Source organism: Lampetra planeri, chromosome 14 (assembly GCF_965212315.1).
Source record: "Lampetra planeri chromosome 14, kcLamPlan1.2.h2, whole genome shotgun sequence".
Taxonomy (NCBI): Eukaryota; Metazoa; Chordata; class Hyperoartia; order Petromyzontiformes; family Petromyzontidae; genus Lampetra; species Lampetra planeri.
Window position 1 is genome coordinate 13544267 of NC_136120.1, and position 72089 is coordinate 13616355.

General features: G+C 51.4%; 1 protein-coding gene across 1 annotated transcript; it reads left to right on the forward strand.

Annotated features, from left to right (window-relative positions):
• Nucleotides 1-22708: 22708 nt before the first annotated feature.
• On the forward strand, nt 22709-54387 carry LOC144722410 (transcription factor GATA-4-like). Its single transcript, XM_078600656.1, has 7 exons — nt 22709-22849; nt 32776-33971; nt 45011-45177; nt 47697-47825; nt 48387-48474; nt 48760-48887; nt 49381-54387. The coding sequence occupies exons 2-7, from the start codon at nt 33212-33214 to the stop codon at nt 49660-49662; spliced, it is 1554 nt and encodes a 517-aa protein (XP_078456782.1). The 5' UTR covers nt 22709-22849; nt 32776-33211; the 3' UTR covers nt 49663-54387.
• The last annotated feature ends 17702 nt before the right edge of the window (nt 54388-72089 follow it).

Here is a 72089-nt window from a genome sequence, read left to right on the forward strand (position 1 = left end):
AATCTACTTGCTGTACTGCCTTCTCCTAGTCTCCTCGACGCCCAGTAGTTGGGTTGACAGAAGTGGCTGCTCTACCCGTGATTATATTATGTACGCCACGTATGTATCGATGGTGTGTAGCTGTGTATATATGCGGGAGCGGTGGCGCAGTGGTTAGCGCACTACCACGATGAACCCGGTGAACTCAACTCAATGACGAATGCCTGAACGGGTCCTTGGTTCTACCTCCTAGGTCGACTCAGCCTTAAATGAGTACCTAAGGTGCGTTGTGTCAAAATAAAAAAGGGCGGCCATCAGCGTAGGGAAGACAAAGGCGGCTGAGCGGCGTGGTTACAGGGCCACGTGGTGACAGGGTCACGTGGAGACAGGGCCACGCCACTCTCCCCCGTGACGCCGTAACCGTTGCCGCTTAACAACAACGCCTGCCCCCCCCCCCTCGCGGGCTACACGGGGGACCTTTGTCTTTGTGTGCGTGTGGGGAGGGTGCGCGTGTGTGTGGCAAGACTCACGGAGCCCGGCGGCGCCTCGCAGTCTGCCCGCGCCTGATGATGTATGCCGGATCGGGCTGGGCAGGGTTGGTGGAAGGAGGAGGGAGTTGGGGTGTTGGGGGTCAAGGGGGAGGAGGAGGTGGTGGGTGGGAAAGCGTGCGGAAGGGGGGCAGGAGATCGGAGGTGGGTAGCCGTGACGTGATGGTTGGTTGGTTGGTGGTGGTCAAAATGATTGCTAAGGAGCGGTGGCGGAGCGGTGAGCGCGCTGCGCTACGAACTCCCTCTAGCCGGGTTCGATTCCCGCTCACGACCAACAACATTCGTGACGGTTATCTGAGCTGTACCTGGTGTGGTGTGTAAACATCGCCCCTGGGGAGACAAAGGCGGTCGGGCGTGGTGCTGGCCACCCACCCCCTCGTGTGCCGTGCCGGCCTTCATAGGTGCTACTCGCTAACAGCAATTGCCCCAACAGTCTGTTACAGGCTACACGGGGGATCTTTGTATTTGGTTGTGGTGATACGGTGGAAGTGATGGTGGAAGTGATGGTGGTGGTGATGGTGGTGCTATTGGTGATCGTGTGGTGGTGGTAAATACGCTGTTTTAATACACATGGTGTAATTAGTCATTTGTTATCAATATATCACATTATTACCGCATTAGTTGACGATAAAATCAGCTCGCGTGCAGCAAGCAGGATGGCCGCGAGCGATGGTGACGACACGGGAAGGCCTTCATCCAGCAGTGGATATGGCACGGCTGATGTTGGTGATGACGCAATGTACCCCACCCACGCACGGAAGCCAATGTAATTAACCACGCCACCCCTTTAGGAGCTGTATTTGCCCGTGAGCTAAGCCGGCAGAGTCGTGTACACACAGGCATTAGCCCGCCGATTAAACATGCCACGCGATAATCATTAGCGTCGTTCGGAGGAATATTAGCCACGGGATAAACAGACAGACAGCTCGTCTGCCCTTCGTTAGATTCTGTCCTTCGCGCGTAATCGATACGAGCACGTGTTTCCCTCGATGTACGCCGGTTCGGTTTGTGCGCTTTATCGTAGTCTGTGCCGCTAACCCAAAATTCGTTATATGCGGTTTGAATGCGTGGGGCTTCATCGTATACTCGCCAGGGAGCTGTCTCCTCGTGCTGTCCACGCTTCGCGGTTTCTCTCTGTGCGCATCAACTACCGCGTACATCGAGGGAAACATCATTTTATTTGACGCATCCCATCAGCTCATGTGGGTATCTGGGAGCGCACCATTTTTCAGCAGCGGTGTGTTGAGCAAAGCCAAAACTCTAGACCGGTTTCGACAAATCGCGTCTCATCAGCAAAAATCTGACTTTGCTTGCTTGCCTGAAGCAATAGTTGGTTTTGATTTTGAAAACGTCTCATAGATCACAAATGTCTCCTTCACATGTCTAACTCCCCCCCCCCCCCATACAATATTTTTTCATCATTATTGTTATTTTTTCACACATCCCATCAGCTACACGACCTTCTGGAAGCGCCTAATTTCAGCAGCATTGAGTCAGTGCAAGCAAAAAACTCTGCACCGGTTTCGACATTCAGTGTCTCATCAGCAGAATCAGACTTTGCTTGCTTGCCTGAACCAATGATGGTGAGCTGACAGGTCCGTCTCTGTAGATACGGGTGATTATCATGATGACAAATAGGCTGATGTTAATGGTAATGATGATGATGGTAATGATGATGGTGATGATGATAAATAGGCTGATGTTAATGGTATTGATGATGGTAATGATGATGGTGATGATGATAAATAGGCTGATGTTAATGGTATTGATGATGGTAATGATGATGGTGATGATGATAAATAGGCTGATGTTAATGGCAATGATGATGGTAATTATAGTGATGGTGATGATAAATAGGCTGATGATGGTAATGATGATGATAAATAGGCTGATGATGATGGTAATGGTGATGATGAAAGTGTCCGTGCCATCATCACACTCCCCCTACCCTGGCGACTCTCGTTAGATCGCCTCCCCGTGTGTGTTTTCCAGTCTCGTTTATGCTGTTCTTCTCACACCCCTCCACCCCCGCCGAAAAAACAATAAGCTCAATGTCTAATTAGCATGATCATGAACGTATAATTTGTATGGATCGTAAAAAGATGTAAGCTTGCACTCTGCGGAGCCTGCGTGCGAACATCGTGAGCGTTCAGGGTGGATCGATATTTCGTCGATAAATCGAAATAATGTTGACGAACGCTGCTGAGTTGGCAGGGGCTGCACAAGCAGCGTGAACAATAGACAACGAAAGACCTCAGGCCTGTCAGCCCGAAACGTCGCCCATTATGTATTTAATTAGGGGGCGGATCATTCGGCGGGCAGGCAGACAAGATAGGTAGCCTGAGACACTGGAAAACAGGTAGGCAGGTGTGTAGATATCTGGTATGCAAGTATGCAGATAGGCATTCGAGGTGGCAGGGATACAGCTAGTTAGGTATATTAAGTGGTAGGCATGCAGATCATTGGGTATGCGAGAGGGAGGGAATTCAGATAGTTAAATATGATAAGTGGTAGGTATGCAGATAGTTAGGCATGCGAGGTAGTAGGTAGAGGGGTGTCAGAGGGGGGGGGGGGGCGAGTCGCCCGCGCGAGGCGCAGTCGCCAGGCTGCCGCGGTCCAAAGGGCGAACTTCGTTCCGCCGATGATTGTTCAATTCCCTCCAGTGATAGCTGCCCCCGAACGACAAAGATCCCCCGTATAGCCTTTGACAGACTGCTGGGGCAAGTGCTGTATGAAGGCCGACACGGCGCACGAGGGGGTGGTCAGCGCCACGACCGCCTGCCTTTGTCTCCGCAGTGGCGATGTTTACGCATAATCATTTAAAGCTGAGTCGACCTAGAGCAGGGCCCAGGTATCGGTTCAAATATTCGCCACTGCTGTTGGCCGCGAGCGGCAAGCGACACTCTGGCCGCTGTGTTTCGCACCAACACAAACCCACGTGCAGACCCCAGTCCCAACTCAGGTACCAGCTCTCCTCTCTAGGACATGCCACAAAACCAATCATCCGCTGCGGTCGTTGTGATTACTGTGCAAGTATGAGACGAGATGCTCTGACAGTGTACCCCTCTTAGCCCCCTCCACCCACCTCGCCCCTCCACTCCTTTACCGGCCCTCCCCTACAGCCCGTTCATGATTCCCAAGCGCCCTTCTATCACAGTTGTCACTCATCCTTGATTCCTTGTAGCAACGACGCCCCTGTCAACGACGTCGTTCCGTGTCACCGTTGTCGCAAGCTCTGGTGAAGTGCCTTAAGCGAAGTAGGACGATATAAATAGTTATGAAATTGGATTATATATTTCGATTTAAAGCTTTCGTGACTGCAGGGATTCATCTTCTTGGTTCTTTCGGTAAAGTCACGTAGAAGGGAAATAATAAAATAATTAAGATAAAACATAATAAAATACAATTTTCACGACGTTTCGGCCACAACGCAAGCAGCCGTCCTCAGGTGAAGAACAGGTCTGTCGGAAAGAACCAAGACGATGGATTATATATTTTTTATTTATCTTAGCACTGCAATTTGAAGCATTTTAATTGGTTATTCTGGAAGTTACGTTTTATCTATTATCATTATTTACATTTATAAATCTTACCTCCGATCCGTCGTTGAGATAATTTGACGACGAACCCTGCATGAACGGAGATGAAAGACAATTGACCAATGTTCGAAGGTGACACCTGGTAATCTTGCTAACAAAGAGTCCTACATTAATTTCAAAAGAAAATTCGTGCAGGCACTAATGTTATAATCGCAGTGAGTTTAAACATTTGTTTAATATATATGTCAAACAACAATACAATAACCATAGGTATCCTGACTTTTGGGCATTGCCCTCCGCATGAAAAAATTAACAACGCACAATTGCACACATCCCATCAGCCGTGCGGCCGTCTGGGAAGTGAATTAATTCAGCAAGGTCTGCAACATTTCAGAAAAAGTTCAAGCAGGCTTGGCTCAGCAGTTCTATGTGGGGTGCGCTTGCCAATAACATCCGTTAATCCAGCAGCGGTTGTTCTCACACGCCCGACTCTGCTACTGCTGCTGATGAGACGCTGCTTCGATGACGTTCTCGATATTCAATCAGCTCTTGGGAACGGCGCGAGGCTCCACAACCCCCTCCCCCCATCCCCCATTCCCCCTCCCCCCTCCAGTGGGGGTGCCCCCCCTCCCCATCACCCCCACCCACCGTTTGGGACCCTAAACAACAAGAAAAAATATGTAATATTTTAAAAATATTTTTAAAAATCACGTTTTAATGAAATGACTCCAGGAAGTAGCCCCGAAGCTTGCCATAACGTCAGTTGAGCGTGGACAATTAGACCCAAGCCGAAACATAACATATAAAAATAATGTTTGAAAAATATATATTTTAATTTTTTTATGATATAATATAGTATTGTCATCAGTGTGACATAAGTATACCAAGTTTACAGTCGATACCACATTGGGGAAGTGGGTTAAAATTGAGTTACAAGATTTGAGGATACAACAACGACAACAACAACAGAGTGAGTTAAATAAAAGCGTGTAATAGCAACTGTGTGCGTCACGTGACGCCAACACATGACATTCTGCACAAGATGCAAAGCTTAATAACAAGACAGCCGTGTTCGGGAACAAAGTTTATCGACTAATTGCAATTAAATGCGACACGAGTTCGCTTCCCGTTCACGGCCAACACCAGTGAACCGGTCCCGGTGGCTCCTCTAGGTTGACTCAGCCTAAAATGAGTACTGTAGCTAGTAAGATGTGTATATGTCGCCACTGTGTTGGCCACCTGACCCATCGTGTGCCGTGCCATCATCACTTGCTCCAACAATCTATTAAATGGTCAGGGTCAACGGCGGCGTGGTGTATTCCGCAAATATGCCCGACTGTGAGGGCGGGCACAAGCCGGCGTGAGTAGGTTAAACGTTGAGTTTTATAAGGGCACCACGGGGTGACCAGCGCCTCCCCACCCAGCCCCACCCCTCCCACCCCCCACCCAGCCCCACCCACCCCACCCAGCCCCTCTCCACCCAGCCCCTCCCCACCCAGCCCCACCCTCCCTACCCAGCCCCTCCCAACGCTCCACTCCCCACCAGCCCCTCCCTCCCCACCCAGCCCCTCCCTGCACGACGGACGGACGGACAGACATACACAATAATCCCCTGTGGGCTGGTGTAACCAGGAGGTTCCAACCAGTAATATACTACTTACACGTGGGTTGTGGGGTGGCGGTAGTGTAGCAGTTAGCGCACTGCGCTACGAACCCGGCCAACCGAGATCGATTAATTATCGGTCCTGGGCCTCCCCTAGGTCGACTCAGCCTCGAATGGGTGCCTGGTGCGGTGTGTAGATGTCGCCACCCACCCACCCACTTGTGTGCCGTGCGGGCCTTCATTGGTGCTGCTCTCTAACAGCACTTGCCCCAACAGCCTGTTGAGGCTATACGGGGGATCTTTGTCTTGGGGGGCGGGGTGGGGGTGGTGGGGAGATGGGGGCACGTTGTCGACAGAGGGCAGCGAAGCCAAATCCGCACTGTTGGACTGTACGGTACTCCTCCTCTATGCTCCCGCGTCCACACCTCCTGGCGTTCCCGCGTCCTTCACGAAGCAACACGCGCTGGCCACGGTGCTGAAGTTTGGTCAATGAACCCCCACAACGAACCCCCACAACGAACCCCCACAATGAACCACCGCAACTAAACCCCCACAATTAAACCGCCACAACTAAACACTCACAATTGAACCCCCACAATTGAACCCCCACGATGGCGGGGATTCATTGGAATAGGCCATGGGTCAGAAACCAAAATAACAAGCGGAGACATTTTGTCGTCAAATTCAGTAACAACAACAACAACATCAAGAACAAAAACCCCCGCAATATTTCAAGAGCCTCAACGCAATGCAATGTACATACGAGACGGCGGTCCTTACTAAATATCGGTGCCACGACGCAGGTTTTCCGACCCCTGGCTGAGGGTTGTGGTGTTGACTGTGCTGCAGGGTTCTCTATCTGGGCTCTTCCCTGGTGGTCTCTGGCTGTGCCGCGTGTTGTTCGGCGCATCATGTCCGACGTTTCGCTCCACGGGAAATTTCGTCTTCGGTCCCCGACGCTTCTTCAGCCCGAGGCTACCATGGCTGATATTTACTGAGCGGAGGGTAAGGGTATCTCTGTGCTGTGAAGAAGGGCCATTGCCCGAAACGTCGCCTAAATATATACATATTTTTTTTTCTCTCCTTTCAAGGCCACACGGTGTTATTCGTGAACATGTTGGGGTTGGTATTGTGTGTACCTTGTGCCTTACTACGAAAGCAAAATACATAGGCACCACCCCGTGTCCCTTATACACTCACCCGTCTCTCCACAGGGGCACACACAGCCCATTAGCCAATCGCGCGGCCTTTCTGGGCAGTGCGCAACGTCAGTAGGAACGGTTCAGCAAAGGTAAAACCTCTGGGCCGGTTTCGACACGCAGTGTCTCATCGGCAGTCAAGCTTGCTCGCATCAATGCTGGTGAGCTGCCACGGTTCGATAGGTCGGCACGGTTAGGGGCCGTCTATAAATGACGTCACGCACCTAGGGGGGGGTGATCATACATTTGTGACGATGTGTGAAGAGGGGGGGGGGGGGTTGAGAAATGTGACGTCACATCAAAATGCGCAACTTTAAATAAATATAGACAACACGTTCTACTTAGTTAAATATACTTTTTAATAAATGTTTTCTCCTACAACATCAGAGTGCAGCGCCACATTAAATACGCACTACAATGACAATAGTTTAAAGCGAATTGAAGCATGTTTTATTTTTCGACGTCATATTTGAGGGGGGGTCTGACTTTTTGTGACGCCGTGTGACGAGGGGAGGGGAGGTAAAAAATCGTGAAAAATGGCGTGACGTCATTTATGGACGGCCCCTTATAGAGTACGCGTGCAATTTTCTCCGGGTCCTCCGGTTTTCCCCTCCTCGTTTAGAATCATCATCACGCGTTCAGAGCACTTGGCTGCTTTCAATGTCCACATGATGCTCCGCCAATTCGCTGAGCCATCGATTGTGATAACCAAGTCGATTGTGAAAACCAAGTCGCTTGTGAAAGACAAAAAAGTGACAGATAGCCCCGGTGGGGCCATTACCCGGTTGTACAGCATTGCTTGAAGGCGGGCGGATTCTTCGAGCCGGTTTGGGACCAGGGATCTTTTAAAGTCCGCGTGTGAGGCAGGATGGCGCGCGTTGATGAGTCACGTGCACAGTGCAGAGCAGTTGGGAGGAGATGGAGGAGGAGGGTGAGGAGGGTGGGGAGCCGTGGTGGGACGGCTTCAAAGTTCGCACGTGCTAATGAACTCTCGAGCAATGGCTCAATCAACAGGTGGGAACAATGGCTATTGTTTAGTTAAGCCCGAAAGGATGACAATAACTGTGAGAGAGGCAGGATTAATGCGGAGGTGGGGGGTGTGTGGATTTTTTTGTATGCTTGTTGTTTAATTAGCGATGTGTATACACGCGCACAGAGGTGGGTGGGCGTGGGAATTGTGGGTGTCAACCTCAAATGAGTGCGCGGTGTGTGTATGTTGAACTTCTTTCGCACCGTACGTGGCCACCCGCGTTAATAGGAGGTTCGGGGGGGGGGGAAGGACAACAAACTAAACACGAAAAACATCGCGACTGGGGAGACAAAGGCGGTCGGGCGTGGTGCTGGCCACCCACCCCGTCGTAAACCGCTCCGGCCTTCACAGGTGCTCGCTCATGCTTGCCCCAAGAGTCTGTGGAGGCTACACGGGTGGTCTTTGTGTTTACACGTGGAGTGAGTCTCTCTCCCGGTCGCATCGCCCCGTAGCCCTGACCTCAAGACCGCCGAGTCAACACAAATACGGAGCCAGAACGAAACGCGCCTCGCGAACATCACGGCTACAGCCGCTGATGATGATGATCTCCAATAAGAAGGAACGGCGTGCTACTGCGCTCGTTTTGAGTCTCGAGATTTGTCTTCAGGAGGGTCCTGCCAAGTTTTTGGGCGCCACGGTGGCGAGATGTTAACTCCATTTCATGCTATACAGTGGGCGTAGATTCGATCCCGACCCTGACGTCTGCTGCTGTATATTTGGAGTTTGCGTGTCTCTCTCACCCCGTGGTCGCGTGGATTTTTCTCTGGGTCCTCCGGTTTTCCCCTCCACATTTAGTCTCAACATGCGTTAAGAGCATTTGGGTGATATTTAATTTGCACGCGATAAGAAACTACTCGTTGAGCTATCATTTGTGATAGTCAGGTCGATTTTGCAAAAGAGCTACGTAGCGCAGTGGGCCTTACCTGGTAAAGTAAAGTTAGTTTAGTTTTAAATAAACGTTTAGTTTTTCGCACGAAGAAGCGATGCTGTAGTTTCCGTTGCTGTGTGTCATCCCAATTGAGTACCGTATTTTGCAGGTGACTTTTTTCAGCATTGGGATGCGCTCTATGGACACTACCCATCCATGCCAGTTCCGCGGTGTGTGTGGGTTTAGCTACGGGAAGAACCCGGACAAAACCAGAACATACAAACTCCATGCGCTCACGCACACATAATCACTCGCGGCTCTGCGCACAGACAGGCGCCCTGAATCCGGATTCGAACTCAGAGGCTTATTGCTGTGAGACGCGGGTGTTACCACTGCGCCACGCTGTGCTTGGCAAGATCACTCCAACCAAACTATGGGAGAGTTGGGAGGGGGGGGGGACAGTGTTCGATAATGAGATGAGTTTGGTCAAACAATGAGACGAGTTTTATCAAAGCCGTGAATTTGACCCCATGCGAGGCGTTTGCAGACAAAGAAGCTCTGGGGAATTGTGACTCAGAGAGTGAATTTGCTCGTAGAGTGAACGACACGTGTAGTAAATTACACGAGGGGTGAGTGACACGTTGAATGACACGTGGAATTATTGGCACGTGGAGTGAATGACACGTGGAATGAATGCCACACTGTGCCTCACATCAAGAGCCACTGCTATCACGAGCGACGATATTGAATTAGATGGCAATCGTTATCAATGTCAGATTATGCTGCTGCTACTGCTGCGTTGGCAGTGGTGCACAAGCACAGACAACGATAACAACAACAAACTCAACACGTTCTGTGTCAATAACAGCTTGCGCCAGGCGATGTGGGTCAGGATCTCGATGCCAGCGACGAGGCCTTGCTGCTACTGCTGCTGCCACTTCGAGAGGGCTTCAGCAGAGAGAGAGAGTTAGCAGTGCAAAGTATAGGCAAGCTAAGTAAGTGTGACTATAAATGCACGGATTATACAAGCACAGCTTGCAAAACGACGTCAATTCCTGCCGATGTTTCAACGCTAAATACAAGCCTGGGCAAGTCATCAAAACAACAACAACCACAACAACAACCGCAACAACAACAGTCCCAGACCACAGCAAGACAGCACGCAGTAGGCCCTCAATAACATAGCACAATGATTCTGAACTATCCACGAACGAAATAAGAAGAAGAATTACGTTGCGACTAAGAGCGTCATCTTGGCGACACGGACGTCGTGAATACGACCACCGTTCCCCTCCCTCGCGATGAACAAATTAAAAACTCTGCAGCAATAGTAGTGGTGGTGGTGCGACTGTGGTCACCCTGGACAGACCGCGGTACAACGTGTAACGACGAATGGGAAGGAGACATCGACAGCTATTGTCTGGGCTTGACCGCCTTGAATGTGAAATAGTCGTCGTTGGTTTAAGACGCAGTAGGCTTTCGCGACCAATATCATACATAATACCGTTTTTTTGGGTTAAATCGCGAAAATATGAATGTGTCGTTAAACCCGCCACCACCCGACACAGGCGACTATTAAGGTTTATCACGTGAACAGAACGTGGCCAATTCGTCACTAGAACAGCACACCGGCGTGTTGGTGAGCAAATCCACAACATTTACAATCTGAGTACGACGTTTCGCCAGTAATTAAAACCGGCATTTTCAGACGGCAGCCAGACACAGTTATTTCTAGATTTGAAGCTTTCGTGACCGCAAGGATTCATATTCTTAGGTTTTTTCGGTAAAGTCACGTAGGTAAAATTTTTAAATTAATTTTTAAAAAATCACAATTATTTTATTTTTATTCTACTTTTATTAATTTTAATTATTTACCTACGAGACACAGTTATATTTACGCGATCTCACCCCGGAAAAAACAAGAAACCTGCATTGCGCGAGTCGTTACTCTGCATCTACATCATCAGCCATACGGAAGAAAAATAAGAAGACGACATCCACCACCGCTCCGAGCACGTGAATCTGCTGATACCCCAAGCCGATATCCATCCCCGAGTTAATTGAGAGGCGATGCATGTGGAGCGACTTCGCGAGACGTGATCCGGGCAGATGGGGGGGGGGTGGGGACCAAAAACGTTTTTTTTTTAAATCGCTTCATCATTATGACAAAGTTTAGGTTAGATAAGGAAGGGCCCCCTTTTGTAAATATTTAAGTTGTACATTAGCCTAATTCACCCCCTCGCCAACATTTCTGAAGGAGTATTTACACAGACGACGTTGGATGGCGTCTGCCGTGGCTCGCGTATCAAACGCCGCCTGCGATCTCGCGGGATCCACTTCCCTCGCCGCGCTCCGCGTCTGAAGTTTGGGGGTCCTTATCGCGAAATTAGTTCGCTCTGTCAAAGCATGCGCGGACGTCGTTGCAACAAGACGGACACAGATCGCCCGTGTAAGCCTTCACAGACTGTTGGCGGGCAAGTGCTCTTAGCGAGTAGCGCCTATGAAGGCCGGAACGATTTTTACACATCGCGCACGAGGTACTAATTTGAGGCTGAGTCGATCTAGGGGAAGCCCAGGACCGGTTCAAATAGTCGTCACTGGTGTTGGCCGTGAGCGGGAATCGAACTCGGGTCGTCGGGTTTGTAGCGCAACGCGCTGACCGCTACACCACCGCTCCCCACAACGTGGTACACACACGGGCGTGTGTGGGGGTGGAGTCTATCTTATATCCTCCGCTGCATATGTATGGTTCTCTCTCTCTGTGAGTGTTTGCGCGCAAGTAGAGGGTAGCTGCACCACGAACCGGCAACGCGAATTCGATTCCGCGCTCACGAGCCAACATGGGTGACGATTGTCTGAACCGGTCATGGGCCTCCCATAGTTCGACTCAGTCTCAAATGAGTTTCCTGGTGCGATGTCTAATTAGAACAACAAACAATAGCCGGGCGTGCTGCTGGCCACCCACCCCCTCGTGTGCCGTAGTATGACATACAAATGCATATACACATAGAGTCAAAAATGTGTGTAACTTTTTGATCTATCCAGGAAAGCCTCACTGAGTCTCAAAACTGTTTGGTTTGGAGGGTCCTGCCGCCTGGATTGTTTGGCCAATTCCTCATCGTCGTAATCAACACCAGAATAGTTATATATGTATCTTTGAAAAGCCACACTGAGACTGGTGACTCGTTTTCAAGAGCGTGGGGTTTGTTTGGCCAACACCAATGGCATTGATTGTAACAATCGTCATCAGTATCATCATCAGTATCATCATCAGTATTATCATCAGACGGTGACATCTATGATGGTGGATTTGGCAACACTGCATCAGCGTTTGTAGAGATCCTGACTGCTGATGAGACCCGATGAGGTCAAAACCGGCCCAGAGGTGGAGGAGCGCACGGTTCGTGTTTGCCTGCGCGAGACGCCGCTCTCGACTCGGGCTTGAGGTTTGCGCCGCCAGCTACTGGGTGAATGATTTGCTCCATTGTTGGTTTATGGTGACGAGGAGGGAGGAGACAAAGAGGTGACGGTGATGATGACGATGACGACGATGGTGAATATAATGATGATGAAGATGGTAACAATGATGAAGATGGTAACAGTGATGATGAAGATGGTAACAATGATGAAGATGGTAACAGTGATGAAGATGGTAACAGTGATGATGATGGTAACAGTGATGATGAAGATGGTAACAGTGATGATGATAACGATGATTCGTAAGGAATATTATATATGCTTGCCGTCACAACGATGAATAATAACGGCGATGAAAGTGTGTTATTAGTATGATGATGGTGGTGACGTGTATTACCCTTTGTTTTATTTTTATTATTTTATTATTTCCCTTCTACGCGACTTTACCGAAAGAACCAAGAAGATGAATCCCTGTAGTCACAAAAGCTTTAAATCGAAAAATAAAAGCAACTCTTTGTTTAAGCCAACAAAGCGCGCCGTCAGGTTTCGCCCTTTGGGGTCTCATCAGCAGATTCGGGGCTGTTTAAAACAAATCCTGCCGCCTTGCCAGATGCTCTCTTGGCAAGAGCACCCAGTCTACGCTGCGGCAAACTCCTCCGTGTGTCTCTTCGTATTTGTTGTGCTGTACTTCCATGGTCCCCATCGCGAGCCATGGTCTATCAGCTGCTAGAGGAAAGTCGCACCATGACCATCATGAGCCATGACTATCCCCTGCTCGATCATCCCCCCCTATCCTCATCACGATTAGCCATGACTCTCTACTGCTGGATGACCCCTCCCCCATCCACATCATCATGAGCCTTGACCTCTCCACTGCTGGATGAGCCCCCCCCCACCATCCTCATCATCATGAGCCGTGACCTCTCCACTGCTGGATGAAGGCCTCCCCGTGCCGTCGCCATCTCTCGCGGTGTCGCGACACAACGATCCATCCTGCCTGTTGCACGCGAGCTGATTTCATCGTTTCGTCTCCGCAATGGATGTGCCCACCCCCCCCCCCCTCCTTTACGCCGTCACCATCCCCCACGAAGATCCGTCTCGCTCCCCGTGCGCGAACCGATCCCATCGCTCCGTCTCTCTCTCTCTCTCTCTCCGGCACCCCCCTCTACCCCTTGCCCCCACCCCCTTTGTCTCTCCGTACACTATTTAGCGCCGGACAAATTTTTGCGTTGCACTCATGAGCGTGTTTATCTAATTGCTCATTTGTTTAGGGATTTAATTAAACTCACACCGGCGCCTATGGAGCGCCCCCCCCCTACCACCACCAGCAGCCTCCCTCGCCAGGGGTGGCATTGTCTTGACGCGAATCCGTCTCCATCCCTAACTCCTAATCTCTTCTCTCCACCTCCACGACTACCCCCTCCCCCGCGACGCCCACATCAAACAGAGGTGGTGGGTGGGTGTGGAGGGGGGGGCAGTGAGGGGTCATCAATCTCCCTCACTTCTCTCCGCCCGTGCACTTTCCCCTCTCTCGCTGGACCTGTGACATCTCACGGCTCGCGGCCGAGCGCTCTGCAGCACCCTGCACGCTTTACATCCACCAAAGGCAAAGGTCGCCCCTCTGCCCCGTATAGCCTCGACAGACTGTCGGGGCAAGTGCTGTTAGAGTAGCTAGCAGCCCACGAAGGCCGACGGGGGATGGGTGGTCAGGACCACGCCCGACCGCCTTTGTTTCCCCCAGTGGAGATGTTTACTCACCGCAACAGGTACTCATTCGAGGCTGAGTCGACCTAGGGAAGGCCTAAGGCCGATTCAGATCTTCGTCACTGTCATCATCATCACTACTCTCACTAGCACCATCAGCACCATCATCATCATCATCACGCCTCCCACTAGCACCATCAGCACCATCATCATCATCATCATCACGCCTCCCGCTAGCACCATCAGCACCATCATCATCATCATCACTACTCCCACTAGCACCATCAGCACCATCATCATCATCATCATAGCTACCGCCGCCTCCCTCCATGAACTAAAACATATATATTTTGTATTTTACCAGGTAAGGCCCACTGAGCTATGTAGCTCTTTGTCAGAAGCTACCTGGCCGTCACAAATGATAGCAGCTCAACGTGTGGAAATGTACAGCGGCCAAACACTCTAAACGCGTGATGTTGATTGTAAATGTGGCGTGAAAAACCGGAGGACCCGGAGAAAAATCTACGCGACCACGGGGAATGAAACGCACAAACTCCAAATATGCAACAGGCTTCAGGGTTGGGATCGAGCCCACGACCTCCTTGGATACCAGGCGAGGTAGTTAACATCTTCTAGCCACCGTGGCGCCCTGACGATGCGTATTGAGCTATAAATCCGGCCGCGCGGACGGCAGCGGTGATGATGGTGGTGGCGGCGGTGGTGGTGGCGGTGGTGGTGGTGGTGGTGGCGGTGGTGGCTACGCCCGGTGCGAAAGAAATTCAACATACATACTACATACACTCTCTCCACACTCTCCCTACATCTCACCTATTTCTCTCTGTCTCTGAATCTATTTCTCTCAAAACGGCGCTGACCCCGGAACCGGCCTCCGTCACTCCTCTCTCTCTCTCTGCATCCCTTGTTCTTCCGATCTTACTCTCTCTCTCGTCTTCACTCTCTGCCCCCCACTCTCTCTCTCCTCCCTCTCTTCACACTCACACTCCCTCTTCACTCTCTGCCCCCCACTCTCTCTCTCGTCCCTCTCTTCAAACTCACACTCCCTCTTCACTCTCTGCCCCCCACTCTCTCTCTCCTCCCTCTCTTCACACTCACACTCCCTCTTCACTCTCTGCCCCCCACTCTCTCTCTCGTCCCTCTCTTCACACTCACACTCCCTCTTCACTCTCTGCCCCCCACTCTCTCGTTCTCTCTCCCCGCGTGCACGTCACCTCGTCGCCGCGCTGGTGACGGGACGCAGAGGCTCCACTCGCGTCTCCCCCCCCGCTCCCCCCCCGCTCCCCCCCCCCCCGCTCCCTCCCTGCCGCTCCCCTCTCGCTCTCATCCATCACGCAGTGGCAGCGGCCAGAGAGACGCGCGGGTGCCAATAACATTCTCCAGATTAACGAGGTTCGCGACAACGAGCGCTCTTCCCACCTCCCCCCTGTCTCTACCGCTCTCCCAACCCGCCCCCCTCTTCTCGCATTCTACCCCTCTCTCTCTGACGCTCTCTTTCTCTCTGTGACGCGCTCTCTCTCTGTCCATCTGTCTCTACACACAATACTAATGTGTGGTACAACATGTTCGTGACACGTGACAGTTCATATCCCATATTACGCTCCCCTATCTCGCTCTTCCCCCCCCATCTCCCCCCCCATCTCCCCCCTCCATCTCCCCCCTCCATCTGCCCCCCATCTCCCCTCTATCTCTAAATGCGCTCGCTCTCTACAAAGACAAAATCCCCCGCATAGCCCGAACAGACTGTTGGGGCAAGTGTTGCTAACGAGCACCTATGAAGGCCGGCACGACACACGAGCGGGTGGCCAACGCCACGCCCGACTTCCTTTGTATCCCCAGTGGCGATGTTTACACACGGCACGAGGTACTCATTTGAGGATGAGTCGACCTAGGGGAGGCCCAGGACCGGTTCAAATAATGGTCACCGGTGTTGACCGTTGAGCAGGAATCGAACACGGGTCGGTAGGTTCGTAGCGTAGCGCGCTAACCGCTACACTACAGCTCCCCACTACACACCCATACATCTGTATATATGTAACGTAGAAAATGTCCGTGAAAATTCACCGTTCAAATCTCTTCTCTTGCTCTCTCCCTTTCCCCCACTCTCTCGTTATCTCCACCCCGCTCCCTCCCCCTCTCGTTCTCTCCTTCATTCGCTCTCCCCCCTCTCTAGCGCTATCTGTCTCTCTGCAACACACACACACACATATGCAAACGAACACGTGCGTGAAACGTAACGGTTGAAATCCCCCAACATCTCCGCATCTCTCTCCGCCTCCACGCGCGCACGAATACGCCGTGGTAATTCTTCGCGGAAATATCACGGGTCCGATATCCTGGCGCCCCCACACTCGCAGAGCCAACTAGGATGACGGAAAGTCGTCGCCTCGACGCGTGCTGTTCACACTACAACGCGTGTTCGCAATAACGCGGTTCTTCCATTAGGGAAACAGCTTTCGCACAACGAAGAACGCGCATCCCGATATTACGCGGAATGCAGACTCCGTTATAACGCGGAACGCGCATCCCATTATAACGCAATTCTTGAGCAGGCGACGACGAACTACTTTCTTGCGCTGTGTGGCTGAGCGGTGCAGTGATGCAGTACGTGGAGTAATAGTGTAACGCGACGGGGTATCCTCAGTTATTTGCCCCGCCACCTCACCGCGTGTGCGTCGTGGTAGTCCATCGAATCTCGACACACTTCACCGCCATCGCATTATTTATGGAGAAATTGCTTCCGCTGAACGCGTTTTTCCCGTAACGCGGCACTTTTCAGGAACGCATCTACCGTGTTAAACGAGGACTCGCGGTTCCTCTCTCCTCCGCTGCTGAATACGCAACAAAACCGCACCATCATCATGTAAGTACTATTACATATTTTTACTCTCCACTTAAATTAGATGTATTAATTTGTACCCATCCCATCAGCCACGAGGTCTCCTGGGTTACGTATCGTTTCAGCAGCATGGGGCGACCTTTCAAACATCGATCCTTGAAGTTCGCCAGCATTTTCTTGGTTCTTTCGGTAAAGTCACGTAGAATGGAAATAATAAAATAATAGAAATAAAACATAATAAACATAATAAAATAAAACGTGAGAATTATTAAAACGTGAGAATTATTTTATTATGTTTTCTTTTTATTATTTTATTATTTCCATTCTACGTGACTTTACCGAAAGAACCAAGAAGATGAATCCCTGCAGTCACGAAAACTTTAAATCGAAATTCGCGAGCATTGCATTTTGCTTCATGCCTACTCAACTAAAACTAAACTATTTTATTTTAGCAGGTAAGGCCCACTGAGCTATACAGTATCGATATTTTTTCAGAAGCTACCTGGCCACACATTACAGCTCAACGAAGTGGCTTATCGTGTGGAAATTGAAATCAGACAAATGCTCTAAATGGCCTGGCCATGCGGATGAGACACTCAATACCAAAACCGGCACAGGAGATTTGATTGCGTTGAACAAATTCTGCTGAGATGATGCACTCCCACAAGGCCGTGATGCTGATAGGATGTGTAAAAAAGTTTACGCATATTTATTTTTATGGAGAGACAGATATATGTACAAGGAGGAGATGATTTGTCAGCTTATTTATTTAATTTTCTAATTTTATTTTATACTTTTTACTTTTATACTTTTTTAATTTTATACTTTTTGCCAAAATTAGTGGTGGGAATAAGCTTTGAGACGTAATGTATTTATGTGAATGTGCATATGTATGTGTATGTATGTGTGTTTGTGTATGTGTGTATGTATGTTTATGTGTATGCATGTATGTATGTTGTGTGTATGTATATCTGTATGTATGTTTGTATGTATGTATGTATTTTGTGTGTATGTATGTACATCTGCAAGTATGTTTGTATGTATGTGTGTATGTTTGTGTGTATGTATTTGTATATTATTGTGTATTTTGTGTGTATGTATGTGTGTGTATGTATATGTGTTTATGTGTATGTGTGTATGATATGTGTGTATGTATATGTGTGTATGTGTGTGTATGTATAAATAAGTGTGTATGTGTGTGTATGTATATATATGTGTATGTATGTATATGTGTGTATGGATATGTGTATGTGTGTGTATGTATGTATATGTGTGTATGTATATATGTGTATGTGTGTGTATGTATATGTGTGTATGTGTGTATGTATATGTGTCTATATGTGTGGATGTATGTATACGTGTGTATGTATATGTGTGTATGTTTATGTGCATATGCGGGGAGCAGTAGTGAACCGGTTCGCGAGCTGCACTCCAAACCCAGCAGCGACCCGAGTTCGATTCCCGCTCACGAACAATAATAGTGGCGAACATTTGAACCGGTCTTGGGCTTCCCCTAGGTCGACTCAGCCTCAAATGAGTACCTAGTGCGATGTGTAAAACATCGCCACGAGAGAGACAAAGGCGCTCGGGCGTGGTGCTGGTCACCTACCCCCTTCACAATGTTATGTATATATATACATAACATTTGTGAAGTTAAATATACGTAATTTGTATACAAATACCGCTTGTGTAAGAAGTGAACCGGGCGTGCTGCTGGCCACCCACCCCCTCGTGTGGCGTTTCGGCCTTCACTGGCTACCAACAGCACTTGCCCCAACAGTCTGCCCAAGGCTACACGGGGGACCTTTGTCTTTATTATTAGATGCGAATAACAATTTGTAGCGAGTTCCTGTGGGATGCTGCGTCGCGAGTGACGCACGAAGCACTAATAAAGTAACTCTCAAGAAGGGTAATAACTCGAAACGTCGCCTACTGTATATTTGTATGTTTTACCCTTTGAGACTACAATGCTATTGATAAACGTGTTGGATTTATTTATTTTTGTAAACATTTGTGAAATGTTTCATGCGGGTGAAAATTAATGGTAAATAATTAGTAATACATATACGTATACACATAATATCTAAATAAAGGTAAATTAAATCGTCTACGTTTCAAGAGATTTTATTCTTATTTTCGGAACTATCATCACAATTCATTTACATGGGTACAATATGACAATACTCTTTACAGCTGCATTATTATCGTCATCATCATCATCAACAGCAGCAGCATCAGGAACACAATCAGCATCATTGCCCCGCGGTTAACACACAGTACAATCATCCACACTCAGCAACACGCTTAACGTCTAAATGTCATGGTCAGAATCATCATCATCATCATCGCACGATTAACACACAGCACAATCATCCACACTCAGCAAAACGCTTACCTCTAGATCGGAATATCATCAGCAGCATCATCAGCAGGATCATCATCAGCAGCAGCAACAGGATCATCATCAGCGGTATAATCATCATGAGCGGCATCATCATCAACAGCAGCAGCATCATCAGCAGCATCATTATCATCATCATGGGCAGCATCATCATCAGCAGCAGCATCATCAGCATCATTACCATCATCATCACCAGCAGCATCATCATCAACATTATCATCATCATCATAAGCAGCATCATCAGCAGCATCATCATCAGCAGCATCATTATCATCATCATAAGCAGCAGCATCATCATCAGCAGCATACATCTGGCGCCGGCCACACTCTTTACACGACAGCCATCCTGGGACTGAGGGCCAACTATGAGCTAATCCTGGAGGCTGACAACGGCAGTTGCGGCTCTAACACGGCGGGGGGCTCGCTCGGGGTGTGGAGTGGGGGGGGGGGTGCTATGTATGGGGAGGAGGAGGAGGGGGGGGGTACGGGATTGGAGCGACAAGTCGGTTAATCATTTCCCTGATCTGTTGTGGCGCGTATGCCCACACCTCGCCACTCAGTTTGTCGAACTTCTTTCGCACCTTACGCAGGTAACCGGCCGTGCGAATTCGGGGGTGTGAAATAATTAAGAAATAAATAAGAGGCAGGCTAGATGCCTCGCTTTACAATAGTTGTCTCTTGTTTGTAAACACATTCCATCAGCAGTCACGCAGCCTCCTGCCAGTGCCTCTTCTAGGAATATAAAATGATGAGTTGAGATCTTCTCAGCGGCATTGGTACAACAGGGAGCAGAATCGTCTGGGCCGGTTTCGACATGCGCGTCTGTACAGGTATCTTGAACTTCTTTCGCACCGTACGTAGCCAACCGTGCGAATCGGAGGTGCGGGGAAGGACAACAACACTAAACACAAAAAGCAGTTCTAAAGAAGTTAGTTCATCGATTTGGATTTAAAAGTTCACGGCTCCAGTGGCTTCCTAATATCGGAATGGATTTTCTCCGGGTCCTCCAGTTTATCCCTCCACATTTAGAATCAAGGTGCGTTTAGAGTGTTTGGCTGATGTAAATGTCCACGTGAAAAGCCACTTCGTTGAGCTATCGTGTGTGCTTGACAGGGTCGCTTCTGAAAAAAGATAGCAACAAAGCTCAGTTGGGCTTTAACCTGGTCAAAATTTAAAGAAATAGTTTCGTTTTAGTTTCAGCCCGCGATGCAGTGACTCATCTTTCCGTTGGAGTGTCATTGTCTACACTAAACAAACACACACAACAAAAACTCATTCGTTGTTTCATCAGCAGTGTCGGGTTGCCTGACTGCCAGAAGAAATGTTGGTGGAACTGGCAGAGTAGTTCGTAGTCCAAGGGGCTCTCTTGCTCTGGTAGATACCGGGAAGGTTCTTCGCTTGACGCAAACTTCTCCCGAGCAGTCATTCAGCGACGTCGTGGACAATAGAAGTTGGCACAGCAGTTCAGCGGACGAATTGTCTGCCGAGGTATACGCTACATCATGGGACCTCCTTTGCCAGCACCAAAATATACTAATAGGGGTTTTCCCCTTTTTTCTGGCAACAAAACTGACACCTTTTGCAAGGAATCATGCTTACATTAACCACAATACTTGCAGTCAAATGCAAACAAAAAACAATACTCTGATAATGTATGCATTGTCTTTGAAACTGATTGGTCCTCACCAGAGACTAGGCTCCAAAGAAAGCTGTCTCTGGTGTGGATCAATCAGTTTCAAAGACAATGCATACATTATCAGAGTATTGTTTTTTGTTTGCATTTGACTGCAAGTATTGTGGTTAATGTAGTAAGCATGATTCCTTGCAAAAGGTGTCAGTTTTGTTGCCATATAAAAGGGGAAAAACCCTATTAGTTTAGAGGTATACGCTGTTAGATAAACGCTCCTAAATGTTGCGTTAGTTGAGTGTGTGTTCTTTTCGTGGTCATATTCTATGTGTGTGTGTGGGTGTACAATTATATTATCAACATAACCGTCATGTATATAATAATGAACATAACCATCATATGTAACAATCAACATAGCCGTAGTTTGTTTAAACAATTGCGGCTCTATCATCCACGCCGTGTCGGCCATCATGGGATAATAGAGGGGAGAGCTGTTTGACCATACTTCCCCAATCTCGTTAATACGGGGGAATGGGAGGGGGGTCTCTCTGCCTACGATGTGGAGCGTCTTGAGAATGATGTCGCATGTTTTCCAAGACGTACGATGCGTGGTATAAGCGCCGTGCAGTGAATGCATCGGTGGAGGGAGCGAGAGAAAATAAGACTCAGGTACTAATTTAAGGCTGAGTCGACCTAGGTGAATCCCGGGACAGCTTCAGATTATCACTCGCCGCTGTTGGTAGCCGTCGCCGGAGATTGAGCCCGGCACGCTACCACTGCCTCTCACTGTAATAAGTGTACACTTATTTTAGGGTTTTGCTAACGTATGAAGTTTCTTGTTAAGAGGTTGTTTTGGCTAAGAATGTTATCATATGAATGATGTATATCTGGTGAAAAGCAATGCTCAATATTAGTTTTGGATTTCAGAACTTACGATTGAAATACATAAACACACACGCACACAAACATATAAACACACACACACACGCCTACGTGTTAAACACAAAATAGGCCGGCATTGGGCACATAACGGGGTAGATGGGTTAAAAACACCACGCCCCCCCGCCTTTGTCTCTCCAGTGCCGATGTTTACACACCGCACCAGGTACTCGTTTAAGGCTGAGTCGACCTAGGGGAGGGCCAACACTGGTTCAGATGACCGGTCGCCCGGGTTTGTAGCTGAGTGCGCTAACCACAGCGCCACCGCTCCCCGCCAAACGCAGCCCACGTTCGGCGCACACTCACAGACGACACAAATACAAAGGTGCCCCGTATAGCCTTTAACATACCTTTTAGGGCAAGTGCTGTTAGCGGGCACCTATTACCACGTGCACACACGCAACACGAACAACAGCCGCAGCAGCACGACCATCCCCATTATGCGGCGGCGACGTCACCGCTGTGCTTCGTGCCAGGCTAGGTACATGAACACAAACGCACGTATCTTGCTGCGCTTTCCATAGGTAGAGCATGTTATGTTCGTGCATGGTGATGATGATGATGATGTTGACGATGATCGTCATGGTGATGGAGAAAGGATGGTGGTGGTGGTGGTGTTTGATGGATGATGATGGTGCAGGGATGTTGGTGGAGCTGTGTAGGAGGAGGAGGAGGAGATCTGACGAGGAGACGACGAGAGGAATAGGAGAAGGTGGTGGGGTAGGAGGGAGCAGGAGGAGGAGGGAGGAAGGGGAGGCTTGAGGAGGTGGCGGTGAAGGATCAGACACGAGGAGGAGTCGTGATGAGGTGGTGGTGCCGTAGGAAAACGCGAGGCGATGCAGGAGGATGAGTAGGAGGAGACGCGAGTGCATGGCCGAGCAGGAGGAGGAGGAGCGGCTGAGGATGGAGGAGAGGGCGGGCTGTCACGTGATTGTATCCAGACCCAAAGTTCACCCAAAAGCGCGGGGCGGTGGTGCAACTGAACTCACTCTCGCCTCGGGACCGCAGGGATTCCTCCCACCCGTGTCTCGCCTGTCCCCTCCCCTCCCCGGCCTCTCACCTCTCTCTCCTCTCTCTCTCCTCGTTCTCTCTCCCCGTCTTGTCTCTCTGCTCGACCCAGCGTGGACCACAGCAGCGCAAGGTAAGGAACGCGCACATGCTGCCTCGTCCGCGTGGCTGCTGCTGCTGGTGACGGCGTCGGCGATTTAGCGCTGCGCTACGAAGCTGGCGAGCCGAGTTCGAATCCCGCTCACGGCCAGCAGCAGTGTGACGATTATTTGAACCGGTCCTGGGCCCTCCCCTAGGTCGACTCGGCCTCAAATGAGTACCTGGTGCGGTGTGTAAACATCGTCGCTGGGGAGATAAAGGTGGCCCGGGCGTGGTGCCGGCCACCCACCCCCCGCGTGTGCTGTTCCTGCCTTCATAGGTGCTCGCTAACAGCACTTGCCCCAACAGTCTGCTAAGGCTATACGGGGGATATTTGTCTTTGTTGTGTATTTCCATGTGTTTATATGTATACATGTGTTTATATGTGTACTTGTATGTTTGTGTATATGTCTTCGTAATGTTGTGTGTGTTACCAATATAGATAGATGTGGTGTGTATGTACGTTCGTGAGCTGCACTGTGTGTATATGTACTGCATTAGTGTAATTGTGTGTGTAGGCGTGATGCATGTGTACGTGTGTACATGTGTGTCTTCACACATCGATGTGTCTACTTGTATATATGTATATTGTAGTTGTTTCCGCCCCTGGTATTTGTATGTGTGCGTGTGCCTTTGTGTGTGTTGCTACATACGCACGTGTGTGTGTCCAGTAGTGTATAAGAGTGTGTACTTGTGTGCATGTGTGTGTGTTTTTGCATGTGTGTGTGTGTGTACACGCGCGTGTATTCTTGTGTCTGCCGCGTGAGACGTATGCCTATGTTTATATTTGCGTGCTTGTACATTTAACATTACGCATCTTATACATTACAGATGTTATACTCGATAGGCCATTGCGCGAAACGTCGACTATTACATATTTATACAAAATAAGTAGCGCAATGCAAATGAGCGCACAATACGCCTGCCGGTATGATGCGTATATCGCCGAACAAGATGAGCGGCTATCAGCCAGCACCTACTCAGTCGCCTTTGTCTCCCCGCAAGTGCTTCTGTACACACACCCTGCCGAGTACTCACTGAAAGCCGAGTCGATCTAGGGGGAAGTATTGCCATGCTCGGATATCGTTATATCCGTGACCAGGTAATCGAACTCAGGTAGCTGCGTGTCAGACCCCCCGTTGAAGCTTTAACAGACTGTTGGGGCAAGCGCTGTTCGTGAGCTCCTATGAAGGCCGGAACGGCACACGAGGGGGTGGGTGGCCAGCACCACGTTGGCACACAAAGACAAAGATCCCCCGTACAGCCTTAATAGACTGTTGGGGAAAGTGCTGTTAGTGAGCTCCTATGAAGGCCGACACGGCACACGAGGGGGTGGGTGGCCAGCAATTGAGCCCGGCCGTTTTTGTCTCCATCGTGGTGATGTTTACACATTTGCTGTTGATTCGGCCTAGGGGAGGCCCAGGACCGGTTAAGATAATGGTCGCTGTTATTATATTGTTCGTGAGCGCGAATCCAAGTTCGGTTCACCGGGTTTATAGCGCAGTGCGCTAACCACCGTGCCACCGCTCCCCAGATCACACACGCACGTACAAACACAGACGCACACATCCATCACCCCCATGAATACCTGTATAGGTAAGTGCTCGCTAACAGCCCTTGCCCCGCCATAGTCTAGAAGGCCACGCGGGGGGAGCTGTGCATTTGTTTGGATGACAGCTGGTGCGTGGTACGTAGCCTGCATACATATGCGCTGCCGTAAGACTTTGGAATCTGCAATAAAACACCACGGCGTTCACTCTCCGCTGAATAGAATTACTCACAACGCCGCCGCCCCCGCCCCCCCCGTTACCCTTAGGAGCGCCGAAGCTAAGCAAGAGTTGAGCCTGGATAGTGGTTTACTGCATGGAGCCCCGCACGGCTGACCGAGCGTGGTGCTGGCCACACCAAAGACAAAGAAGCCCCCCCGTGTAGCCTGTAACAGACTGTTGGGGCAAGTGCTGTTCGCGAGCAGCAACTATGAAGGCCGGCACGGCACACGAGACGGTGTGTTAGGTGTGCTGGACTATGTGTGCGTTAGGTGTGTGTGCGTTAGGTGTGTGTGTGTTAGGTGTGTGTTAGGTGTGTGTGTGTGTGTGTTAGGTGTGTGTGTGTTAGGTGTGTGTGTGCCTTAGGTGTGTGTGCGTTAGGTGTGTGTGTGTTAGGTGTGTGTGTGTTAGGTGTGTGTGTGTGTGTGTGTTAGGTGCGTGTGTGTTAGGTGTGTGTGTGCGTTAGGTGTGTGTGCGTTAGATGTGTGTGTGTTAGGTGTGTGTGTGTTAGGTGTGTGTTAGGTGTGTGTGTGTTAGGTGTGTGTGCGTTAGGTGTGTGTGTGTTAGGTGTGTGTGTGTTAGGTGTGTGTGTGTTAGGTGTGTGTGTGTTAGGTGTGTGTGCGCTAGGTGTGTGTGTGTTAGGTGTGTGTGTGTGTTAGGTGTGTGTATGCGTTAGGTGTGTGTGTGTTAGGTGTGTGTGCGTTAGGTGTGTGTGTGTTAGGTGTGTGTGTGTTAGGTGTGTGTGTGCGTTAGGTGTGTGTGCGTTCGGTGTGTGTGTTAGGTGTGTGTGTGTTAGGTGTGTGTGTGTTAGGTGTGTGTGCGTTAGGTGTGTGTGTGTTAGGTGTGTGTGTGTTAGGTGTGTGTGTGTTAGGTGTGTGCGTTAGGTGTGTGTGTGTTAGGTGTGTGTGTGTTAGGTGTGTGTATGCGTTAGGTGTGTGTGTGTTAGGTGTGTGTTAGGTGTGTGTGTGTTAGGTGTGTGTGCGTTAGGTGTGTGTGTGTTAGGTGTGTGTGTGTTAGGTGTGTGTGTGTTAGGTGTGTGTGTGTTAGGTGTGTGTGCGCTAGGTGTGTGTGTGTTAGGTGTGTGTGTTAGGTGTGTGTATGCGTTAGGTGTGTGTGTGTTAGGTGTGTGTGCGTTAGGTGTGTGTGTGTTAGGTGTGTGTGTGTTAGGTGTGTGTGTGCGTTAGGTGTGTGTGCGTTAGGTGTGTGTGTTAGGTGTGTGTGTGTTAGGTGTGTGTGTGTTAGGTGTGTGTGTGTTAGGTGTGTGTGCGTTAGGTGTGTGTGTGTGTTAGGTGTGTGTGTGTTAGGTGTGTGTGTGTTAGGTGTGTGTGTGTTAGGTGTGTGCGTTAGGTGTGTGTGTGTGTTAGGTGTGTGTGTGTTAGGTGTGTGCGTTAGGTATGTGTGTGTTAGGTGTGTGTGTGCGTTAGGTGTGTGTGCGTTAGGTGTGTGTGTTAGGTGTGTGTGTGTTAGGTGTGTGTGTGTTAGGTGTGTGTGTGTTAGGTGTGTGTATGCGTTAGGTGTGTGTGTGTTAGGTGTGTGTGTGTTAGGTGTGTGTGTGTTAGGTGTGTGTGTGTTAGGTGTGTGTGCGTTAGGTGTGTGTGTGTTAGGTGTGTGTGTGTTAGGTGTGTGTATGCGTTAGGTGTGTGTGTGTTAGGTATGTGTGCGTTAGATGTGTGTGCGTTAAGTGTGTGTGTGCGTTAGGTGTGTGTGTGTTAGGTGTGTGTGCGTTAGGTGTGTGTGTGTGTTAGGTGTGTGTGCGTTAGGTATGTGTGCGTTAGGTGTGTGTGTGTTAGGTGTGTGTGTGCGTTAGGTGTATGTGTGTTAGGTGTGTGTGTGTTAGGTGTGTGTGTGTTAGGGGTATGTGTGCGTTAGATGTGTGTGCGTTAAGTGTGTGTGTGCGTTAGGTGTGTGTGTGTTAGGTGTGTGTGCGTTAGGTGTGTGTGTGTGTTAGGTGTGTGTGCGTTAGGTATGTGTGCGTTAGGTGTGTGTGTGTTAGGTGTGTGTGCGTTAGGTATGTGTGCGTTAGGTGTGTGTGTGTTAGGTGTGTGTGTGTTAGGTGTGTGTGTGTTAGATGTGTGTGAGTGTTAGGTGTGTGTGTGTTAGGTGTGTGTATGTTAGGTGTGTGTGTGCTAGGTGTGCGTGTGTTAGGTGTGCGTGTTAGGTGTGCGTGTGTTAGGTGTGCGTGTGTTAGGTGTGTGTGTCTTAGGTGTGCGTGTGTTAGGTGTGCGTGTGTTAGGTGTGCGTGTGTTAGGTGTGCGTGGGTTAGGTGTGTGTTAGGTGTGCGTGGGTTAGGTGTGCGTGTGTTAGGTGTGCGTGTGTTAGGTGTGCGTGGGTTAGGTGTGTGTGTGTGTGTTAGGTGTGCGTGGGTTAGGTGTGCGGAACTGTGTGCGTGAGTGTTTCGAAGTCAATCTACTTATTTGCATAAATAATTACCAGTTGATTCGATTATAAGTTGCTTTTGGAAAATCGATTAGGCAAATATAGATGTACACCCTAGATCCAAACACGTGCTCGCCCCGCGGCTATAATGTGTTTATGAATTATACACTGCGTTCAACCACCACTACCACACTGCAGGTCACAACAACCAACTCACCCACCCACTCACCACACCGCAGTTGACAACAACAACACTGTTCCCCCTATAGAGTAACCAATCTACTCGGCGACGTTTCGGGCAATGCCCCTTTTTCAGAGCGTATAAATTGAAGGTGGAACTCTACCTGTGACCGGTTGCATCCAAACAGACATCTGCTGTAGAAACCGCGCATTAATCACGGGCCCACGACACCACGAGAAGCCGCTACAGATAAACAATTCGGGGTTGTAAAATCGGCAGAACATTTTCTCAACCAGTGATTCACATCTAGGTGATTTTTATTCGAAAAATGTTTTGGGTTTTTTTTTTACGATAGGCGATGGCGCTTTTTATTCTACAGCAAAAGGGGTTATTGCCCTGAAACGTCGACTGTTGTATGGACTGTGTACTGAGTTGTTGTTTTATTGACTGTGGTTGTGTACCACTGGCCTACGCGGCAGCAACAGCATCGCCAAAATAATTAATTTACCGTCATCCCTACAATCTGTAAATAACAACAACAACAACGATAGAAAATCATGCGTGCAATACATCTTGTGAATGCTGCAAAATCGCGCGATATCGAATGTGGAACCGTGCAGCTCTGTGGACTGTTGGGGCAAGTTCCGCTCGCAATCACCCATTAATGACGAGCACCAACTCACATTCATATTCGCGTGCAACAACGAAGGTCCCCCGTGTAGTCTCCAACAGACTGTTGGGGCAAGTGCTGTTAGCGAGTAGCACCTGGGAAGGTCGGCACGGATGCACGAGGGGGTGGGGGGCCAACACCACGCCCGGCCGCGTCTGTCTCCCTCGTGGCGATGTTTTAAACATCGCACCAGGTACTCATTTGAGGCTGAGTCGACCTAGGAGAGGCCCAGGACTGGTCTAGATAATCGTCACCGATGTTGGCCGCGAGCGGGAATAGGAACTTAGGTCACCGGGTTTATAGCGCATCGCGCTAACCGCTAAACTACCGCTCCCCATGCAATTCATATAACGCGTACCCACTCACGGCGTACTGAAGCCTTCATCCAGCAGTGCACTCACCAAGGGCTGTATATTATTAATATTATTAATTCGCTATATATTTGCTTACTTAAAATCCCCGCGAATATATTCGAGATGCAGTGAAATTAGATGTATACGTATATTCATTATTTTATTTCGCAAGTATCATTTGTCCAATGTATAATTGGCAAAATATTTGCGGGGGTTTCTTTTTTTTGTTTCGTTAATATATTATACCTGCAAGTCTGGTGGGACATTATACAATTATAATAATAACAACATTAATGATAATACTGTGTTAGTTTCATAATGAAATGGTGTGACCATGTGATATTCCTGTGGCCCCTACACATCTCCACCCACCCGCTCGAGTTTTATATTTCACTGTGCATACTTCGACCTGCTCATTCTGGTCTAAACTTCACGAGCATCATCATGATAATCATTATGATGATGATCATGATGATGATTATGGTGAGTCCATAGAGGCCAGACTTTGTTCGATGAGAGTCGGAGGCGTTTTGCAGCCAGGCTTCGTGATGGTGGAGTTCCCTTCCTCCTCAATTCATTACGGAATCTCAGTCTGTTGCACGTTTTACTATCCTGTACAATTTGTGTAATTTTACAAGGTAAGCCCCACTCTGAGATATGCAGATCTTTGTCAGAAGCTGGGCACAACTGATAGCTCAACGAAGTGGCTTATCACGTGAACATTTACAGCAGCCAAATACTCTAAACGCGTGTTGATTCTAAATGCGGAGGGGAAAACCGGAGGAACCGGCGAAGAATCCACACGACCACGGGGAGAGAGACACGCAAACTCCAAATACAGCAGGCGTCAGGGTCGGGATCGAACCGACGACCTCCTGTATACCAGACGAGGTAGTTAACATCTCCTAGCCACCGTGTCGTAAAACTCACTTGCTTCTACAGCTGGGCTTCCTCCTTAACTCAAGATTACGTGTAAAGCGCGTTGAGGCCTCGTGCGAATAGCGCTACGTTTAGAATACGGAGTTGTTACACATCGCTATGTAGGCACGTTGAACTTCTTTCGCACCGTTCGTGGCCAACCGTGCTAATCGGAGGTGCGGGGGGAAGAACAACAAACACTGAACACAAGAATCAGCTCTGAGTAAATTCGTTTTCAATCGAGATTTACAAGTGGATAGCTCCAGTGACGTCCTCATATCGGAGGGCATAAAAGGAAGGGTTTGGAAACAGCGGCCTCGCCCTTCATCCAAATTGCATCTCTCGTGATCGCCGAGCGAAGGGAACACACGCGGGCGATGATGAGCGGGCGCTACCAACAATTCTCCAAGCTCCGCGGTCCTCTATCTATACATGTGAAGGTGTTGTCGGTCAGTTTACGAGTGCTTGGTCACATACCTTTACGTGTTATTGCGCAGGACAACAGATATGCGACGGAGGAATAACACGTGTATTTATTTATTGTGTGTGTATATATACCACACATGATTGTTGTGAATTGTTTGTAGCTATATATATTTAAAAAATGTACAAACCATTATAATCAGTACGATCTTCACGGTGCATAACCACAATGTTACGTTTTACACTTTGATTCTGCAATTAAAGTTCGTGCCAACTCAACTTAAAAGTCGCGAATTACAAAGCCGAGAGAAGTGACGGCAACCCTTGCCAGTGCGAACCCAGCTTGCGAACTTGAATTGTGCTTAATGTTACAACCGTGATTACGATTACATGTATACTCGTACGACGTAAAACGTCTTATATTCGTGATTACTAATATTACAATCGTACGATTACGACTATTGAGTATAATAATACGATCGCTATTACGATTATTAACAAGACTAATTTACATGTATTTGTGAGATGCCTTCCACTAATATCTTCAAGGCCAAGAGAGACAGAGAAACTAAACAGAATAAACGGACTTCAGAAGATGATGGTTTTAAGACGAAACTTTAAAGCATCCGCATTGTCGGATAAACGCTTTTCCAACCATATGCTCATACAGCCACATCATATTATACTTACGATTACAATAATAATCGTACAATCATAATCGCAACCATGAAAAGTAGACTTCGCACGATTATAAACAGCGTGGGTGATTGCGAATTAAAGCTTCAGGTCCACGCATTATTAAACCCGTGAGTTAACTCCTCGGAAATTCACAACAGGCAAGTCACGTGCAGCGTCGCTACCGGAAGGGCCTCCACTACAGGGAGGTAGAGAGGGTATTTGTATTTGGCCTACTCTTCCATGCTCAATCACCCCCCCCCCAGCTGCCTCCTGAGTGACCCACCAGTCATCAGTCGCCTCCTCCGCTCTACCTCCTTGCAGCGCTGAGATCACAACTCTTGGGGCGAGATTCACAGAGTGTTGGTGGAACGGACAATCGTTCGGTGGGCGATGCATTCACATCTCACCGGTGGGCGACGAATCTCCGAGTGGAGACATCGGGTGGATTTTGCCAGCGGAGAGGAAAAACATGATTTGAGCCGGACGACCCAAGTACCATCTACTACGATTGACTATTTTTATTTCACTAGGTAAGGCCCCATCCTCGCTCTTTTTCGGAAGCGACCTGGGCCATCGCAAATGATAGCCAAGCAAAGTGGCTCGTCATCGCGTGGGGACTTAATGCAGGAGCCAAAATACTCTCAACGCATTTCCATTCTGAATGTGGAGGAGGGGGGGGGGGAGAAAAACCCCGAGGACTCGGAGAAAAATCCACGCGAGCACGGGGAGAGAGAGAGACTTTGACTTTTAAACAACTTTTATTGCCGCCAGCAGCAACAGCACTGGAGGCGATTTCGACATGAAATACACAGTCACCAGCAAACAACTGAAAGTAAACGCTACAAATCCACGCGCTGTGGCGCTAAAAGGACCGCGCACAACACGAAAGAAAAGCCACGTGGTGGTGGTCATCGCGCACGCCACGGTGACGAGCGAGAGAGACGCGCAAACTACAAGCGCCTATCTGCGTGAGATCCACCGACCCTCCCATCGTTCGCGAACACCGCGTAATCCCGACTCTAGAGTTCGTGAGCTCCCATTGTTTGTTTGTTTTTGTTGTAGCCGAGATAATGGTGTCGCCTCGTGTAAGATTAGGGGCGCGGGTGGTGGTGGTGCTGGTGGGGTGGGAGACGGTGGGGGGCGCGAGACAGCGAGACAGGGAGACAGAGGCGTCGTTCACTCTGCCGACGTAAAGTAAATGTTTATTCATTATATCCGTTCATTATTTACTTATGTACCTGTGTGTGTTGCGTGTGTGTGGGAGCGAGTGATGGGGAGCGGTAGTGTAGCGTTTAGCGCGCTGCACGAACCGGGTGCGATTCCCGCTCACGGCCAACACGATTATTTGTACCGGTCCTCTGCCTCTCCTAGGTCGACTCAGCCTCAAATGAGTACCTGGTGCAGTGCATAAAAAAAAACATTGTCACACTGGAGACAGAGGCGGTCGGGGGTGGTGTTGACCAACCCCTCGTGTGCCGTAACGGCCCTGGTAAGGTGCTCGCTAACAGCACTTGCCCCAACAGTCTATTACAGGCTACACGGGGTATCTTTGTCTTTGTGGCTCACGTGGGGAGCGGTGGCTCAGTTGTTCGCGCGCCGCGCTGAACCCCTCCCCCGGGGCTTCCCCTAGGTCGACTCAGCCTCAAATGAGTGCGAAAGTGTAAACATCCCCACGAGGGAGACAAAGGCGTGCGGGCGTGCTGCGCCGCGTTGCATTGTGGGTATGCGCCGTTGCGTTGGGCGATCGTCGGCGCGATCTGTGTGCCGAGACCGCTGATGGAGCCTCGCAAGGTCGAAACCCGGTCCAGAGTTTCTATTTGCTCATCGCAATCGCCGTCCCGTTGTGCTCTTGGCGCCGCAAGGCGAAGAGAGACGGAGGCTGACGGAATGGGAGCGAGCCGCTTTTCTTTGTCGTTTTCTAATGAACGTCGCTGATGAACGCTGCTGATGAACGCTGCTGATGAACGCTGCTGATGAACGCTGCGCGCAATCTAAATGCGAGTTGCGATCAATGTTATCGTTGCGGTGACGCTCCACGCATCGCGCCCGAGGTGTACACAGCGGCAGCGGCGAATGTTTGAACCGATCCCGGGACCTTCCCCCTCTAGGTCGACTCAGCCTTAAGTGAGTACCTAGCACGCTCTGGCGGCGTCGGTCATTAGGGGAGACAAAGGCGGACGGGCGCGGCACTCGTCACACTACCATCTCGTTTTCCGTATCGGCTCTTAATAGGCGCTCGCTAATTTTACAATTCCGTGCTGCTTAAATACATAGGCACACACACAGTGTCGGTAGAGTGGTGGCGCAGTGGTTAGCGCACTGCGCTACGAACCCGGCGACCCGAGTTGGATCAGCGGTCAACATCCCAGGCAGTCGTGGGGACGATCCCTTGACCACGGCTAGAGTGACCAGCGTGGTGAAGTATGGACGGACTAGCAAGTAGCTTTGTTCTTGTCATTATCACAGTGTGCATATATGACACATACACATATAGATGCGGGGTGGATAGCCAGATGTACACGTTTGATGGTGAATACTTTCCATTTGTGCTTGCAGATAATTGCTGTCATCAAGTCGAGGTGACATCAGGGAGTTTCAAAAGGAAGGCGGAATTGTTACAGAAGTGACCGGAGATACAGATATACACAGACACACACACAGACAAAGACACAGACAAATATCACCACGTAAAGCCTTCACAGACTTTGGGGGCAAGTGCTGCGCAGAAGAACACACCCATGTGCGTTGAACCACAACAACAGCAAGCAGCCGTTGGCGGTGACGTCACCACGGCGCTGGTGCCAGGCTAGGTGGACTTTATGACACCCACGCGTACTTAAAAAACACCGCACGAAGGCAAAGATCCCCCGTATAGCCTACACAGGCTTGCCGGGGCAAAGTGCTCCTAGCGAGTAGCTTCGCTTACGACGCCGTCACACCCCCGACCGTCTCCCCGCACGAAACGCCAATCCTCTCGACCTCCCCCGCGACCATGTATCAGAGCCTCTCAATGTCCCCCAGCAACGGCTCGCAGGGCTACGCTCATCACGACTCGCACCACCACCACCACCACCACGCCAGCCCCTTCATGCACGGCACTGCGGCCGCGGCCGCCGCGGCCGCTGCGGCCGCTGCGGCCGCAGCGGCGACGGCGACGCCGCAGGGCCCCGTGTTCGTGCCGACGAGCCGAGTGACGCAGATGTTGCCGTCGCTGCCGTACCTCCACCCGCCATCGCAACCGCAACACGGCGGAGGAGGCGGAGGTGGCGGTGGCGGACATTCCGCCTGGAGCCCTTCGTCGTCCGTGTCCGGCGGGACTGGCGGAGCTCCTGAAAGCGACGGCGGCGGCGGCGGCGTTCTGTCCGGCGTCTCGTACTCGACCGTGCCGATGCACCAGAGTCTGGCGCCTCGCTTCTCCTACGCGGCGGCCTCCGGCAGCGCCGTGGGAACTCGAGAGCCGTTCGTGGGCAGCCCCCTGGCCGCGTCGGCCGCCGGCAGAGACCACCACCACCCCCACCAGCACCACCACCACCAGCATCAGCACCAGCAGCAGCAGCAGCAGTACACGTGCGGCTCGCTGGGCATCTCGCTGAACGGGGCGTACAACGGCGTCTACTCGCCGTACGTGAGCCACGAGGTGGCGGCGGCGGCGGCGTGGTCCTCGCCGGGGCCGTTCGAGGGCGGCTCGCTCCTCCAGCATGGCCTCCACGCAGGCCGCGCGCCGCACCTGCAGGCCCGCAGGCCCGAGTACGGTGAGTGGACGCTCGAGATGCCTCGACGGCGGCGACGGCGACGGCCTCGCGGTCCGGGGGAAGGGCCGCGGCGTGCCGTCGAACGCCGCGGCCAACTCCGCGCGGTCCGCTTCGGTCTGTCCGTCGCTCCAGGCAGCCTGGCAGCCAGCCAGCAAAACTTTGTTCGAATGGAGTGTGGCTGGGAAAGGCTGTGCCCGTTGCAGTCCCTTTGACAGTGCAGAGTGGTAGGGTTTTATTCCCACATGCGCGGAACGTTCAGTGTAATAACACGTGGCACTGTCCGCGTTATAAAAGGCGAATTCCATATTATAACGGGCGACACGTTCTGCATAGTAACGAGTGGCACGTTCTGCGTTATAACTGGTGGTGCGTTTCGCGTTATACCGGGCGGCGCTTGTTCACTAACAGAAGAACCGCGTTGTCGCGTTAAAGTGTGAACACCGCGCGTTAAGCGAGGACTTACCGTGCAATACAAAGGAGCCAGAACCGACGAGACGGGCAGACCGAATAGAACTGACGACGCGGATAACGCAACGCAAGTTAAAGAGGCCGCACGCTGCTGATCAGGCCCAATGGAGTCGAAACCTCGTGCAGAAGGCCGACAGGCCGATGGCCGTGTCTTTGTGTGTATCGTATGTACTTATACTGCGCTGCTCGCTAACAGCACTTGCCCCAGTGATATGTTATGGCTATGGGGGGGGGGTCTTTGTCTTTGTGTATTTGTAGAGAGCGGTGGCGCAATGATTAGCGCACTGTATGAAGAACCTGGCGATCCGAGTTCAATTCCCGTTGACGGCCAACAACAAAGACGAATATCTGAACCGGTTCTGGGCCTCACCGAGGTCGACTCAGCCTCAAATGAGAGCGTGGTGCCGTGTGTAGACATCAGCATTGGGGAGACAAAGGCGGTCGGGGGTGGTGTTGGCCACCTAACGCCCCATCGTGCGCCGTGCCGACCTTCCCAGGCGGTCGCTAATAGCACGTGCACCAACAGTCCCTTCAAAGCGATAGGGGAGGGGGATATGTGTGCCGTGTGTTAATCACGCACAAATCACACACAATGCAACCCTCGGGTTATCTTCCAATGCCGGGCTGTATTGCCGTTATCGCTACATTTACATTCCTAAAGTGGCTTCGTCTATAATAAATCTGCGCGTGTTTATATCGCCCTTCTATTCTTGCGTACGGCAATATGTTTCGGAGCTACACATATCTCCACCGGTCTCTATGGGTTTCTATGGATCTCTATGGGTTTCTATGGATCTCTATGGGTTTCTATGGACCTCTATGGGTTTCTATGGATCTCTATGGGTTTCTATGGACCTCTATGGGTTTCTATGGACCTCTATGGGTTTCTATGGATCTCTATGGGTTTCTATGGATCTCTATGGGTTTCTATGGACCTCTTTGGGTTTCTTTGGATCTCTATGGGTTTCTATGGACCTCTATGGGTGTCTATGGATCTCTATGGGTTTCTATGGATCTCTATGGGTTTCTATGGACCTCTATGGGTTTCTATGGACCTCTATGGGTTTCTATGGATCTCTATGGGTTTCTATGGATCTCTATGGGTTTCTATGGACCTCTATGGGTTTCTATGGATCTCTATGGGTTTCTATGGATGATGGAGCGTATAATCTCAGTGGCCTTTTTTTTTCTAAACGGTGCATAGTTTGATAAGTCACGAATCCTCTATGATGCGTCTACCGTAATATATCATTCATTCACACGGTCGCGTTATCGCGATATCCAAACCGATGATAACAATAAAACGGACCACGAGTGATATCCCGTCGTGAAGAGCTCGTCAGGAGAAAGCAGTTACACCACTTGTCTCCACCCGTACGGGGATAGAGAGTTTGCCGCCTCTCACGTGCATGGGTTGTCCCGACGTTTCGCACCATGGTACAACTCAGAAACGCATCGGAGAGCTCCACTTACAACAACAACAACAAAAACGCTCGGTAATAATGAAATTGGCCAAACGCATACCAGTGTAGAAGCATCATCATTAGGGCAATGTTACTGTTCTTTTTAATGCAATCCGCCAATACCGGCCAGTCAATCTGTCTTCGTCCGAAACAGGTTCATTGCCTGAAACGTCGATTTTATATTTCGTACGTTGCAAGCACAGCAGTGTTGGTAATTAAAATAGTGAGTTTAGTTTAGTTTTATCTGTGAGGAATAGAATACATCATCCTGATGTACACAGTTAATGAGAAGTGTAAAACGTATTTGCGTAATAACTGTGTTTTGTTCCGTGCCGGGCCTCATAGGTGCTGCTACTTGCTAAGAGCACTTGCCCCAACAGTCTGTTAAGGCTATATAGGGGATATTTGCCTTTGCTACGCGTGTGTGTGTGTGTGTATATATGGGTGTGTGCTATGCGTGTGTGGGAGCGGTTGTGGTGTTCGCACATCGCGCGACGAACCCGGCGTCACCGAGTTTGAATTCCGCTCACGACCAACACCAGTGACGATTACCCGAACCGGTCCTGGGGCCTCCCCCTAGGTCGACTCAGCCTCAAATGAGTACCTGGTGCGGTGCGTAAAACATCGCCACCGGGGGAGACAAAGGCGGTCGGGCGTGGTGCTGTCCACGCGACCCCCATCCTGTGCCGTGCCGGCCTTCGTAGGTGCTACTCGCTGTCAACAGCACTTGCCCCCGACAGTACGCGAAGGCTACACGGGGGATCTTTGCCCCTGCTGCAGTAATACTACTAATACATTGTATCCGCACCGGGTCGCTTGGCTTCAATTGCGAGAGTCAACAGCGAGAGGGAGGGAGGCAGCATCCCTCCTCAAACACAACGTTAACCTTTGGATGCTGCTCAGTTAGCACAGGGTTGTACGGCCTCTCTCCCCTCCTCCCTCCCATGCGATGCTCACGACCACTCACCACCACTCACCACCACTCACCACCACTCACCAGCATCCTCACCCCTCCTCCCTCCGATGCAATGCTCACCACCACTCACCACCACTCACCAGCATCCTCACCCCTCCTCCCTCCGATGCAATGCTCACAACCACTCACCACCACTCACCACCACTCACCACCACCAGCATCCTCACCCCTCCTCCCTCCGATGCAATGCTCACCACCACTCACCACCACTCACCACCACTCACCAGCATCCTCACCCCTCCTCCCTCCGATGCAATGCTCACCACCACTCACCACCACTCACCAGCATCCTCACCCCTCCCCCCTCCGATGCAATGCTCACCACCACTCACCACCACTCACCACCACCAACATCCTCACCCCTCCTCCCTCCAATGCAATGCTCACCACCACTCACCACCACTCACCAGCATCCTCACCCCTCCTCCCTCCGATGCAATGCTCACCACCACTCACCACCACTCACCACCACTCACCAGCATCCTCACCCCTCCTCCCTCCGATGCAATGCTCACCACCACTCACCACCACTCACCACCACCAGCATCCTCACACATCCTCCCTCGGAGGCGATGCTCACAACCACGCAGTTAAATCACAATTTAATTGCTTTGTCATTCATGAAGTTGTTCTCCTCTTGGGTAAGAAAACGATTTAGATCAATTTAAATAAATACATTTGCCGATAGTATGCCGACACTCCAGACTCACACAGAGATCCATAGATCAGCACAGAGACCCAGCGACTAACATAGTAGCTCACATGTTCACATAGACACTCATAGACTCACATAGACACTCATATACTCACAGACACTCATAGACTCACATAGACACTCATAGACTCACATAGACCCATAGACTCACAGAGACCCATAGACCCACTCATAGACCCACATAGACTCACAGAGACCCAGAGACTCACAGAGAGCCATAGACCCACATATAGACTCACATAGACTCACATAGACCCATCAACTGACACATAGACTCACAGAGACCCAGAGACTCACAGAGACCCATAGACCCACATATAGACTCACATAGACCCAGAGACTCACAGAGACCCAGAGACTCACAGAGACTCACAGTGACCCAGAGACTCACAGAGACCCATAGACCCACATATAGACTCACATAGACTCACATAGACCCAGAGACTCACAGAGACCCATCGACTCACATCGACTTACAGAGACTCCTCCACTATTTTACGTAGATCGTCTTGGGGTGCGATCGCATTCAGAAGCTCCGTCGATCCACCTCCCGTTGTACTTTCATTGCATCATTTGCGTTGATTACATGTTGATTTCATGTTAATTACATGTTGAATACATGTTGATTACATGTTTTTTTAATTCTCGGTGGTTGTGTAGATATAATTTGGATCGCATTTTTTTCCCCATCGTAAAAGTCATCGGACTAATTAGACGTTTTAATGGCTAAGAGAGTTTAGTTTACCACCTCGACCACGCTGTTAAATTAATGTTTGTAACAATGAGCTCCCACGTGGATTTATACAGCCCGTGTGTGTGTGTGGGTGTGTGTGTGTGGGTGGGTGTGGGGAGCGGTGGTGTAGCGGTTAGCGCGCTGCGCTAATAACCCGGCCACCCGAGTTCGATTCCCGCTCACGGCCAACACCAGTGATGATTATTAGAACCGGTCCTGGACCTCCCCTAGGTCGACTCAGCCTCAAATGAGTACCTGGTGCGGTGTGTAAACATCACCACTAGGGAGACAAAGGCGGTCGGGCGTGGTGCTGGCCACCCACCCCCTCGTGTGCCGTTGCGGCCTTCATAGGTGCTCGCTAACAGCACTTGCCCCTACAGTCTGTTAAGGCTATATGGGGATCTTTGTCTTTTATGTGTGTGTGTACGTGTGTGTGTGTGTGTGTGGGTGTGTACGTGTGTGGGTGTACGTGTGTGCGTGTGCGTGCGTGTGTGTGTACGTGTGCGTGTACACATGGGGAGCGGTGGCGCAGTTGTTAGCACGCCGCGCTACGTTGACTCAACCTTACTTAAATGAGTACCTGATGCGGCACGTGTGTGTGTATGCGTGTATGTGTATGTGTGTGTATGTGTGTGTACGTGTGTGTATGTGTGTGTACGTGTGTGTGTACGTGTGTGTGTGTACGTGTATGTATGTGTGTGTACGTGTATGTATGTGTATGTGTGTGTGTATGTGTGTGTGTGTGTATGTATGTATGTGTGTGTATGTGTGTGTGTGTATGTGTGTGTATGTATGTGTGTATGTATGTGTGTGTGTATGTGTGTGTGTATGTGTGTATGTGTGTGTGTGTATGTGTGTGTGTGTACGTGTGTGTGTGTGTGTGTGTATGTGTGTGTGTGTATGTGTGTCTGGCTGACGGAGGAGGTGTTCAGGTTAATTGAGAAAAAGCGACAGGCCCACTCTCATCGCCTACAGCATCCCACGTCAGAGAATGAGGAGGTTTACCGCAGTCTTCGCTCGGAGGTTCGGAGAGCCGTGAGGCGCTGTAAGGATGGGTGGTGGTCGCGGGTTGCTGAGGAGATGGAGTCTGCCTCAGTGGCCCGCGATCACAAATCACTATTTAACTCCATCAAAAAAGTAACCTGCAGCGCCACACCTATTACCATCATTAGAGGAAAAAACGGTGATCCAATCTCCGACCCCCAGGAACAGGTTTGCAGATTTGCTGAGCATTTCTGTGAGGTCCTGGGGGAGGGAAAATCTCTCAGCCAGGAAAACATCATGGCACAAAGTGGGGATAACCCTGCTGAGGCTGCGGTGCCTCAAATATTGGAAGAGGTCACCCCCTGTGAGTGGCTGGCTGAGGTACCAGCTGTTGAGGAAGTACTGAGGGCGATCCGGAGTCTGAGACCAGGGAAGGCACCGGGCAGAGATGATCTCCCAGGCGAAATGCTGAGGGAGGGTGGCGTTTGTGCACAGACTGCCCTATATGACATCATAACAACAGTCTGGACCACTGGACGGGTTCCGCAGGACTGGAAGGATGCCCTGGTGGTCCCCCTCTTTAAGAAGGGGGACCGTACCGACTGCAACAACTACAGGGGCATCTCACTCCTCAGTGTGCCGGGTAAGGTCCTGGCAAGGATTATTCAACATCGCCTTGCTAGGCATGCTGAGGAGAGGCTTGCGGAGCCCCAATGTGGTTTCAGGAAAGGGCGGTCCTGCACAGATGCCATATTTTCTGTCCGTCTGCTACAGCAGAGGTGTAGGGAATTCCAAAAAGACCTACATCTCTGCTTTATTGACCTGGTCAAGGCCTATGATACCATCAGTAGGACTGGGCTCTGGGTTGTTCTTCGTGCTTTCGGAGTCCCTGACCCTCTGCTCACGATCATTAAGGACCTTCATGATGGTGAGCGGGCCCGGGTAAAACTACGTGGCCGGGAGTCGGAGCCTTTCCCTGTACACCTTGGGGTGCGACAGGGATGTCCTCTGGCTCCCACATTATTTAACATCTATTTCGACTGCGTAGTTCGTGAAGCCTTCAATAGCTGTACCGGGGGAATTACCATTTGGTACAGATACAATGGGAGGCTGATCGACGCCCGGGTGCGATCAAGGGATGGCTCCCTATCGGTCAACCACGTTATGTATGCCGATGATTTGGTAATAGCTGCTCATTCAGAAGAGGAGTTGGAGACGCTGCTGCTGAGACTGGAGCGTGCCACTAAGAGGTGGGGCCTTACCATCAGCCCCACCAAAACTAAGCACCTGCCTGGGTATTTTGTACCATCGGGCACTCCGCCCCCACAACTCCCAATCGGTGATGGGGCAGTTGTGGAGAGAGTAGAGAGTTTCCCATACCTGGGCAGTGTGCTCATGACCGGCTCCAGTTTATCAGCAGAGGTCTCACTCCGAATCAGTCGAGCGGCAATATCTTTTCATCGGTTGCGTAACGCTGTGTGGAAGCTACCTGGTCTGTCACTCCGCACGAAGCTTCAGGTCTTCTCGGCCACGGTCATTCCCTCCCTTCTCTACGCTTGCGAAACGTGGACCCCCCTAGTGGAGCATCTTCGCCGGTTGGAAACATTTAGGCTGGCCTGCCTACGATCCATCCTGGGTTTAACCAGGCTGGATTGTGTGAGGAGCTCACAAGTCCTTGAAAGATCTGGGCAAAGTCCCATCAGTGAGCTCCTCCGGCAGGCAAGGCTGCGTTGGCTGGGTCATGTAGCCCGCATGCCCAGCCACCGCATGCCTAAACAGCTTTTGTTCGGCCGGATCGAGGGGGCTAAACGGGCGCGGCACGGGCTAGAGAAGAGATGGAGTGATGTGGTACAGGAGGACGTGGAGCTGAGTGGACTTGCCGATGACTGGTACCAGCGGTGTCAAGATCGGCCTCAGTGGAGGAGGCTCGTGAAGGACGCTACTGGGCAGTTGGAGGCAGTCGCCCTCCAACAACAACGGAGGGCGGAGGAGCGACGCTCACACCAACGAGCGGAGCGCCGGGTGGCTAAAGCACAGCAAGTTGGCACAGTAGGGGGCACAGGTGGTGCATCAGCCAGTCATCTCGGTCATCTCGGTCAGTCGACCCGTGGCACCTGGGTCTGCCCCGTGACCTCCTGCCAGCGGGCGTTCGACACTTCACGTGGCCTCAAGGTGCACATGGCCTGGCACAAGCGTCGTGGTGACGTCACCGCCACTTAGTGGCGAATGGCGGTTGTTGTTGTGTTTGTGTGTGTATGTGTGTGTGTATAATAGCATCAGCACTGGGGGAAGACAAAAGCGGCCGGGCGTGGCGCTGACCAGATAGAACCACTCGCCGGCCTGCGTACGTGCTCGCTGACCGCACTTGCCCCAGCAGCCTATGTGGGCCTACACGGGTGATCTTTGCCTTGTGTATGTACGTGTTTCCACACTGTATTTATGTATTTACGTTTGTAAACTTTCCAAACGGTAAAGAGACTACCTTTAACCTCATAAGCAGAGTAAACTAATGGCTATGACTGCCTTTAACTGCAGCGGGGCAGTCAATGGCCACGCATTGTCTTCAGCGAGGGCCATTAAACACGAAGACAAACAGTGTTTTAACCCAGTCATCCCCCATCCACCTACAAATATAGAGGGTGCTTCAAAAACATGTGAACACTTCCGAGAATTTGCGACAATATCACGAGAAATGTGCATCCGCGCTCTGGAGACCACCTGGAGAAGCTTCCAGGCACGCGTTGACAATGATGGCGAACAAGTGGAGACTTTCACTTTTTGAAGCTATTAACATTACATTTGTTATCATGTTTACAGCGTATTATTATCTGTATAAGTTTCGATTTAAAGCTTTCGTGACTGCAGTGATTCATCTTCTTGGTTCTTTCGGTAAAGTCACGTAGAAGGGAAATAATAAAATAATAAAAATAAAACATAATCAAATTCTCACGACGTTTCGGCCACAACACAAGCAGCCGTCCTCAGGTGAAGAAACAGAGATGTCAATAAGATGCTGTTTTTCTGACAGCTCTGTTTCTTCACCTGAGGACGTCTGCTTGTGTTGTGGCCGAAACGTCGTGAGGATTTGATTGTATTATGTTTTATTTTTATTATTTTATTATTTCCCTTCTCCGTGATTTTACCAAACGAACCAAGAAGATCTGTAATAAGCGTTAACATTTTTTTGAAGCAGCCTTGCATCGCAAACAAGTGCCTGTAGGCGCAGCTGCAACGGCAACAGCAGCAGCAGTGGCCCGGTACAGATGAGAGAGAGGGGTGCAAAGATGTGTGTGGTAGTGGTCGTGAAATAGGACGTGAATAAATCACACATTACGGCGTGTCAAATCGTGGAATGCGACGATGATGATGATGATGTTGATGCACAACAAGCATCCATATTTTTTATGAAGTTTGGCTGGCTGGCTGGCATGGACGGATGGTCCAAATGACGTGCATGTTACTTGTCGTATTAATAAAAATAATACAAATAAACTGGAAACATTCCTTCATAGGATGAACAATATATGGTCCGTGACGTTTCGACCAATGGCCCTACTTCGTAGCACTTAATTGAGACTACTTGTTTACATAATAAAGCCTGATGAAAATGTATTTTTTTTATGTTTCCTGTCAACATTTAATTGGTAAATTATAAAAGGATAATAGGGTTGCATGTAGGTGAATTGCTCCTGTGAGTAGACGTTCCCCTGAGATGCAGAGTGAGGAATTATAGAGGAAGTCTCCACGTGACCCCAACCTAATCTCAATTTGACACGGAAATCATTGAGAAATAAATACAACGTATTACATTGTGATATCGTAAAATAAGAGGCATTAAATCGTGAAGTATCCCACTAATTAAGTCGTAAATTACGACTTGTTGAATCGTGAAGTTTGCCACTCATTTTATCGTATATTACGCCTTATTCAATTGTGATATGTGACTTATTAAATCGTTAAATAAGAGGTATTAAATCGTGAAATTTACGACACATGAAATCATAAAATACCACTTAATAAATCGTGAGATACAACTGTTAAGTTGTGATGTATGCCTTGTTGTATTGTAAAATGCAACGTGTTACATTGTAAACAGACAAACTAGAAGACAACACGTGCCTCCTTCACATGTCTGTCTCTGCACATACACCGGGCACGTAGGCGTATGGGTCTATATGTGAGTGTGAGTCTATGGTTCTGTATGTGAGCGTATAGGTCTATATGTGAGTGTGTGTGAGTCTATGGATCTGTATGAAACGTATGGGTCTATATGTGAGTGTGTGTGAGTCTATGGCTCTGTATGTGAGCGTACGGGTCTATATGTGAGTGTGTGTGAGTCTATGGATCTGTATGTGAGCGTATGGGTCTGTATCTGAGTGTGTGTGAGTCTATGGCTCTGTATGTGAGCGTATGGGTCTATATGTGAGTGTGTGTGAGTCTATGGATCTGTATGTGAGCGTATGGGTCTATATGTGAGTGTGTGTGAGTCTATGGCTCTGTATGTGAGCGTATGGGTCTGTATCTGAGTGTGTGTGAGTCTATGGCTCTGTATGTGAGCGTACGGGTCTATATGTGAGTGTGTGTGAGTCTATGGATCTGTATGTGAGCGTATGGGTCTATATGTGAGTGTGTGTGAGTCTATGGCTCTGTATGTGAGCGTATGGGTCTGTATCTGAGTGTGTGTGAGTCTATGGATCTGTATGAAACGTATGGGTCTATATGTGAGTGTGTGTGAGTCTATGGATCTGTACGTGAGCGTATGGGTCTATATGTGAGTGTGTGTGAGTCTATGGCTCTGTATGTAGACGTATGGGTCTATATGTGAGTGTGTGTGAGTCTATGGATCTGTACGTGAGCGTCTGGGTCTATATGTGAGTGTGTGTGAGTCTATGGCTCTGTATGTGAGCGTATGGGTCTATATGTGAGTGTGTGTGAGTCTATGGATCTGTAAGTGAGCGTATGGGTCTATATGTATCTGTCAATGTATCTGTATGTAAGCGTAGGAGTATATATGCCAGTGTGAATCTATTGGTCTCTTTATACGTATATGTGAGTCTATATGTATCTGTGTAAGCATTTTGGTCTTTACGTAAGTGTATATGCATCTATTGGTTTATATTTAAACCTTTGGATTTCTATGTAAGTGTACAGTATATGCGTTCATGGCTCTGTATGATGGTGGGACTTCTGGCTAAGTAAAATGGGAAATTATTCTGTAATTACCAACCTGCTCTATGATTGACAAATCTCTTCCCTCTCTCCTGCGCCATCTTCCGAATCACCACCACCCCATCGCCAAACCACCACCAACACTACCACCATCACACCATCACACCATCACCATAACATCACGACCACCACCAACACACCGCCACCTCTACCCCATTTCAAAACTACCAACACCGCCACTCCACGAACACCACCACACCCTAACATCACCATAACCACACCACCACCATACCACCACAACCTCCATATACTACCACCACCGTTCCACAACCACCACCACCACCACCATACCGACACCTCAACCCCATCTCAAAACTACCAACACCTCCACTCCACAACCACCACCACACCCTAACATCACCACCACAACGACCACACCACCACCATACCACCACCTCCACCCCATCTCAAAACTACCACCACCACCGTTCCACAACCACCACCACCACCACCACCACCGCCAACCCGCAGAGCTGATGGATGACTTCATGGAGGGCCGCGAGTGTGTGAACTGCGGCGCCATGTCCACCCCGCTGTGGCGGCGTGACGGCACGGGGCACTACCTGTGCAACGCGTGCGGCCTCTACCACAAGATGAACGGCATCAACCGGCCCCTCATCAAGCCGCCACGACGCATGGTGACCCGCACAGCCACTACCATTACCACCACTACCACCGCTACCACAACTACCACCACTATCACCGCTACCACCACTGTCACCGCTACCACCACGACCACCGCTATCACCGCTACCACCACTGTCACCGCTACCACCACTATCACCGCTACCGCCATCGCTACCACCACCGCTACCAAAGACAAAGATCACCCGTATAGCCTTATCAGACTGTTGGGGCAAGTGCCGTGAGCAAGCAACTATGAAGGCCGGCACTGCACACGAGGGGGTGAGTGGCCAGTGGCGATGTTTGCACACCGCCCCGGGTACTCATTTGAGGCTGAGTCGACCTAGGGGAGGCCCAGGACCCGTTCAGATAATCATCCCTGGTGTTGGCCGAGAGTAGTAAATTTAACCCGAGTCGCCGGGTTCACAGCTCAGCGCACTAACCGCTACGCCACCGCTCCCTACCATCACCACCATCACCGGCGCTACCACCGCCACACCACCACCACCCCCCCCCCCCCCGCCGCAGCTCTCGCTCGGCCACACGGTGCGGAACGTCGGACATGGTGCCGAGCAAAGCCAAGAGGCGCGACGTCTGTAACGCACCGGGGTGCTGTGCGAATGCTTGCGGTTTGGCAGTCGCCATCAGTTACAGCGCACGGCTTGCGAGGGGTGGGAGTCGGGGGGGGGGGCGGTGATGGTGGGGGTAGGGAAGTGGGGGGTAGAGGGGGGCTTAGATCGCCCCCTCCCCAAAACACCCCCACATATCTCGGACAGGGTGGCGAAGGGGTGGGGGAGATGGGGGGGTAGGGGGGGTGAGAGTGGGGGTGAGGAGGGGGGGGGGCAGGAGTTGGCTCGGGGTTTGGCGATGGCACATGGGGCGGCCCCGTCCCATCTATAAAGCCGCTATTTATTTCTCTTCGTCCGGGGCCTCCAGTTAAGTAGTTCTTTGTGGAATGTGAAGTGTTTTAACACATTCATAAGGCTCAAGATCAACACCCGTAATTCAGGGCCGGCCCCGAGGCGAGAGAGAGAGAGAGACCCGCGGCGCTATTCACACGACGCCCCACGAATACACACACACATATATTCTCCACCGCTTAAACAGAATAATAATAAAATCGCCGTGTTTTATGTTGCGCAAGACGGCGGGGCGGACAGATGGATGATGGAGGCTGCGTTGTGATATTTTTGACGGTTATTATTATTATGAGAATATTTTTTTTTATTGAACTATCACGCTCGCCAGCATCGAGATAGAGACAAGGGGGGAGGGGGGGGAGGTGCTTGTGATGGATTCCCAGGACTGGGTCAAAAAAAAAGCGCAGCCCTGCAATGTCCTCGCAATCACGCCGCTGGCTGGAAAGAGAGAGAGAGGGAGGGAGACATCCCGTCTTATTAGACTCGCACGTTTGGCCTACTCTTCCAAGATGTTACTTAACCAAGCTGGCCAAACGGGCATCATCTCTCGGAAGAGACGTACCAAGTTACCCGCACTTGACCCCACCGCGTGCGTGGACCACTGACGACAACTCACCGCCACGACCCCATCTTACCCAGCTGCTGGGTGGACGCAGGCGGTTTGCGGCGTTGAGAGTGTTTTGGCTGCTGCTTTAAGTTCCCACGTGATGATGAGCCACTTTGCTTGGCTGCCATTTGCGATGGCCCAGGTCGCTTCCGAAAAAGAGCTGCACGTCTCAGCGGTGCCTTACCTGGTGAAATAAAAATAGTCGGTCGTAGTTAATGGTACTTGCGTTGTCCGGCCCAAATCGTATCTTTTCTTTTTTTTTCTCTCCGCTGGCAAAATCCTGGCCGATAATCGCCATCTGTCTCCATCTGTACGGGGATAGAGTGTTGTCCCCTCTCGCGCAATGCCTGGGGTTTTCTCCACGTGGTTTCATAATAATAATAAGAGTAAACGTTCATCATTAATTGTGTTTCCGTGTCTCTGTGTCCCTGTGTCGTGTCCTGTCTCCATGTGCCTCCCGGCATGTCCCCCTCGTGTCCCCCCTCCCCCCGCATGCCCCCCATGTCTCCCCGGTGTCCCCCCCACATGCCCCCATGTCCCCCCTCCCCCCGCATGCCCCCCATGTCTCCCCGGTGTCCCCCCACATGCCCCCATGTCCCCCCTCCCCCCGCATGCCCCCCATGTCTCCCCGGTGTCCCCCCACATGCCCCCATGTCCCCCCTCCCCCCGCATGCCCCCCATGTCTCCCCGGTGTCCCCCCCACATGCCCCCATGTCCCCCCTCCCCCCGCATGCCCCCCATGTCTCCCCGGTGTCCCCCCACATGCCCCCATGTCCCCCCTCCCCCCGCATGCCCCCCATGTCTCCCCGGTGTCCCCCCCACATGCCCCCATGTCCCCCCTCCCCCCGCATGCCCCCCATGTCTCCCCGGTGTCCCCCCCACATGCCCCCATGTCCCACCTCCCCCCGCATGCCCCCCATGTCTCCCCGGTGTCCCCCCACATGCCCCCATGTCCCACCTCCCCCCGCATGCCCCCCATGTCTCCCGAATTGTCCCCGGTGAGCAGCAGTCCGGCTCGCGCCGCGTCGGCCTCTCGTGCTCCAACTGCCAGACGAGCACCACGACGCTGTGGAGGAGGAACACGGACGGGGACCCCGTGTGCAACGCCTGCGGCCTCTACAGCAAACTCCACGGCGTGAGTGGCGCACACAACAACAACAACAACAACCGCCATTCGCCACTAAGTGGCGGTGACGTCACCACGACGCTTGTGCCAGGCCATGTGCACCTTGAGGCCACGTGAAGTGTCGAACGCCCGCTGGCAGGAGGTCACGGGGCAGACCCAGCAGGTGCCACGGGTCGACTGACCGAGATGACCGAGATGACTGGCTGATGCACCAGCTGTGTCCCCTACTGTGCCAACTTGCTGTGCTTTGGCCACCCGGCGCTCCACTCGCACACACACACACAAGGACACGCACACACGCACACTGTCACTTTGCGGCTGAAACCCGGACTCGAACCCAGACTCTCAGCAGTGGCGGCTCAGCCCATCTGACCTCTCAAGCCAAGCCAGGCGCTCCGATTATTTACTTATTGTGTTCAGGAGAGTTTCGCATCTCCGCCGCGTTGGAGATCGTCAGCGAGCCTCCGGCACTGCACACTCCTGGACATCTGTGATGAAGGGCTTTACAGCTCATCGGATTCCTCCCGTATCAAACATTCTGATTACCGCTGTGTCCCGTCGTGACCCCAGGTCCCGCGGCCCCTCGCCATGAAGAAGGAGGGAATCCAGACGCGTAAACGCAAACCCAAGAACCCCAACAAGTGCAAGCCCCATCCGGGTGAGACCCCGTACGGTGCGAAATAAGTTCAGCACGCATGCCTACATACAATCCACCGCACAGATCCTGTATCGTCACTGTCATCATCATCATCGTCAACGTCATCATTATCGCTACCATCACTGCCATCACCACCATCAGCCTCTCTGCGTGCGGACGCAATAAACGGCTGTCGGTCAGGCTCTATCCACTGCTGGACCAAGGCATCGCTGCCATCTGTCACGGCCGCGTGAAGCCCACGGTCCCTTCTGGAGGTTCACGCGTCACCCTGCCCTCGTTTCCCAGGGCCGGACCAGGCGGGGGAGCTGGGAGTGGGCACGGGGAAGGGAGCGACCCCCACGGAGCCAATCGCCCTCATCAAGATGGACCCAGGCCTGGGCACGTCCGGGTACAGCTCGCCCAACGCCACACAGGTACGCACAGCGTCCACCACCAAAGACAAAGATTCCCCCCCTCCCCCGCATAGCCTTCAAAGGATGTAGGGGCAAGTGCCGTTAGCGAGCACCTATGAAGGCCGGTACGGCACACGAGAGGGGTGGGTGGCCAGCGCCACGCCCGGCCGCCTTTGCCTCCCTTATGGTGATGTTTTCACACCACACCGGGTACTCATTTGAGGCTGAGTCGACCTAAGGGAGGCTCAGGACCGCTTGAGATCATCACTGGTGTTGACCACGAGCGGGAATCAAACTGGGGTCGCCGGGTTCGTAGAGCGGCGCGCTAACCGCTACGACCACCGCTCCTAACGCCAACGATAAAACACACGCACGCCCGCACGCACGCACGTGTACACCTTCCCGCAAAACAAAACAAATCCCACCTCGGCCATCATCGTTATTCCACCGTCATCTCCGTGGCCGTCCAACGGGTCCCCACGCCGACCGTCGCTGTGTGGGTGTCTCCCGGCAGGGTTCATCGCCGGCCTCTCCCGTGGCCGGCGTCCAGAGCCCGCGCTCGGGCGCGCTGGCCATGCACGCGGTGCAGCGGAGGAACCTCTCCCCGTCGGCGCCGACCCATCACCAACCGCATCAGCCCCACCACCAGCATCACCAGCATCACCACCAGCAGCAGCAGCAGCCCCACCACCACCACCAGCAGCAGCTCCAGCACCAGCAGGTTTCGTCGGAGCAGCACGACGCGGGGTCGGAGGGCGCGCGACACGGGTTCTGGTGCGCGATGACCCTGGTGTAGTCGCCACTCTCTCTCCGCGGCGAGAGACGAAGATTCTTGATTCGTGACGTTCCGGCGGCGGCGCTACCCCCCCCCCCTTCCTCATCCTGCGGAGCGCGACTCACCTTCATCGGCAGCCGCAGCGCTTCCTGCCGGACGTCCGTGAAAAAGAGCTTCATGGCTCACCGGATTCCTCCGCGATCAGCGATGATTGGGACACGAGCGAGAGCTGCGGGGACGGTGTCGACGTGCGTTGTCTCGTCAGCGGTGGCCGGGCCGAAACACGGAAGGAGACGCTGTCGTCCGTCTGGAAACGTCGGTCGCCGACCCTGGAAAGATATTTCCGCACCCGGCACACTGCGTCCAGGGTCGCCCAAACCGCCCGCGGGAGCGGAAAGTCGGAAAATAGCGACGTGAAGAACCGTGCAGTCATCCCGACACGGTCACTTGGCCAAGCAAGCGCCGGGCAAACGACACCGGATGCGGACGCTCGCTGCTTCACGGGGACTCGAGAGAGACGCGGTTCTACGGTGTCCTAAGCCAGAGACGGTTCTGATAATATTATTATTAATAATATGAATAACAATATTAGACGTAAAATATACCGCGTATGTACAGGGTGGCCCAAAAAGTCGGGACACAGAGGGTAATTATATTTATTTTGACAATTCATATCGGGGCTGCTTTTTACGTCTCCTTTGCAAATGTTCAAACTGACTTCCATGCACGGATGCACGAGTTCTCTTTGAAATTATTTTTTCTATTCGAAAATATTACGGCTGCCTTCTTTAGCAAACACACACACACGCACATATACAAACTGAATTGAACTCGCTCATCTTTAGTACATTTTCTTTGAATTTTTAAATGCCATCAGAAGGAGTTGGAGGTAGAAGAGGAAAAATAAATATTAATAGTGATAATAAATTACATATTAACTTACGGAATAAATTCAATGTTTTCATGAAATAACCCTGTGGGTTCTGAACTCTTTGGGCCATCCTGTATATATATGTGTGAGTGTGTGGGGGAGCGGTGGTGCAGCGGTTAGCGCCTTGCGACACGAACCTGGCGACCCGGGTTCGAATCCTGCTCATGGCCAACACCGGTGACGATTATCTGAACCGGTCCTGGGCCTCACCTAGGTCGACTCAGCCTCAAATGACTACCTGGTGCGGTATGTAAACATCGCCACTGGGGAGACAAAGGCAGTCGGGCGTGGTGCTGGCCACCCACCCCCTCGTGTGCCGTTCCGGCCTTCATAGGTGCTCGCTAACAGCACTTGCCCCGACAGTTTGTTAAAGCCTACACGGTGGGATCTTTGTCTTTGTTTGTTTTTGACATGCACACACAAAGTGAGATTGAAATGTAGAAAACAATGAGACAATGAACGCGGAGAGATGTAACAGAGAGCCATTCCTCGGAACGGAAAAGACAAAACTCAAAAGCACGAGCAGCGGCCGCATCAGAAGCATCTTTCACAACTTCTTGCCGTCCTCTTTGTTTGGTGAGATTTGCCAAAGAACACTTGTTGTGTTCGCGCGAACTCCGCGTGACGCTCGCGCGCCACACGCGCGTCACGCCGCTTCTTGTGTCAACAGGGTGGTGGTGGTGGTAGTAGTTGTTGTTGTTACGGGCCACGCTTCTGTTCCCGTCGCGATCCGGGGATGCGGAATCTGACCGCAGGATCGGGCTGCGTGCTTTGTTCCTTCCATTCGATCACTGCAGAGTAACACTCCTGATCTAAACACCCTACTCAACAATCACCCTACTCAACAACACCTTTCTGAACAACACCCATACCACCAGCAGTGGCAGCAACGGCAGCATCACCGCGTGCGAAGCGCTCCATCTGTGCGGCAGCTCCATGATTTCACCGGGACCCGATTTTGAGAATCCCCATCCGTCGCTGTTGTGTTATTGCCGTGCCTACTTTGTTTCGTGTAGCGTCGTCACGAACCTACGAAGGAACTTACAGACGTACGGTGACAAGTGCGATTTGAAATTTACACAGCGACTGCATGAAAACCGCGTCTCAATTACCAAGTGATGATGATGATGGTGGTGACATCATCATCATCATCATACTTTCTACCCTCCTCCTCCTCACACAGAGAGACCCACAGACTCACACAGAGACTGACAGACTCACGCAGGGACCCACATACTCACACAGAGACCCATATACTCACACATAGACCCATAGATTCACACAGAGACCCACAGACTCGCACAGAGACATATAGACCCACACAGAAACCCATAGACTCACATAAAGAGATGCATAGACCCACACAGAGACCCATAGATCTCCCCAGACAGTGTATCCCTCCCCACCCACTCTGCCCTTCTAGTCTTAGGTCTTCTCTTCGCTCCCAACGCGCGTCCCAGCAGAGAGAGAGGCGCTGTTATCACGCCTTAAGATGCAGGAACACTAAGTAATATTTGAAAACACTTTTTTTTAAACACGCTTTAATGAAATGTACCCTACTAGTAATGGCAGAACTCCACGACTCCAGGAAGTGGCCCCGAAGCTTGCCATAACGTAAGGGGCCATGGTGATTTACAGCCAACGTCAGTTGAGCGTGGACAATTAGACCCAAGGCGAAACATAACATATAAAAAAATATTTTTAGAAATATTTTTTTTATTTGTTATGATAGAATATAGTATTGTCATCAGTATGACATAAGTATACCGAGTTTGCAGTCGATACCACATTGGGAAGTGGGTTAAAATTGAGGATACAACGACAACAACAACAGCAACAGAGGGAGTTAATAGAAAGCGTGTAAAAATAAAACATAGAAGATGCGGGAACAAAAACAACCCAGCACCCTCCAAGCGGATGGTCCGAGGGAGGCACGCGAACGCAATGCGATTTCACGCGCGCGTGCCGTGGTAAAGGCGCGGCCCTGCAATGTCCCACTCACACAGCCGCTGGCAGACGGACATCCACTGAGAGGGAGCGTCAAGGCAGCGCCTCCGGTGGATGGTATTTGGCCTACTCTTCCATGCTGAAAACACGTGTTGCAAGCGGTGGAAGCACCCACCCACTCACACGACCCCAACGTACGTGGACCTGACGATCCGCTAGCACGTGTGAGTCGATTGATTCCCTGTTGCTGGCTGCGTGGGTTGGTGGGTGATGTTAAGGAACTCGCCCCATTGTTTCGACTGCCGAGCCAGGAGATGGAATCGAACCTGCGAACTCTGCGTTGCGAGTCTCGTGTGCCGCTGCTGCTGCTGCTGCTGCTGACCGTCATCCCACACTGTGGCAGCTCCCCTTGCAATCGATGATCAATAACCAATATTAATCGATGATAATCGAACGTTCATCCACGACTGGAGCGGCAAGAAATGCTGCTACCCGCCCGACCAGCACACGTTTGCGTGTTTTCGTTTATAAATATATATATATAGCTATGTTGTACACGTGTATGTCATTGTTTGATGTTCTTAATCAAGTCAAAGTGCAATTTGCTATTTCTTTTTTTTGTACCAATCAGTGTTAACGATGAATGAGGCGGTGGTCGAAGCCGAGACGGAGATGTTGATGCGCGCGCAGTGTGGCGCCTCGCCTAGACACGCCGCACTCGCCGCTTGGGCACAGGTGAGCGGGCAGCGGTGGCGCAGCGGGTAGCACCACGCACGGCCACCTTTGTCTCCCCAGCGGCGATGTTTACACACGACTGCACCCGGTACTCATTCGAGGCTGAGTCGACCTCGCGGAGGCCCAGGACCGGTTCGGATAATCGTCACCAGTGTTGGAGGCGGTGAGCGGGAATCGAACTTGGGTCGCTGCCGGGATCGTAGCTCAGCGTAGCGCTAACCACTGCACCACCGCTCCCTAGAGCACCTATAACCTGACACAAAGACAAAAATATACCCCCCCCCCCCCCCCGTATAGACTGTAACAGACTGTAGGGGCAAGTGCTGTTAGCGAGCACCTCTGAAGGCCTGGCACAGCATGCGAGGGGGTGGGTGGCCAGCAACCACGCCCGGCCGCCTTTGTCTCCCCAGTGGCGATGTTTACATATCGTACCAGGTACTCATTTGAGGCTGAGTCCACCTAGGGGAAACCCAGGACCGATTCGGATAATCGTCACTGGTGTTGGCCATGAGCGGGAATCGAAACCCGGGTCGCCGGGTTCATAGTGCAGCGCGCTAACCACTACACTACCGCTCCCCACCACACAACACACAGCGCGCTAACCACTGCACCACCGCTCCCCACAACACAACACACAGCGCGCTAACCACTGCACCACCGCTCCCCACAACACACGCGCGCGCGATGTCCGTCCAGTGTTTGCAAGATGCGATGTCAATAATGGCACGACCAAAGAAGTCTACGATCGTTTGATTGTTTTGTATTTAGGAAAATAAACACTTGCTCAGAATTGACTATTATTATTCATATTTTATCAAGAGTAAACTAAAAATATTCGCTCCCAGTTTGTTTAGGTTTAGGGTGTTTTACGTTCAAGTCGGCAAAGCAAGTGGCTATTCTGAGCCAGTTGAATTGAAACAGAATGGTTCACCTCCCCGCATGGCACGTGTAGATATTGCGACTTTGATGGTGATGATGATGTAGATCGTGGTGGCGTACGCATGCACGCACACGCAACGCCTATACGATGTGTGCGTGTGTGTGTGCGTCGGTCAAGCTGTAATTTTGTGATGTTTTAAGGTTTTTTTTTTAAAAGACCTGCAGATTCATAAAGAATTACCACTTATATTGAATTTCACGAATGGTTTCTTGTGGTGATTTTCGTTCGCGCAGTGCTCCCATCTGTTCCCCCTACACCCAACCGCCTGGAAGAATCATCGCCACGTGCAGCGCTGTAGAGAGTGGCCCGCGGAAGCAGATGCCGAAGAGCCTCTTCCGACGGGCTTGATCCACACTCACGCGATTCGCTCGCGTTCAACTGACCCCCCCCACCCCCACGACCCCCCCCCCGCCCCCCGTGGTAGAGTGACCTTCATCCAACAGTTGATTGAAAACGCGCTTGTAAATTATAGGTAGAAAAAGAAATGAAAACAATCACTGATTTTCTTTTTAACCAAGAGAGGCACACAGAGTCGCATGATTCGTTTTCTGGAGGGTTCCTGCTGCCACATTGGGGGGCGCTGTGGTGGCTGGGAGATGTTAACTCCCTCGCCGAGAACGCACGAGGTCCTGGGTTCGATCCCGACCCAGACGCCTGCTGCTGCTGCTGCATATTTGGAGTTCACGTGTCCCACTCTCCCCGTGGTCGCGTGGATTTTCTCTCCGGACCCTCCGGCTTTCCCCCTCCACATTTAGAACCAACATCGCGCATTTAGACTATTTGGTGACCAGCAGCTTCGTTGAGCTGTCGTTCGTGGACAGGTCGCTTCAGAAATATAAGGAGCTGCAGAGCTCAGTGTGGATCTCACCTGGTAAAATAAAAAAAATAAACTGTTTAAATTTGTTTTCAGCCAATTAATTAATGAGTTGTTTATGTTACACGTGGGAGTAAATCGGAGCACCCGGAGAAAATCCCACGGCTTTCACGAGGTGGGGTAACAACCCTACCCCACCCCCGTACAGATAGAACCAGATGGCGATTCGTCACACTTTGCTGTGCCGCCTTCTCCTGGAGATCTACTTTTGTGTGTTTAGTTTGTTGTCCTTCCCCCGCACCTCCGATTATCACGTTTGTGCTAAGTACGGTGCGAACGAAGTTCAACATACGGTACACACATACATACGAGCCAAAGGGGACGGCTTCCTCCTCAAAGCCCACGAGAAGGCAATTTCGCAAGAACATCTGCGTGTGACCCAACGGTGCTGGGCTACTCCGCTGATAATGATGATATGCAGGCTGACCGTTGATGATGGTGAGGATGATGGTGAAGATGATGATGGTGGTGATGCGGATGATGATGGTGAGTGACGTCTGTGACCTCTGCTGTCGGGGTCGCGCCTGCAGCGCGGGTCACGTGTTGTTGTTGTTTGTTGTGTTTACGTGTCGCGCTGTTTGTGTTCGCGCCCGTCTCGCTCGGCGCTCGGGGTCACGCCGGGTCACCGCAGCGTGACCCCTGCACAGCGCCGGCACAGAGGCCATTGGAGGGACACGCGCGCGCGTGTGTGTGTGTACATGTGTGTGTGCGTGTGTGTGTGTACATGTGTGTGTGCGTGTGTGTGTACATGTGTGTGTGCGTGTGTGTGTGTACATGTGTGTGTGCCCAGCCACCGCATGCCTAAACGGCTTTTGTTCGGCCGGATCGAGGGGGCTAAACGGGCGCGGCACGGGCTGGAGAAGAGATGGAGTGATGTGGTACAGGAGGACGTGGAGCTGAGTGGACTTGCCGATGACTGGTACCAGCGGTGTCAAGATCGGCCTCAGTGGAGGAGGCTCGTGAAGGACGCTACTGGGCAGTTGGAGGCAGTCGCCCTCCAACAACAACGGAGGGCGGAGGAGCGACGCTCACAACAACGAGCGGAGCGCCGGGTGGCTAAAGCACAGCAAGTTGGTACAGTAGGGGGCACAGGTGGTGCATCAGCCAGTCATCTCGGTCATCTCGGTCAGTCGACCCGTGGCACCTGGGTCTGCCCCGTGACCTCCTGCCAGCGGGCGTTCGACACTTCACGTGGCCTCAAGGTGCACATGGCCTGGCACAAGCGTCGTGGTGACGTCACCGCCACTTAGTGGCGAATGGCGGTTGTTGTTGTTGTTGTTGTGTGTGTGCGTGTGTGTGTACATGTGTGTGTGCGTGTGTGTGTACATGTGTGTGTGCGTGTGTGTGTGTACATGTGTGTGTGCGTGCGTGTATGTGCGTGCCTGTGTGTGCGTGTGGGTGTATGTGCGTGTGTGTGTGCGTGCGTGTGTGTACATGTGTGTACATGTGTGTGTGCGTGTGTGCGTATGTGTGTGTGTGTGTGCGTGTGGGTGCGTGCGTGTGTGCGTGCGTGTGTATGTACATGTGTGTGTGCGTGCGTGTGGATGTGTGTGCGTGTGCGTGTGTGCGTGTGTGTACATGTGTGCGTGTGTGTGTGAAAGCGGAAGTCGGGGAGCGGTGGCGTACCGGTTAGCGCTGCGCTACAAACCTGGCTACCCGAGTTCGATTCCCTATCACGGCCACCAACACCAGTGACGATTATCAGAACCGGTCCTGGGCCTCCCCCTAGGTCGACTCAGCCTCAATTGAGTACCTCGTGCGGTGTGTAAACATCGACACTCGGGAGCAACACGTGCGGTCGGGCGTGGTGCTGGCCACCCACCCCCACGTGTGCCTTGCCGGCCTTCATAGGTGCTCGCTAACAGCACTTGCCCCGACAGTCTGTTAAAGGCTATACGGGGGATCTTTGTCTTTGTGGGAGAGCGGTGGCGGAGCACGCTCTGCGCTACGATCCCGGCTACTAACCGAGTTCGATTCCCGCTCACGGCCAACACCGGTGGCGATTATCTGAGCCTCCACTAGGTCGACTCGGCCTCAAATGAGTACCGTATGCCTGCTGCGGTGTGTAAACATCGGGCGTGGTGCCCCCCCCCACACGCCCTCGTGGAGCGAGCCGTGCCGGCCTTCATAGGTGCTCCTCGCTCACCACAACAACAGCCGGTCCAAGGCTATACGGGGGACCTTTGTCTTTTGTTCCTCGGGCGTGCGCGCCCTTGCGCGTTCGTGCTCGCGCGCATTCCCCGCCCCGCCCCCTCATCCCCCCCGCCCCCCCCCGCCCCCCTGCCCCCCCCCCCCCGCCCCCCGCCCCCCAGTGGGTCGCTCAAGCGCCTCCCCGCGCGTGCCTGGCGCTACCTTCCAAATTACCCAAATGAAGCAGCTCACTAATTGAACGCCTCTGTCTGCAGGTCTCTCTCATTCACCCCCCCCACCGCCCCCCCCCCCCTTCGCGGTCCCCCGTCTCACCCCCCCTCCCCCCCCGATCCTGTGTAAATCTCAACTCAGACCTAATTAATGTCCTCCCAGCCTTGTCGGCTCCCACTCGGCGGCGAGGGGATTCGGTTGACAGAATTGGCTGCCGCTTGTCCAGACCTAGACGTAGCACGAGTAATGTTGTTAATGCGTCACTTGGTTTTTGTTTGTATATTCTTACACACATATATATGTGTGTGTTCGTGGTTAGTTGTTCGTCGACGCAATCTCCCTCTATCGCGACCCCCCAAACCCCCTGACCAAGCGCGACAGACAATGGGAACGAGACAGACAATACAAACGAGAAAGAACAATACAAACGAGAAAAATAATACAAACGAGACAGAACAATAGAAACGAGACAGAACAAGACAAACGAGACAGAACAATACAAACGAGAAAAATAATACAAACGAGACAGAACAATGCAAACGAGACAGAACAATACAAACGAGACAAAACAATGCAAATGAGACAGAACAATACAAACGAGACAGAACAATAGAAACGAGACAGAACAATACAAACGAGACAGAACAATACAAACGAGAAAAATAATACAAACGAGACAGAACAATAGAAACGAGACAGAACAAGACAAACGAGACAGAACAATACAAACGAGAAAAATAATACAAACGAGACAGAACAATGCAAACGAGACAGAACAATACAAACGAGACAAAACTATGCAAATGAGACAGAACAATACAAACGAGACAGAACAATAGAAACGAGACAGAACAAGACAAACGAGACAGAACAATACAAACGAGAAAAATAATACAAACGAGACAGAACAATGCAAACGAGACAGAACAATACAAACGAGACAAAACAATGCAAACGAGAAAAATAATACAAACGAGACAGAACAATGCAAACGAGACAGAACAATACAAACGAGACAGAACAATACAAACGAGACAGAACAATACAAACGAGACAGAACAATACAAACGAGAAAAATAATACAAACGAGACAGAACAATGCAAACGAGACAGAACAATACAAACGAGACAGAACAATAGAAACGAGACAGAACAAGACAAACGAGACAGAACAATACAAACGAGAAAAATAATACAAACGAGACAGAACAATGCAAACGAGACAGAACAATACAAACGAGACAGAACAATACAAACGAGACAGAACAATACAAACGAGATAAACAATACAAACGAGACAGAACAATGCAAACGAGACAGAACAATACAAACGAGACAAAACAATACAAACGAGACAGACAATACAAACGAGACAAAACAATACGAACGAGACAGACAATACAAACGAGACAAAACAATACAAACGAGACAAACAATACAAACGAGACAGACAATACAAACGAGACAGAACAATGCAAACGAGACAAGCAATACAAACGAGACAGACAATACAAACGAGACAGAACAATACAAACGAGACAGAACAATACAAACGAGACAGAACAATACAAACGAGATAAACAATACAAACGAGACAGAACAATGCAAACGAGACAGAACAATACAAACGAGACAAAACAATACAAACGAGACAGACAATACAAACGAGACAAAACAATACGAACGAGACAGACAATACAAACGAGACAAAACAATACAAACGAGACAAACAATACAAACGAGACAGACAATACAAACGAGACAGAACAATGCAAACGAGACAAGCAATACAAACGAGACAGACAATACAAACGAGACAGACAATACAAACGAGACAGAACAATGCAAACGAGACAAACAATACAAACGAGACAGACAATACAAACGAGACAGAACAATGCAAACGAGACAAGCAATACAAACGAGACAGACAATACAAACGAGACAGACAATACAAACGAGACAGAACAATGCAAACGAGACAAACAATACAAACGAGACAGACAATACAAACGAGACAGAACAATACAAACGAGACAAAACAATGCAAACGAGACAGACAATACAAACGAGACAAACAATACAAACGAGACAAACAATACAAACGAGACAGACAATACAAACGAGAATAAAAAAAACATGTATCGACTAATAGATGGTTTTATCGAATCGTCACTATGTAGCGAATCTACATTGGGGAGGGGAGCGCTTCGTGATACGGCGGAGAGGGGGGGTGAGACTCGTTACAGTACTCACCACCCCCTCACTCACCACCCCGTCACTCACCACCCCGTCACTCACCACCCCGTCACTCACCACCCCCTCATTCACCACCGTCTCTGCACCTCCCCGCAGCTCCACCACCGCCCTCACTCACCACCCGCACTCACTCACCACCCGCATCACTCACACCACTCACTCACCTCACTCACCCACTCCTCACTCACCACCCTCACTCACCACCCCACTCACTCCACCTCCGCACCACCCCCCTCACCACCACGCCCTCCCTCACCACCTCGCTCTCCACCCCCGTCACTCACCACCCCCTCACTCACCACCCCCTCAGCTCACCACCCCCGTCACGCACCTCCCCCGTCACTCTCCACCCCCTCCTCACTCACCACCCTCACTCTCCACCTCCCGCTCACTCACCCTCTCGCTCTACACCCACCACCCTCTCGACTCCTACCCCGCGCTCACTCACGACCCGCCTCACTCACCACCCCGCTCACTCACCACCCCGTCACTCACTCACCCCCTCACTCACCACCCCTTCACCGCTCACTCAACACCCCTCACTCACCACCCCTCACTCACCACCCCTCACCTCAACCACCCCTCACTCACCACCTCACTCACTCACTCACCACCCCTCACTCACTCACCCCTCACTCACCACCCCTTCACTCACCACCCCTCACTCTCCACCCCTCACTCCCACCCCTCACTCACACCCTCACTCACCACCCCTCCTCAACCACCCCCTCACTCACCACCCCCTCACTCACCCCACCCTCACCACCACCACCGTCACTCACCTCCCACCGTCTCACCACCCCCTCACTCACCACCCCCGTCACTCACCACCCCGTCACTCACCAACCCCTCACTCACCACCCCCTCACTCACCACCACCCTCACTCTCCACCCCTTCACTCGCCAACCCCTCACTCACTACCCCACCCCCTCACTCACCACCCCCTCACTCACCACCCCACCCCCTCACTCACCACCCCCTCACTCACCACCCCACCCCCTCACTCACCACCCCCTCACTCACCACCCCCTCACTCACCACCCCCTCACTCACCACCCCCTCACTCACCACTCCACCCACTCACCACCCCCTCACTCACCACCCCACCCACTCACCACCCCCTCACTCACCACCCCACCCTCTCACTCACCACCTCACCCCCTCACTCACCACTCCACCCCCTCACCCACCACCCCACCCCCTCACTCACCACCACACCCCCTCACTCACCACCTCACCCCCTCACTCACCACCCCACCCCCTCACTCACCACCTAACCCCCTCACTCACCACCCCACCCCCTCACCCACCACCCCACCCCCTCACTCACCACCCCACCCCCTCACCCACCACCTCACCCCCTCACTCACCACCCCCTCACTCACCACCCCACCCTCTCACTCACCACCTCACCCCCTCACTCACCACCCCACCCACCACCCCACCCCCTCACTCACCACCCCACCCCCTCACTCACCACCTCACCCCCTCACTCACCACCCCACCCCCTCACCCACCACCCCACCCCCTCACTCACCACCCCACCCCCTCACCACCACCCTCACTCACCCCCATCGACTGCCCGCTGAAAGCGACGTGCCTCTGAGTTTATTTGTAAAGCATCACGGGGGTGTTAGTCACAGCGGGCAGTCAAGAACCACAAACAACAACAACAACAGTCGGCAGACATCACAACCTCCAGGCGTGACCCCGCGCGGCAGGACATCGCAAAACAACAACAGCAACCACATCGACTGCCACAACAACCACCGTCTCATCCGTGGTGTGTTCAACCATCACACCGCGGGTCACAACAGCACTCACTCACACTCACTCACACTCACTCACACTCACACACAGACTCACTCACACACACACCCACCCACTCACACACTCACACACACACCCACCCACTCACACACTCACTCACACACCCACTCACTCACTCACACACTCACTCAGCCACCCACTCACTCAGCCACCCACTCATGCATTCACTCACCCACCCACTCTCTCACCTCATTGCTCACAACCCATTCACTCACACACTCACTCACATATCCACTCACTGACTCAATCATCCACTCATCTACCCACTCACTCATCCACTCACCTACCCACTCAATAATCCACTCACGTACCCACTCACTCAATCATCCACTCACCTACCCATTCAGCCATCCACTCAATAATCCACTCACTTACCCACTCACTCACTCATCCACTCACCTTCTCATTCACCCATCCACTCACCACACTGCAGGTCACATCGCTTCTCTTTCTGCTTCTTCTCTCGTCCCATCAATGACCATCGTCCAGCGCTAATGATGACAACACTCACCAAACTCAACTCAATTTGCTGTTTATTGACGCTCGCTTTACGTTACTGGCGTATTTGTGGGCCCTGCGGCCCCGAGTTCAGCCACTGCGTGTGAAGTTAATGAGACAGGAACAAAAATAATCGGTCACGACACAACCACGATCCGGTCACTGCATCGCGCGGCGCTTTCAGATGCCCTCCTGCGGCCGTCTGGAACGCTCTTCCTTCCGACATTCGGAAGCCACTGGAGCTGTGCACTTTTAAATCGTCTAGATTGAAAACTCATTTTTAAATAACTTTTTATTCTCTTTAGTTTATTGTTCACCCCTTCCCCCCCCCCGTACCTCCGATTAGCACCATTGGCTACGTACGGGGCGAAATACATTCAACGTGCACACATCCCTGCAAATATTCACACTTGGCAAGTAGATTCGGTGTAAGGGAGCCGACTTTGTTTCCAAAAGCGCGCGAGAGAGTCTGGAGATAAAGAGAGACTCGATTTGACGACGTGGATTTCCATCGGAACGTAGCGAGCAGCTTGCGCAGGCTACACGGGGGAGCTTTGTCTCTTGTGTGCAGAAGGAGGAGGAGTTAACCTTTCATCTGGGACTCCACTTCAGTACCAGGCATTGAATTATTGCTCACTCAAGGTCCAGGGGATGATTTGATGCTGGAACAACACGCGTGTGTGTCGTGTGTGTGTGTAGTGTGGTGTGTGTAGTGTGCAGTGTGTGGTGTGTGTTGTGTTTGTAGTGTGTGTAGTGTGTGTGTGTAGTGTGTGTGTGTAGTGTGTGTTGTGTTTGTAGTGTGTGTAGTGTGTAGTGTGTGTTTGTAGTGTGTGTGTAGTATGTGTTGTGTTTGTAGTGTGTGTAGTGTGTGTAGTGTGTGTGGTGTGTGGTGTGCGTGTATAGTATGTGCTGTGTGTGTGTATGCTTGTCATTCTGTTAGTGGTAGTGCAGTGGTTAGCCCACTGCGCTACGAACCCGTGCGACACGAGTTCGTTTCCCGCTCACGGTCAACAACACCAGTGATCGATTATTATCTGAACCGGTCCTGGGCCACCTTTAGGTGGACTCAGCCTCAAATCAGTACCCGGTCCGGTGGTGTGTGAACATCGCTACTTCTAGAGACAAAGGCGGCCGGGGGTGGTGCTGGCTACCAACCCCCTCGTGTGCCGTGCCGGCCTTCACAGGTGCTACTCGCTAACAGCGCTTGCCCCAACAGTCTGTTAGGGCTATACGTGTGATCTGATTATTTACAGTGTGTACTCTGGTAGTAGTAGTAGGGACAGGAGGTGGCTGATCGCTGGCGGGCGAGCGAGCGAAGCGAATCCAGTGATCGCTGGGTCACAAGAAGATGTGCTGGTTTATCCAGGATGTTTCTGTTGCGCGTCGTCGCTTTAAGATGTTTCTCTGTTCATATTTTGTTTGTTGCGGTTGCACCCGACTCAAGAGCCACATGGCTCACAGGGCTACACCTAATACATGGAACTTGTTTGTTGTTGTAACGTTCTGACGCGCCCCTACCGGACATCTGTGAAAAAGAGCTTTATAACTCATCGGATTCCTCCTCCGGTATAAATACTGATTCTGATCGATCACCTTGCCTGCTGCTCGACTCTTTAGACGGTGCTCGACCACGTGCAGTGAGGTAGGAGCTGGGCCCTCTGCGCCAGCAGCAGCACCATGCATCCAACTGGGGCAGAATCCCGTACTTTGTATAGAGTCCGTACCCAACTTGTTGTTCGGGTGATGTGGTGGTGGTGGTGTAAGTGATGTGAGTGATGTTGGTCTTGTGTAAAAATAATTCCCCAACCCACCCGCGCCCCCCATCCCTGGTTTCCTTTCCTCGTTGCCCCGAAAAATAAATTGGGGGAACAAAATGAAAGAGTAGAAAAATATAATATTAATAATGCCGTGGCAGCCAGAGGGATTGTGTGCCCCAAAAGCCTCTTCCGCCTGTTTGTTTGCTCAGACTGCCAGCCCCTGCTGCCGGCTACAGCCTTGCTGCTGATGCTTGCTGACGGTGCTGCTGCTGTTGATGGTGTACGTGTGTATCTTGAACTTCTTTCGCACCGTACGTAACCAACCACGCTTTTATCGGAGGCGCGGGGGAAGGACAACAAACGAATTAATTAATAAAAAAAAAAGCAGTTCTAAAGAAATGTGCATAGCTCCGGTGGCTTCCTAATATCGGGAGGAAGAGCGTTCCAGACGGCCACAGAAGCGCACCGGAACGCGTCCGATGCAGTGGCCGTCTTGATGATGATGATGACAGTGAGGAGCGGTGGCGCAAGTGATTAGCGCACACTGCCCAACGAAACCCGGGCGATCCGATATTGATTATCGCTCACGGCTCACGGCCGACGATCGCTGACGAATATGCGAACCGGTTCTGAGCCTCCCCCTAGGTCGATTCGGCCTCAAATGAGTACCTAGGGAGACGAGGCCGGGCGTGGTGCTGGCCAAAACCACCCCCTCGTGTGCCGTGCCGGCCTTAATAGGTGCTCGCTAACAGCACTTGCCGTGTGACCCCCACGGTAAAATCTCTGTCGCTTTCTCAGCGCAGAGCTTTGGCTGGGAATCGGAACTCAAAACGGATCGGGGTTTTACAGCGCAATGCGCTAACCACTGCGCCACCACTCCCCAGATCCGCCGATGCAGCGGATCGGACCCTAACGCTTCCTTACACTTGGCCGGCCGTACCGGCTTGGCTGCAGCAGCAGTCGGTGTGGCCGGCGAGAGGGGAGGGAGAAGACGGAGGTGCTCGCAATGATGTCTTACTGCAGCGCTACAACTCTCTTCTCTCGTCTCCGTCTCTCTCCCAGCCAACCTCTCAGTCTGTCTCTCTCGTTGGCTCTCCCTCGCCCGCACGCACTTTGTCTCTCTGTCATCCAATCTCCGCCTATTCCGAAGACTCGACTCGTGGCAACAGTTGGACAACAACAATAGCAACAGGCTCTCGCCTTTTCTCCTAAGCGCTGTCAGCTGATGTGCGGGGCTTGGTGACGTCAGGTGCATAGCCCCCGTGACGCGGCTGATGATGAAGAGGGGGGGCGGGGAGGTGTGGGGGTTTCCCGCCTTCGATGAGCCATCTCTCTCTCTCAGGTTTGCACGCGTGGATCTGGGTGCCCATGTGCCCCGAGTCATTTTTGATGCGATGGGTTTTTATTTCAACTCTACACTCGAGAACCCAGTATCTGTGCAAGTCTCTGGCTGTCTTTGTACGTCTATGCGTCTCTAAGACTATGGGTCTTCATGTAAATCTATGGGTCTTTTGTAACGTTGTGGGTTTCTTTGTGCATGTGTTTATATCTGCATTCGACTGTGGGTTTCTCTATGAGTCTATGAGTCTCTTTGTGTGAGTCTAGGGGTCTCTTTGTATGTAGGTCTCTGTGAGTCTACGAGCCTCTGCATGAGTCTGTTGAGCTCTGTGTGAGTCTAAGGGTCTCTGTGTGAGTCTGTGGATCTCTGTGTGTACAAAAGTCTATACGGGCTGAATGTGCATTTCTCTGAGCCCCACAATTCGCAGGCTCATGCCCAGGGAACCATTTGCTACCACGGGTCATCTGTCAGCTGAAGTGCTGGTGGGAATACTCTCCCCGCATGCCTGGCGCGGTTAGGCCCAATTAATTATCGGCCAGGCCTGAAATTTGTCACAGATAATGCAGATAAGGACGATGTTTGGGGTGGGAGGCGGAGGAGAGGGGGGTGGCTCGGTCAAAAACCTCCAGTCCATTGCGTAAAACTTTAAGTGGAAAGGTTTTTTTTTTTTTTGCGGGGCAGCCGTGACGTACTTATATGTGTGTACGTTGAACTTTTTTCGCACCCTACGTAGCCAACCGTGCCCATCGGAGGTGCCGGGGAAAGGACAACAAACCAAACACACACAAAAACAGTTTTAAAGAAATTAGTTTTCAATCGAAATTATTTAAAAGTTGCATAGCTCCCAGGGGATTCCTGATATCGGAAGGAAGAGCGTTCCAGACGGACGCGGAAACGCATCCGAAAGCGCCGCGCGATGCGTTGACCACCGCCTCTGTTCGACGGCCATCCCAACAAGCGCGCTGCTGCTGCTGCTGCTGATGCTGATGCCTCTGCTGCTGCTGCTGCTGATGCCTCTGCTGCTGCTGATGCCTTTACTGCTGCTGCTGATGCCTCTGCTTCTGCTGCTGCTGATGCCTCTGCTGCTGCTGATGCCTCTGCTGCTGCTGCTGATGCCTCTGCTGCTGCTGCTGCTGATGCCTCTGCTGCTGCTGCTGCTGCTGCTGATGCCTCTTCTGCTGCTGCTGCTGCTGATGATGCCTCTTCTGCTGCTGCTGCTGATGCCTCTTCTGCTGCTGCTGCCTCTGCTGCTGCTGCTGATGCCTCTTCTGCTGCTGCTGCTGATGCATCTTCTGCTGCTGCTGATGCCTCTGCTGCTGCTGCTGATGCCTCTTCTGCTGCTGCTGCTGCTGATGCCTCTTCTGCTGCTGCTGCTGATGCCTCTGCTGCTGCTGCTGCTGCGAGAATGACCGTGGAGTTGGCGTGATGATTGATGCTCATTGACGAGACCAGCGAGGTACGATGGTTCATTTGTGGTGGGTGGTGCAGCCGAGCCTGCGTGCGGTTCGATCTCCAGCGGGGCGCCCTCATCAATACTCGGGGTCGCGACAAACGCGGATACTCACTGCGGTGCACGTTACAGACCCCTGCGACGGAGTGGCGGGGCATGGTGTGCCCGCCAGTGTCACGGTCCACGTTTTTTTTAATTTTTTATTCTTACACATTTTTTTAAATAAATGACACCGCAAATCGCTCAGTTGGGACTACACACGGCAACAGTAGTAACATCATCGCCTTCCTGCATAAATGATAGCTTCGTGCCACACAGAGACAGCTGCCATGGGGGGTGCCCCTAGGCTAAACCACACAGCGCCAATCATCGCCCGCCTACTGTGAAACTACTTCCGGCTGTGTCTGTGAAACAAAAAAAAACAGCGGCTCCGATCTTGCTCATGATAGCCCCACGCGATGAGAATGACAGCGTCAATGTCAAATGCAATCCCAAATTTGATTCGGAGTTTCTTCCGTTTGGCATTTCAGTGCAGCGTTCTTGATGCATTGTGGGGGGGGGGGCTGGTGGGGGGCTGGGGGGGCGGGCGAGGTTAATAACAAAGGACACATTTGCACTTCATAATTCATCATCATTCGTATTACAAACGGAGGGCGCCGTGTTTTTATAGAGAGAGAGTAACTCTGGGGATCGTTCACGGTATTCTTCTGTATGTTCAACTTTATGGCTGCAATAAATAAGAAAAAAAATTTGGAGGGGGGTGGCGGATTACTTTTTTATTTAGTTCATAGCCCGTCTCGTAATGTTCTCACGCGCGTGAGAGACCGTGTAAACCCCGTGTAATAAAGCTGTTAAAACCGTGCAAAAATTCGTGGAAAAACCGGGTAAAAACCGGTTAAAGTCGTGTAAAATCGTGTAAAATCGTGTAAAATCACGTGTAAACCTGGTGTAAAACCAGGTAAAAACCAGGTAAGAACCGGGTAAACCCGTATTAAAACCGTTGGAATCGTGTTAAAACCGAATAACAACCGGATAAAACTATATAAAAACAGGGCAAGAACCAGGTAAATACCGGGTTAAAATCGTGCAACCGTGTAGAAACCAGATACACTCATGTAAAACTCGTGTAAAATCCGGGTCAAACTCGGATAAAACCGTGTAGGAACCGTGTAAAACCCCGATATGACCGTGTAGACACCATATAGAACCCGTGTAGAAACCGTGACCACGAGTCAGCGGGCGCGTTGTATCTGGTCACCAGAGAGAGAGAGGAGAGAGGATGGCGAGAGGGCGCTGGGAGGGTGGAAGGGGAGGGAGCTGATGGGCGGTGGGTGCACAGCTGCCCTCGGCACGGATACTGCGCAGAAGACAAGAACTCGACCTCAGAGTGTCACTCATGCTGCCTTACAGACGAAACATTCTCGACGGTCGGGCATCTGATCACTCCGTGTTCTGTGGTTTTGAGGCAAACTTCGTTGTTACTTTAAACGAATTACATCTAACCCACACGGGAGGTTTGACCAATCGCGCCCTGTGCGTACGACGCATGCGGCACTTGCCCCGACAACTTGCAAAAGGCTACCCGGGCCATCTTTGTCTTTGGTGTACGCATGCACAAAGCAAAGCCAAGGCAAAGATGGCCCGTATAGCCTTGAGCAGGCTGCTAGGTCAAGTGCTGTCAGCGAGCACCTACAACGGCCGACACGGCGTACGATGGGGGGTAGGGGGGGTTTTGACGTGACCAGCACCACGCCCGACCGCCTTTGTATCCCCAGTGCGGATGTTAACAACACCGCACCAGGTACTGTACTAATTTAAGTCTGAGTCGACCACACACATACATACATACAAACATGCACACACGTGTACACGTGCGGGTAGTGTACATATAGACATGCATGCATGCAAGTATGTATGACAACATGTATGTGTGGGAGAGCGAGGTGGGGAGGGAAGGGGGGGGGCTCTGGGCATTTTGTCACCGGGCGGTGATGAATTGAAGGCCGTGTCCGTGGCCAATGACCACACCTCTTGTCCGAGTCTTGGCGCGCGGGGGGACAGATGAATGGTACATTGTGCGAGCGCGCGAGTTGTTTGTTTTCAGAGCCCCCCCCCCTCTCTCTCGCGCGCTCTCTCCGTGTTGTCAAACCCAGCACAAGTTCAGCGGCGGCGGCGGCCTCCTTCTTGATGTGTTATGGGAAAGGGGCAGGAACAATGAGACGCGTACATGTAATTTCTGTTTGAATGTTTTACTTGAACGTGTAAATTACTTCTGTTTATAAGAACGCACGAACGGCCCACACGCCACCCACGCAAACAATAACAAATATAATAATAATAATCCATTACATTCATTATTAGAATGCAATCCATTATCCAAGAGGCTCCAGATAATAGTCCGGTGACTCGATTTGCAGGAGGGTTCTGCCACATTGGGGGTTTTATTTAAAGATGTTTTACAGCCAATTCCATTCTTTTCTTGCGACTTATGACAGCAGCAGCAGAGGCAGCGATCTGGTTGAGGATGTCGATGCCGGTGTCGAGATCTTGCTGCTGCTGCTGCTGCTGGCACGACGAGAGGGCTTCAGCAGAGAGAGAGTTCGTGTCGTGTCGCCCTCCTCCTCCTCCTGCTGCTGCTGCGTTGAAGGAACCCAGGCCGCAGTGGAGTCACTGCGCGGTCCGTGGTGCGGGTGGCATGGCCACAGTCCGACTGCTGTGTGGCTCGTCTTTAATGTGTCTCTGTGTGTATCTCTGTGTGTCTCTACGGGTCGCTGTGCATCTATATGGGTCTCTATGGGTCTCTATGGATCTCTGTGTCTCTATGTATCTCCACGTGTCTCTATGGGGTCACTGCGCGGTCCGTGGTGCGGGTGGCATGGCCACAGTCCGACTGCTGTGTGGCTCGTATTTAATGTGTCTCTATGTGTCTCTATGTGTCTCTGTGTGTCTCTATGGGTCTCTATGTGTCTCTGTGTGTCTCTATGGATCTCTATGTGTCTCTATGGGTCTCTATGTATCTCCACGTGTCTCTATGTATCTCTATGGGTAGTTATGCATCTCAAGGTGTCTCTGTGGGTCTCTATGTGTCTCTATGCATCTCTGGGTCTACTCCATGGTCCGATGTTTGGGTTTGCGTGTTTATATGTTGGTGTGTCTTCTATTAATAAACGTTGTTATTATTTCTTGATTTGATGCTTTCGTGACTGCAGCAATCCATACTCTTTGGTTCTTTCGGTAAAGTCACGTGGGTATAAAATAAAATAAATCACGACGTTTCGGGCGCAACACAAGCGTCCGTGATTGTTCACTATTTTGTTTAAGCGTTTATTTGCTAATCTATTTGATGTAGTCGATTTTGTTTACATCTTAGTTGAAAATGATAACGTGTTAATTCTGGGTGCGTTTTACTTGTGTGTGTGTGCGTGGGGAGCGGTGGCGCAGCGGTTAACCAGCTGCGCTACGAATCTCTGTATGTTGAACTTCTTTCACACCGTACGTAGCCAACCGTGCTAATCGGAGGTGCGGGGCGGGGGGGGAGAAGGACAGCGAACTAAACACACGAAGCCGTTCTAAAGGAATTCGTTTTCAATTTAGAGGCCGGCGACACGAATTGTTGTCCTGCTCATGGCCCCCATCACCAGTGAGGATTATCTGAACCGGCCCTGCGCCTCCTCTAGGTCGACTCGGCCTCAAACGAGTGCCCGCGCTGCTCGCTAACAGCACTTGCCCCCAACGGTGTGTTGTGCCTATACGGGGGACCTTTGTTTGTTTTTGGGATGGGGAGGGGCGTGCGAGAGGAAAGTCCTTGCGTCTTCTTGGCCTGATCTTGTCTTCATCAGAGCCGCTCGCTGCCTTATCTCGGTCCTGACAGTCGTGGAGGAGAGGCCAACAGGGACCTTGCCGAGCCATCAGAAATCCCGAGAAGTCGAATTCCACATTCATCATCATCAGCAGCAGCAGCATCATTAGCAGCAGCATCATCATCAGCAACAACAGCAGCATCGGCATCATCAGCATCATCCGCAGCATCATCATCAGCAGCAGCAGCATCAACATCATTATTAGCATCAGCAGCATCATCATCAGCAGCAGCATCATCAACAGCAGCATCATCAGCATCAATATCATCAGCAGCAGCATCATCATCAGTAGCAGCATCATCATCAGTAGCAGCATCATCAGCATCATCATCAGCAGCAGCAGCATCAACATCATTATTAGCATCAGCAGCATCATCATCAGCAGCAGCACCATCAACAGCAGCATCATCAGCATCATTATCATCAGCAGCAGCATCATCATCAGTAGCAGCATCATCATCAGTAGCAGCATCATCAGCATCATCATCAGCAGCAGTAGCAGCATCATCATCAGCAGTTGCAGCATCATCAGCAACAGCATCATCAGTAGCAGCATCAGCAGCATCATCATCAGCAGCAGCAGCATCATCAGTAGCAGCAGCAGCAGCATCATCAGCAGCAGCATCAGCAGCATCATCATCAACAGCAGCAGCATCATCATCAGCAGCAGCAGCAGCATCATCAGCAGCAGCATCAGCATCATCAGCAGCAGCAGCATCATCATCATCAGCAGCAGCAGCCACGATCTGTCCACGGCTGGATGAAGGCCGCCTTCCCCAAGCCGTCGCCACGTCTCGCGACCCTGCGATGGGACAACTCCACCCAGCAGCCGTTGAACTTCGAGCTGATTCCGTCGCTCCATTTCCGCGGTGGTTGACCTCTCGGGCGCGTCCCCTCCTCCTTTAGCTGCCACTCCGTCGTTAGTCTCGACCACCGGCCATCACCACCATCACGACCATTATCATCATCAACACCAACACTATCATCATCATCATCACCACCATCATGACCATTACCAACATCATCATCACCACCACCACCATCATCATCACCACCATCATGGCCATTATCATCATCAACATCAACACTATCATCATCATCATCACCACCAGCATGACCATTACCAACATCATCATCACCACCATCACCATCATCATCCTGTTTTGCCACGAGGCATCCAGCCCACGCCGACTCACTTTAACCAGGACCGCTGCGGATGTCACTCGTCACTGATGTTGGTCGTGATCACGAATTAAACTCACACGTGACCGTGTTTCTAAACACCGGCGCGCTAACCACCGCGCCACCGCTCCACCCATAATTACAAAGACAAAGATCCCCCGTCCCTCCCCCGGTCTGACGTAGTCTAGATTATAGACTGTCGGGGCCATCGTTGTTAGGCGAGCACCTTGGATAGTCAGCGAGGGGGGTGGTTCTGGTCAGAGCCCTTGTCTACCCCAGCGTCATTACATTGAAGATATTTTCCCGTTTTGCCCAACACTGCGAAGGGGATGTGATTCTCTTTTTGACTCGTGGCGATCGGAATGCCCTGAATTTACACGACGCCCAATCGGGTTAAGTTCGCGAATCAACTGCAGTCATTTGTACGCGCCTCTGACGAGCACGGTCGGCTATGTACGGCGCAGAATAAGTTGAACGTGCAAAC

What these genes read in the sequence shown, in the direction of transcription:
- LOC144722410 (XM_078600656.1), top strand. Translation starts at nt 33,212, where the DNA reads ATGTATCAGAGCCTCTCAATGTCCCCCAGCAACGGCTCGCAGGGCTAC. An exon ending in TCTACAGCAAACTCCACGGC is followed by an intron (nt 47,826 to 48,386) that starts GTGAGTGGCGCA and finishes TCGTGACCCCAG; the next exon opens with GTCCCGCGGCCCCTCGCCAT. An exon ending in GCTCGCCCAACGCCACACAG is followed by an intron (nt 48,888 to 49,380) that starts GTACGCACAGCG and finishes GTCTCCCGGCAG; the next exon opens with GGTTCATCGCCGGCCTCTCC.